Source organism: Apium graveolens, chromosome 6, assembly GCF_009905375.1.
Source record: "Apium graveolens cultivar Ventura chromosome 6, ASM990537v1, whole genome shotgun sequence".
Classification (NCBI taxonomy): Eukaryota; Viridiplantae; Streptophyta; class Magnoliopsida; order Apiales; family Apiaceae; genus Apium; species Apium graveolens.
The window spans coordinates 251,440,654-251,512,742 of NC_133652.1; the positions used below are offsets into that span (position 1 = coordinate 251,440,654).

Here is a 72,089-nt window from a genome sequence, read left to right on the forward strand (position 1 = left end):
TTGGACAGTCCATTCCCAAGCCAAAAGTAGAATGGACTTTTGAAGACATGGAAGAAATCCGCAAGGATAAGAGAGCCATGAACATTTTGTTTAATGGCTTAGATCAAGATATGTTTGACAATGTCATCAATAGCCAAACTGCAAAGGAAGTTTGGGATACTGTACAAATCATCTGTGAAGGTACTGAGCAGGTCAGAGAGAACAAGATGCAGCTTCTTATTCAACAGTATGAATATTTTCACTTTGAAGAAGGTGAATCATTAAATGATACCTTCAACAGGTTTCAGAAACTGTTGAATGGATTGAAGCTGTATGGTAGAGTGTACCAAGTCAAGGATTCCAACTTAAAATTTCTTAGGTCTCTGCCAAAGGAATGGAAGCCCATGACTGTCTCTTTGAGAAATTCTCAAGATTATAAGAACTTCACACTTGAAAGATTATATGGAATTCTGAAGACTTATGAACTTGAAATGGAGCAGGATGAGCTGTTGGAAAAGGGAAAGAGAAAAGGAGGAACAATTGCTCTTGTAGCTGACAGTGAGAAGATGGAAGCCAGGAATGAGGAGAAGACAATGCCAAGTCTCAAAATTGGCACAAGCAAATCAGAATCAAGCAAGGGTAAAGAGCAAGTTGCTGAGGATGAAGACAATTCCAGTCAGGATGAATCTGATGATATTGAAGAACATTTGGCCTTTCTGTCCAGGAGGTTTGCAAAAATGAAGTTCAGGAAAAACACAAAGTTCACTAAGCCAAACAAAAATATGGTGGACAAATCAAAGTTCAAATGTTACAACTGTGGCATTAGTGGACACTTTGCAAGTGAGTGTAGGAAGCCAAATTCTGAGAAAAAGAAATTTGAGCAAGTTGATTACAAAAAGAAGTATTTTGATTTGCTCAAACAAAAGGAAAGAGCTTTTCTCACTCAAGATGATTGGGCAGCAGATGGGGTAAATGAAGATGATGATGTGGAATATGTCAACCTAGCCCTGATGGCTAATTCTGATTAAAATGAAACTAGTTCATCAAGCAACCAGGTAATTACTACTGATCTCTCTCAGCTTTCTAAACATGAATGCAATGAAGCCATAAATGATTTGACCAATGAATTATATCATTTGCGTGTTTCCCTTAAATCACTAGCAAAAGAAAACACTAGGATCAAGGAGAATAATATGTTTTTAAGTGATAGGAATGCTGTGTTAGAGGATTAGGTAATTGAGCTTGAAAAGATAAAACTTAAATGCTTGACTGTTGAGAGTGAACTAGCAGAAGCTGTTAAGAAAGTAGAAATTCTTTCTACACAGTTAGAAAGTGAGCAAGAGGTAATCAAGGCCTGGAAAACATCTAGGGATGTTAGTGTTCAGATTGCAAAGGTTCAGGGAATTGAATCATTCTATGAGGATGCCTGGAAGAAAAACAAAAAGGAGTTAGAATTAATTGATGGATTGTCAACGGATGTGGAATCAACGGATGATGAAAGTTATCCGTTGAAGGAAGAAAAGGAGCATCCGTTGAAGGCTCATCAATTAAAACAGGCAAGTTCTCTTAAAAATAAAATTCTCAATAAAAAGAATGATTCAACTCTCAAGAACTTTGTCAAAGAAGGAGCTAGCACATCCAGAGATGTCAGTAAGGTGAATAAAGAACACATGACTTTAGATCAGCTAAAAGGTAGGCTTAAGTTGGTTGAGGATAAGAAGGAAACTAAAAGAAAATCTAAAAGAAATGGGAAGGTAGGGATTAATAAACATAACAATTACACACCTGATAGGTATGCTCCTAGAAAAAGCTGTGTGCATTGTAAAAGTGTTAATCGCCTATCTGATAATTGCAAATCTGTTAAAAATGCTCCCATGCCTTCAAATCCCTCCATGCCTAACATGTCTATGTCACCTCTGCATGCTATGCCTGTTATGTCTCACCAGAATCCCCATACACATTTTGCAAACATGCCACATATTAACAATCCTTATTTTACTGCATTTAGTATGCCTCAAATGCCATACAATATGCCTATGTGGAATAACATGTTTACACAACCTATGCCTTATCAAATTCAATCAAATGTGTTAAATGATTCTGTGACTAACCCTACACTTCAACCAACCACATCTGAGACCAAGGTTGACCCAAAGTTACCCAAGTCAAAAGATGCTGGAGGAATGAAGTCTAGGAAAAAGACTAACAAGGCTGGACCCAAGGAAACTTGGGTACCAAAATCAACTTGATTGATTTTGTTATGTGCAGGGACAAAGAAGGAATCTATGGTACTTGGACAGTGGTTGTTCAAGACACATGACAGGAAATTTCACCCTGCTCACAGAGTTTAAGGAGAGAGCTGGCCCTAGCATAACCTTTGGAGATGACAGCAAAGGATTCACTATGGGATATGGCTTGATTTCAAAAGAAAATGTCATCATTGATGAAGTTGCATTGGTTGATGGTCTCAAACACAATTTATTGAGCATCAGTCAACTATGTGACAGAGGGAATACTGTTTCCTTCAATTCTGAAGCCTGTATTGTCACAAGTAAAAAGGACAATAAAGTGGTTCTAACTGGAGTTAGAAAAGGGAATGTGTACTTAGCTGATTTCAACTCTACAGATACAGAATCCATTACCTGTCTTCTCAGCAAAGCAAGTCCAGTTGAAAGTTGGCTATGACACAAGAAGCTGCCGCATTTGAATTTCAAGACAATGAATGATCTAGTCAAAAATGACTTAGTTAGAGGAATGCCTCTAGTGGAATTCACAAGGGATGGACTGTGTGATGCTTGTCAGAAAGGAAAGCAAAAGAAAGTATCATTCAGTAAGAAGCTTGAATCTGCAATTGATGAACCACTACAACTTCTACACATGGATCTTTTTGGACCAGTCAATGTATTGTCAATTTTAAGGAAAAGATATTGCCTAGTGATTGTAGATGATTTCTCAAAGTTTTCATGGGTTTATTTTCTTGGATCAAAGGATGAAGCTAGTGAAATCATCATCAATCATATCAAGCAAGTCAACAATCATCCTGATTTCAAAGTAAGGAATATTAGGAGTGACAATGGAACTGAGTTCAAGAATTCAACCATGAAGTTGTTCTGTGAAGAAAGTGGGATCATGCATGAGTTCTCAGCTCCAAGAACTCCACAACAAAATGGTGTGGTGGAAAGGAAGAACAGATCACTAATTGAAGCTGCAAGGACAATGCTTGAAGAGTCAAAACTCCCAACTTATTTTTGGGCTGAGGCTGTTAACTGTGCATGTTACACTCAGAATATTTCTCTAATCAATCAGGCAAAATGCATGACTCCCTATCAATTATTCAAGAGAAGAAAACCAACTTTAAACTTTCTACATGTCTTTGGTTGCAAATGCTACATCTTAAGGAATCAATCTGATCACAAAGGGAAGTTTGATGCAAAGGCTGATGAAGGAATATTTGTTGGTTATTCTGCTGGAAAATCATATAGGGTCTACAATCTAAGAACCAACATTGTCATGGAATTTGTACATGTTGTGTTTGATGATAAAAAGATTGATGGACTAACAGATGAGGGACATCATGAAGGACTCATATTTGACAATATTGAGATATATTGTGATGATAGTGAAGATGAGAATGATGAAGAAGGCATCTCAAGAAGAATTCAGAATCTGCCTTTGGATAATGCACAGAATGCTGCATCCGTTGAAAGTCATAATTCAGCTTCCGTTGAAAGAAGCAATGCAGCATCCGTTGAAAGACAAAGTGCATCATCCGTTGAAGTTCATAATGAAGCATCCGTTGATCACAGTCTGTCAACGGATAATCAATTCACTTCATCAGTTGATAGAGCTCCCAATTCCTTTCAAAGGATCAGCAACTCAGGGGGAGTTTCAATAAATCAACATTCTATCTCACATCATGACAATACTGAGGCAACCTCATCTAGGGCTAATCTACCACCTCAAAGGAAATGGACCAAGAATCACCCTTTTGAACTGATCATTGGTGATGCTACATCAAAAGTAGAAACTAGAAGGGCTACTCAAGATGAATGTCTGTATAGTAGCTTTCTATCACAGGAGGAACCTAAGCGAGTGGAAGAAGCTCTATTGGATCCAGATTGGATTTTAGCAATGCAAGAGGAGCTAAACCAATTTGAGAGGAACAAAGTATGGAAGCTGGTACCCAAGCCAAAGAACAAGAGTTCTATTGACACAAAATGGGTATTCAGAAACAAGATGGATGAAAATGGCATTGTCATAAGGAATAAAGCCAGATTGGTTGCTAAAGGCTATTCTCAACAAGAGGGAATAGATTTTGATGAAACATTTGCTCCAGTTGCCAGACTTAAAGCCATCAGAATCTTTCTAGCCTATGCAGCTAATGCCAATTTCAAAGTCTATCAAATGGATGTCAAGAGTGCATTTCTAAATGGGGAATTGGAGGAAGAAGTTTATGTAAGCCAACCTCCAGGTTTTGAAGATCCAAATTTTCCAGACTATGTGTATTATCTGTTGAAAGCACTCTATGGACTAAAGCAAGCACCTAGAGCCTGGTATGAGACTTTGTCAAAGTTCCTTCTAGATAATCACTTCACAAGAGGTACTGTTGACAAAACTCTCTTCTTTAGAAATGTTAATGGCTCTAAGATACTTGTACAAATTTATGTAGATGATATTATATTTGGATCTACAGATGATAAGCTTTGTAAAAAGTTTGCTAAATTAATGCAAAGTAAATATGAAATGAGCATGATGGGAGAGCTAACTTACTTTCTTGGTTTATAAGTTAAACAAGTTAGTGGTGGAATTTTCATTAGTCAAACTAAATATATTTATGATCTTTTAAAGAAGTTTGACTTAATGGATTGTTCACCTGCAAAAACTCCCATGGCCACTGCCACTAAGCTTGAATTAAACAAGGCTGAAAAGTCTGTGGATATTACAAGTTATAGAGGCATGGTTGGCTCACTTTTATATTTAACTGCTAGTAGACCTGATATAATGTTTTCTACATGTCTCTGTGCTAGATTTCAAGCTGACCCTAAAGAATCTCACTTAGTGGCTATTAAAAGAATTTATCTAATTGGCTACTCAGATGCAGATTATGCAGGTTGCAAAATAGACAGGAAAAGTACAAAAGGCACCTGTCAATTTCTAGGGAACAAGCTTGTATCATGGTTCAGCAAGAAGCAGAATTCTGTTTCTACATCAACAGCTGAAGCTGAGTACATTGCTGCTGGTAGTTGCTGTGCACAGATACTATGGATGAGGAATCAACTATTTGACTATGGTCTGATTGTTGACAAAATTCCAATATTTTGTGACAACACAAGTGCCATTGCCATTACTGAAAATCCAGTGCAGCACTCAAGAACCAAGCACATTGATATCAAGTACCACTTCATTAGGGAACATGTGATGAAAGGTACAGTCGAACTTCATTTTGTTCCAAGTGAAAAGCAGATTGCAGACATATTTACCAAGCCACTTGATGAATCAATATTCACAAGATTAGTAAGTGAGTTAGGTATGCTTAATTATTCATAATCTATGTCATCTATATAATCTGTCTTGAAGCCTGAAATGAATTTGCTGCAAGAACAAAGCTGGCTTTAATTAAGACTTATCCTATCAACGGATATTCTCTATCCGTTGAAAGCCAAAATTGTTCTATCAACGGATGTTCATTATCCGTTGAAAGACAAATACATTTCTGGTAATTTTATCCTTCAACGGATAAAATGGTGTTGTTCATCAACGGATAACTATTTCCCTTATCCGTTGAAGTGTCACGTCAGTTACTATAAGTGAGTCACAGCCGTTGATTCTTTTACTCAACCGTTGATACAGATATACAGTGTTGTATGTATTTGTATTTAAGGTAGTTTTCAGAATTTCTACAATTTTATTTATTCTTGAACGGCTGTAACTTACTTAAAAGTATCATTTAATCATTTTATTTACGTTTTAATTCAAGAAAGTATAAAAGCCCAATTGAACTCTTATTCTCACTTTACGCTTTCTTGCAATTCTTATTCTCTTTCTCTCTAAATTCTCAAGTTTTTCTCTGCAACCTCTACTCACAACAATGGCACCAGTAGTCAAAATTATGTCTCAAACAGGATTTGTTTATGAAAAGAATAATTTCATAGCCTTGGTTGAAAAGAATGAAGCCCATTCTGATTATCACAAGATGATGGACTTCATCAAGAACTGCAAACTAAGCTATGCAATGCTGGAAGCCCCAACCATCTACTGTGAGGTGATTGAGGAGATTTGGACAACTGCAGAGTTCAACTTCACAGATATGACTATTGCCTTCTCTCTCAAAGGTAAGGACTATTGCATTAATTGTGATGATATACAATCTTGCTTTAAGTTGCCTGAGAATAATGTCATGACACCACACACTGATAAAGATGTCTCTGCTATGCTAGATTCCATAGGCTATGCTTTTGATTCTGCTAGTTTAGGTAGTATTAGAAGGAAAGGCCTTAGGAAAGAATGGAGTTTTCTTGGAGATGCCTTTATTAAGGTTTTCTCTAGGAAGATTAACAATTTTGATGCTATCACTTCATCTCTTGTTAATATGCTCTATATGCTAGTTTCTGATAGGTACTTTAATTTTAGCAACTGTGTTATGCTAGAATTAGGTTCCAGATTAGGTAACAAAGCTAATAGACCACATAACATCTACTATGCTAGATTCTTTATGTTATTGGCTAACCATGTTGCTGAAGGTTTGGTTATATCTAATGAGAATAATAAACTCAAATGCTGGGCACAAGAGAAAAGGGTCCTTGCAGACCTTTTGAGAATGAACCTCAACAGCCAGGTGCCATTGGTATACTTGCCAATCATGAATGCACCACAGGTAAGTGAGGTAAATACTTCTATAACTCCTACTATTTCCAACCCCAATGTTTTTTTGCCTTCTAGTGTGGCTATGGAACCTGTGTCTTTGTCCAAACAGGCTCCTACCAAAGCCACCAAATCTAAAGTTTCCAAAGTCAAGTCAAAGAAACCTACCTCTGTTGTTTCTCAAAAGACAACAGTTGTAACAACTACCATAAACCCTGAAGGGAGTGAACAGGGTGTGAGTGATAAGGGGAGGGGTGAACATCAAAAATCCCCCCAGGATAAGGTGGGAGAGGTGAGTGGTACCCAAACCAGCCAAGCCACAGTCTCTCAAAAGACTGTGGTGGTTCAAAAGGAGTCCAACACATCCCTAGTTGCATCCTCCCAAAAGGTTGTAACTATTGAAAATAGTCCCCAACCAGGGATACAGAACAAAAGAGGGAGGGACACTGAAGCCACACATTCACCATTTAAAGCCTTTTCAAGGAAGAAGAAGGCCAAAACCCTAGTTTCCACACAAGGGACACACACAACACAGATACATCCACCTGTATCTGTGCCTTCTCAAATTCAGCTTGATGTGATTCCAGCAAATGTGGAATCACAACCCCATTCTCTTAATATAGAAACACACCATTCATCAAACTCTCCAACACCCTCTCTGGATGTGGATATGATATTCACATCAATTTCTGATTCTCCCTCATTAAAACTCAGGGAGGACCCCCACTCAAAACCTGGTGATCATCATCTTTTAGATGATTTGTTGGATCATCAGCCAATTATTTCAGATGTAGTTGCAGAATCTGTGTCACCACACTTAAAATCAATCCACACAGATTCAACAATTATGTCACTTTCTATATCTACATCTTTTCCTTCTTGAACGGATATCTCTCATCCGTTGACAAGTGGTTGTTCTTCAACGGATAAGCTTAACAGCAGTTATCCGTTGATGCCATCAGTTTCCACTTCAACGGATATTCCCTATCCGTTGATGGTCTCTACACACTTAACAGAAACAATTCCAACTGTAGAGGACATGGCAACTGTACAATCACTTTTAGGTTTGAGGGAAGGGAGTGATCTTTTGAGTGAGAGGCTGGGTTGCTCCCAGGCAAAAGGAGAGGTTGAGAGTCACCATATGCATGCTATTTCTTCCAGCATGGCAAAAGTGAGTGAGAGGAGTGCCACCTTAGAAGGTGAGGGTGAGGGTGTGAGGGTGTGTGTGAGCCAGGGGGAGCCCCTGATGCAAGAACAGAGAGAAATTGAAAGAAAGGCAGGTACAGAAGCTATAAGGGTGGATCCAGCCATTGCTAGTGAGTTAATGAAAGTGGATGATGCAGAAAAGGAAAGATAATTTCAGCAACATTACAAAGCTGTCATTGATAACATTTCCTTGGATGCTGACACTTTTACTCACCCTGTTCCAGCCTATCAATTATTGGCTGCACAGGGCAATATGGAGGCAGAACAGACACTACACATTGTAAACACTTCAGAATCTCTTCTCAGAGACAAAGCTGCTGTCAACAGGCTGCCTTCTCAAGCTGGTGAGCCATCTGAAGAATTTGGAGTAAATTCTAATGATGATGACTCTAATTCTTTAAATGAGAGCATGAACTTAGGGGGAGTAGCAGGCCCAAGTTCTGTTCCTGATCTTCCTGAATGGGCATGGGCAAAACCATCAACACCAGGAGAGTTTGGTGTCACTTTGGTCAGACAAGTCATGACAATTCAGAAGGCCCTTCAGGAGACTCAAGATGCTGGTACCAAGGCAATTCTTCAAGCTCATCTGGAATCTCTGCATCTCTTGCAGTTGCAGCATTACCAGCAAAATCTAAGTGTGGATGAGCTCAAGCAGGACATTGCTGATCTGAAATCCTACAATGCTGAGAAATTGGATTCAGTTATACCCTATGGTACTATGCAAGATTTATTGGGGAGACTGAAGAAAGCATCTGATGCTGACAAGAGGCTGGCCAGATTGGAAGATAGGGTTCAAATCATTGAAGACTCTATGGTCACCATTCTTCAGAATCAACAAACTCAAACAAATCTACTCATGCAGCTGGCAAAAGCACGAGGCTTGACCCCTACCCTTGATGATAACAAAAAGGGGGAGAATAAAGGGGAAGGGGAAGGAGAGCCATCTACAACAGTTCAGATTTCTCAAGTGCTAGTTCCTGTCATCACAACTTCTCCAACTATTCAAGTCAAAGGAAAGCTAGATGGAATTGATCTAATCCAGATAGCAGCAGCTGAATTGCAAGTTAAAGAGCAAAGGAAGAAGATTGATGAAAAGATGCAACTAATATTTGGTTCTACAACTTCTCAATCACAATCTGTGAAGCATAGCACAAAAGTGGAATCAATTATTATGGAACTCAAGCCAGTAGGGAGGCATAAGGATGGAGAAACTTCTTCCAAATATCTGCAACCTATGGTTCTCAAGCCCAACAACAGATCCAATAAGGACTCTACAAAGAATCCTCTAAAAGAGGTGGATTTTCCTCTTCCAAAAGCTGACGAGGACAAGCTTTTAGGTAGAAGTATTGCATATCTCAAAGAGACCATGGATGAGGCTGTAAGGAGAAACATGGCTATTATCTTCAGAGAGGGAAAGAGCATATGTGTGATGCAAGGACATCCCAAATTCTCAATAGCCAAAAGGGAAGAAACCAAAAGGTTGAAGGAAGAAGCCAAACAGCTAAAGGCTGACAAAAGAGCACAAGCAAAGCTTGAAGAACAGCTAAAGTCAAGTCAGGCTGAAGAACAGAAAGAAATTGAAGACAAAGGTGAAGATGAAGCTATGGGGGACATGGTTGGTACTGAAATGGAGGAAAGAAGTAAGGAAGAATGGCAGAAAGGGAAAAGAAAGAAGGTCAATGCAAAGAGAAAGAAGGTAGATAAGACTGAAGAAACCCAATCAATATCCAAACCACTACCCTCTATTCCTGGACCCATTGTACCTGACCCCTTCATGAACATTCATGGTGAAACAATCATTCCCAAGGAGGAACCAATTGATTGGGACACCATCAAATTGCCCACCTTCCTAACCTCTTCTCCACCATCAAAGAAGCAGAAAAGAAGAATCAAATCAACACCTTCTAAAGCCTCAATCAAATTCACACAGAAGCCTAAGCCTAAACCTCAAACCTCTAAAGATGATTATGTTCACATCTGTGACATAAAAGAATTTTCAGACATTGAACTCTATCTGGATGAGCTGGAGGATGTAAGGGGAATAGCTGCCTACAGACAGCTACCAGAAAGACTAGTGTTCAAATACAAAGGAGCTGGGGAAAGAACATGGCCTCTTCACAGAATTCTGAATGAAGACTACTCTACCTTGATTAGAGTCTACTCAGCCATACAAAGGGATTCTGGCTTTACCAGGACTGCCAAGACTGAGATTCTCAATAAGATTGCCAACATAAGGAAAACTTGGAGGGAGCCCAATGCTTTGCCTAGAACTTTACTCATTCAAGAAAGAGGAATTACAATTCACAAATCACCTCATTGGTTGATGGAGTTCAGAGACAACAAAGGAGTCAGAAGATTTTTCAGAATTGAAGATCAGCTAAAGATTGCCAGTAATGAAACTCTCAAGGATATGCAATCTAAGTTAGATATCAATGAAGAAGATGAAGCTGAATTCTACAGACAACTTCAACTTCAAATAGAGGAGAATGACAGGAGGCTAGGAAAGAAAACCAGGGATCAAAGGAAAAGAAAGTAATTTGCTCAGGCTAAAGGAGCACCCTTGAAAACAATGTAATTCTTCAATTCCATCTCAGCACATACATTTTTGTAGCACTTTTGAATTTCTGCTTTATTACAGTTTATAAATTTGTTAAGTGTTTTGTTATCATCAAGCTAAACCCAAATTTATGCCTACAGTTCTAGTAGACATAAATAGGGGGAGATTGTTAGGAATATGTGTATTAGTTTGATGATAAGTTAAGCAAAACACTTAAGTAGAAATCTAGTGTTTGTAGCCTCAACGGATAAGACCATCTTGGCTATCCGTTGAAGGAGTAGTTGTACTTAGCAATAGGTTTAGTATTGTAGCATATTTCACTCTCTGATTTCAAGCTGTAATTCTTAGATGTTGCTAGGAAATAATCAGTCATGTTGACTACTAATGGATGTACAAATAGGAGGGCTAATTGTAAATATTTCATGCCTTGTAATTTTGTATAAGTGAAGAAGTGTCAACGGATATTGAAGACCTTCAACGGATAAGAAACAAAGCTTCAACGGATGTCTCTAATGCTTCAATGGATAATATCCATCAACGGATAAGTGCTTCAACGGATAAAGACTTCAACTGATAATGCATCAACGGATAAAGCTTCAACGGATAAAGCCTCAATGGATAAGGCATCAACGGATGAAAGCTTCAACGGATGCTTAGTTCATTAACAGTTGATAGTGACAATTCACAAGTTGACAGAGGCACATGGGTTGACAGAGACATACTGGAATGTGGAAGCCTCTAGGAGAAATCAAGAAAATGCAGCATTTCCATTCTGATGCAAACAAGGAAGTAATCAAAGATTTACAGATTATCCTAGATTGCATTGGATATAGAAATGAAGAAGAAACATGTGAAGAATCTTTTTAATTGTATTTTACAGTTTGTCTTCACTTGTAAACTTGGTGATATATAAACCAAGTAGCAGCTAGTAATTAGACATGAATTTTCCTGAGCTGTTTAGAAATATCAAAAGAGAAAATCATCTAGTTTGTAGTAGGAAGCAGCTGTGATTTAATTCTTTGAATCACAGATTTTCTGAAATAACACATCTCTGGTGGAACAACAAATCCACCATAAAAGTTTTTAAGTTCTTTGTGTTCATTACATTTGTGTTTGAATATATATTTGTCTGCATCAGCTTCAAGCAATTCACACACATTTGATCACTCAAACACTTAGTCTTAGAAACTGCTCAAAACTTGAAAAAGTTTTGAGATTTACATTCAACCCCCCTTCTGTAAATCTCATTGTTAGTCCACTGGGAATAACAATTTAGGTAGACAACAGTTGTCAATTATATCATATATAATTCTTGGATAATTTGGTGAACAACAATTGATCTTATCTATCTAATAGATTTTTAACCAATCAACCACCGGTATCCTTAAAATATGATTATTTAGGTAGACAACAGTTGTCAATTATATCATATATAATTCTTGGATAATTTGGTGAACAACAATTGATCTTATCTATCTAATAGATTTTTAACCAAACTCTATGCTTCTAAGTTCATAATAGTTGAATATAACCGTTTATATTCACCTTATTATGATGACTCAGTTAAGTTAGACCCAATGATACAACGTCCGAATATAACCGTTTATATTCGTCGCATTTCACCATGATAGATAGGAGTCCCCTGCCACTGACAGCCCTTCCCCTTATCGATCTAGGATTTAATGAGTGTTCATTCATTGGAAAGCATCTGATTAAAACTTAATATTTTTACTTATGGATTTTTTAATTTAGAACGATCATGATCCATCATAAAGAGATTCCCAATTTTTCCTTGAATAAAATACTTCAAATCAATACTCGTCAATGGTTTGATTTCCAGGTAGTGGAGGAGCCACATCGGTCTCGCTTAAAACTGACAGCCTTATAAGTTCTATGAACCCGTTGTTGACAAAATCGCCCCATGTCAGAAATAAAGAAAATTCGTATTTTATTCCGTGTTTCATAAACACGAGAATCTCATGATCGTTTGTTAATTTTAAATCTTGAGTCGTTACAGATTTTATCTTGTTTAAAGGCATGGCATGGGTGATGTATCTAATACATACATGCATCATTAATCTAATTAAAAGCATGCATTTTCTACTCTACACATACTATTTATACATCATATGAAAAGTGCGTAAAGTAAATGTGCAATAGTTATGGCTCAATCCTATGTGATCTTTTCAGGCTAATGAAAAGATCAAGGTCAGTCTATGGTGTAAAAATAACTATTACATATGTCTTCTCTATTGCTTCCATTATCTCCTTGGCCTCCATAGTATGCCTCCTTTTTCCCTTGTCCTTCTTGGATGTTAAATTAAGAATTATACTAATGAACTTACAAAAGAACTCGAGTTACATTCGAGATAAAACAACTACAAATAGAAAACGACATGCAAGTCGTATTTATTACAAACCAAAAGAATAAACCATTACAACTAAGGTCTTAAGGCCATAACTATGCACCATGCTCAAGTAACCATTAAAGAACATGATAGATCATATAAAGATGACATACTATTTATCACTTATCATGATCCAATCAAGAATAATAAATAAGTAAAGCATATGTCATAAGCACAAATTAAAAATGAAACCCTAAGCACGCGGATCGACCATATCAAGTATCAGAATACTAGCAAAACATGTATCAGAATACTATTCCAGAAGCATGTATTAGTATACACACGATCCATATCCCAGTTACCAAAAACATGTATCAGTATACATATTTTAAGAGATCGCATACATATGAGTTATGGCAGATCTTAAACATACTAGTATCATCATATAGATCATTAACAGATTCATCATATCATTCATATAACATAACTGTTATCATGGCAGACTCATATAACATAACTGTTATCATGGCAGACTCATCACACATGCATACTTGTAAAAATACAGTAAACACGTAACCAAATCAGCCCCTTATACACATAGCTTTGATGCCATTGTTGGGTTCCAAAGGCATAAAACGCAGCGGATAAACGTAAATAAAACAAATATTTCGAAACCCAAAAACAGGATCCATGTATAATTATGGGCAGATTATGGAGATAACGAATCATACCTTTCAAGAGCTTAACTTTCACGAACTCAATGGAGATCCTAGCTATCACGCTTTGTGTCTACCTCTCGGAAAAACACCTCTATGGTATCCACACGAGCACCTTCAAGAACGTCTCACGAACTTGACTACCGAATGGATGTAATAGCCTCCTTCTTGACGATCTGAATTGCATCTGCCTCTCTTTGCTGCTAGGGTTTTCTCAAAAACGTACAAGCCTCTTTAACCTATCATTATGTATTTATAATGGCTGATTAAAAAGGCCCATAACAGCAAAGCCCAACCCTAGTAGGTATTGGATTAAATAATAAAAACGAATTTCTATTATTTAATTAATAACTAAGTCATACTTAATTATTATGGGCAAAAACATTCCTTTTAATTCGAATTTATATTATCTCAATTAAGTCTTACTTAATTATAATAAAATTCAAATAATCATCAATTAATTTAAATCCATAATTTAAATTAACTATTCCATTAAGTGCTCTATTTGTGCGACCCTATAGGCTATTATTTAATTGGCAATAATTTTATTCTCTAATAAAATTATAAACAATGAGCGGTATCTAGTAATACATCATTGTTACCCAATTAAACAATAATTAAATCGTGATTAGATAAAACCTTTCGTGATTAATGTTTTTCGTGTAATATAATCCCTTTAACCATACATATTATAGATTAAACTCGAGGCATGTATTTAGTCATCCTCTTCGACATTTAATCCGGGTTTACTTGATCCATGAGTAGATTATCAAGACAAATCATTATTTGAGCATGGCCATGCTTTTATAATCTCACTCAATCAAGAGGCCAATAATATCTCTCCTAATTATAGGAGGGTTAAATCCTTTATCTATCATTCATATTTCTCATACGACTCATGATATACCCGATGTCCACTTTTATCATCACCCGATCAAAAGTAACTTTTAATGTAGTCAAAGTATATTAATCCTCATATAGAAATATAATGATTTCAAGTCAAAGGATCGTTACACCATTATCACTGTGAGTCTTTCTTATGACTTTATTAAATATGAAAAATCTTACTGTGGGTCTGTCCAGTACCATGTACTCTCACATATACCTATGTATTGACTTTAGTATCCCCATACTTATAACCAATGAGATGTGGTTATCTTGTCAAACAACATACTAGTCTATCTATGTATTATTATTGTCCTATATAATAATACTCGAGTAGGGACCTTTAAGAATATGATATATTATATAATCTCAAGTTCAAGTCATGTACTTAAACTATACAATTTGTATCATGATTCTAAGGATATTTATTATGCTAATAAAATATCGCAGTAATTAAGGTCATAATAAATACATTTATTGAATGATCAACTGACATAAAGATTTAAAAGAATAATGTATTGCCTCTAGGGCACCTACACTAACACATACTAACGGGGAGTTAAGGCCTGGTTAGAAAGACCAAAAAGTGGTGTCAGAGCTATGTTATAACGGTCCATAAAAATCTCACGTGGGCTCCATAATAGACCTAGGCAGAGGCAGATGAGTTACCGAGTACGGGCTCAAGGAAAAAATAGTTGGGTCTTCTAGTATAGGCCTAAGGGGATCAGATAGCCGGATGGACTTCTAGTATGGGTCAAGAGGGAGCCAGATCACACAATCAAGAGGCAGATCCAACAGGTGTCAAGTCCGATGTGTGGAGGGGGGTATTGTTGGAAGTCGTCCGACATCTTTTGTGGCAGGGGCAGTTTGGTAGAATATAAGCAGCCAATTAACTCAATTAGTATGAGGCCTTTTGGGATGTGCCCAAAAGCAAATCCGCAGGGCTCGATCCAAAGCGAACAATATCATACTAATGTGGAGTTAGTCATGCTCAATAAGCCCAACAAGCGTTATCGGAGTTTCGGGTTGTAACGGTCTAGAACAATCTCAGTTAGGCTTCCAGAATGGACCTAGGAGGAGGCAGATGAACTACCCATTATAGGCTCAAGGAAAAGGAAGATGGGTCTTCCAATATGGGTTAGGGGGAGTCAGAAAGCTAGAAGAATTCTGGTATGGGTACAGGGGGAGCAGATCACACAATTAGGTGGTAGATTTGGCAGGTGTTATGACGGCCTCAACCCCGAGGTCAGGAGTTGACGTCATCATCAACAACAACCAACATAATATAATCCACATTAATGATAAAACATAAACACGATCCCTCTTACTAAGACCTTTTCCAGGTTTAAGTTTGAATTAGGTTACAACTATTATAAAACCAGCTTATTACAACAATCCTGACAATATTATCTTAATACAGCAACTCAACAGACCATCTTTGGTCTGACACAACTATCTCAGAGGAGCCTGGAACGGAAGGAACTGGAACCCTGTCCTGACTACAACAGAAGAGTCTCCTAGGCATCCGCAACACATATATACAAAACATTCTACAAGGGTGAGCAATCAGTTGCTCAGCAGTACCACTATATGAATAGTAACTAAAACGATTTACAATAAAACAGTTATAGGAACAGAATTCATGACTTGATAGAAAACAAGTAAATCATGTATAAACTGGATATCAACAACTAGCATACTCTGTAAAAAAATATCATCAGTCGTGTGCTGTGTATAAATACCAGAGTCCAATTTTAGCATGCTATTTTCATTTCCAAAACCATTGTTCCATTACAGGAACCATAAAACCGTCTGTCCCGTTATGGGGACCCCAAAGCCATTTGTTCCGTTACCGGAACCACAAACAGTAATCAGATATGTACTGGGGACGGCTGATCAGGCCTCCACACAAGTTATCTAGGATAGTTGGTCGGGCTATCACATAAATTGTCTACGAAAGCTGATCGGGCTTTCACACAAATTAATCGGATCCGTAGAGACTAGCTAGGTCTCTGATTAACTATGTTGGACTAATCGGTGAAGATAGGGTGCGCAACTGAATTAGCCACTTACGCAACATTATCCAATATCTGATTTGTTTTATCCAGTTTTCAAAATCACATTTTACCAATCTCTCGTTAAAACCATTCTGTCACAGCACACTATTCAAAACCTCTTTTCATTTTTTTAATCACATTTTAGAGATAGGTACTTTCAGAAGTTACTTCTCCCCGAAACATATGTTAAACAACATTTTCAAATACAGGGATATGTAACTTAAAATGTTTATATTCCTGTACGAGAATAAAACAACAGTCTATTCATATACACCGAACTATAAAAGAATGGTCAGGGATACTTGTCTTGCAGAGCTTTACAACTATCTCTGATTGACCTCGAACCGATTTGGATGCTCGGTTTTATCACCTTACTATTAGACTATCCTGGATCTGACCTCGACACTCAAGCCCTTCGATTAGAACCTTGCGGAGCTTGTTGAGTGATAAATAAGTTATCTTTAGTCCAACGCCAATTCTAGGGCTTTCCGACTAGAACCTACAGAGTCGAAATACCCTAATTTAGACATTCGATTATGCTTGACATATCCTCGCTAACAAATCTACCCATTTGATATCAAATCCCGACTCGTAATTATACATATTATAATAACACATGCAACAATTAGGGTTCACGTATTCAAGACTCGATTCTATACTCATTTTTGGGAAATATATATACCCGACACTTCGAGAAAACAGGGTTGTCAGTTATATTACAAAACATTTGTCACGACACGTAAGTAGGTTCCGCAAAGTACTTATTTATAATTATACAAGTATATACGTTCGACTGGTATCTCCGACAATTACAAGATACGTTCCCGTATTTTTGAATTAATTTTCCGAAAATCAGGAAGCATTTCCTCTATTTGTCGTACTACTCGTCGAAACATAATTGACGTCATCAACCAATCAATCACAACCAAACCAATTTCATAGCCCAACCGCCAAAACGATTCCTAAAATAATTTACTCTTTTTCATTTTGAATAATAATATACGAACTAAATTATTTATTTTAAAATATTAGGACTCAGAATAATCATCACAGTCCACCATCCGCACATTGATATTCATCGCTGACGGTGGTAAAACCCGGAGGTACCCTACTCGGGTTTCCAATCACGGCTCTACCGATTAAATTTTTAATAATTAGAATTCATGATTCGAGAAATCACAGAAATTCATTCGAGTATTATAATTAATTAATAACTCGAAATATGCAAACATCATTTCGAATTTTCATAAATTCTCAAAGAATCAACTCACAAAACACATAACAACAATGCAACTGGAACACGCGCACGTGCATCACACGCACGCCGGTCACCACGCCGGAAAAGAACACGGCGGCGGTCGGAAAGGAAAATAACAGGTAACACAAACAGTAACAACGCACATACACATATATACGCACGTATATATATATACATATATATATATATGTATCAAACGAACAAGATTAGAAATGAAACAAGCAGTCGGAACCAACCGGAATAAAACGACGACGGCGGTGATACCACAGGGGAGAGAATTGAGGGAAACAGGGGGAATCGCCGGAAATTTGAGGGGAAGACAGGGGAAAATTTAGAGATGATCAAAAGGGGAGAAATCGAATGAAAGGGGATAGGGCTGAGGGAGTTGTGTGCGTGTGTCTGTGTTCTTTTATTATTATTTTTTTCAACACAGTAACAATTGAACCAATCAACACATGCCACTTGTCTGTTTATCTCACCAGCACTTGTCACGTGTTCATTCATAAGTCGGGAAGCTTAATTTGAATCACTTTTAACCTTTTTAGCGGTACAACTTGCGAATGAATATGAATCGAAATGATCCCAAAATAGTCTTAAAATTTTCTAAATATCTCAAAACTAATAAAATAAAATTTTCATGTTTTTTAAACTATTTTTGAAACGCGCAACATACCCGCATTTAACGTTTTAACGAATAAATGTGAGGGTGAAATTAATCCCTCAAATTTTCAAAATAATTTTAAAATTCTCAAAATATTCCCAGCTTAATAAAATATGAGTTTCATAATTTTTGAAACTTTTCTGGATTTAATATCGAATTTAACAATAAATATACCATATAAATCACACAGGAATAATAAATTAAAAAAATAAATTTTCATAATTTCTAGAAATCTCTAAAAATACATATTGAAATTGTAAAATACTCAAAATAATTTTTGAAATAATTTCTAATTTTATAAAAATAAATCTGCAACTAAATCACTAATAATTATTTAATTTAATCCACAAAATACAATATTGATAAATAAAATCACTTGTTATGGAATAATAAAACACATACAATCTATAACGACTGCAACACATTGCTGACAACAGTAACACATTTTTATTTACTCAATTATTCAATAACTACACATTTAAATAATGTGAAAAATATACAAGTTGTTATAGGTGTCGAGCCTGATGTGTGAAAGGGGAAATTGTTAGGAGTTATCCCACATTGTCCGTGAGATGAACAATTTGCTAGTATATAAGCAGTCAGTTAACTCCACTAGTTTAAGGCATTTTGAGAATGACCAAAAAACAAGCTTATACGGGCTCAGCCCAAAACGAACAATATCATACTAATCTGAATACTAATATGGAGTTAAGGTCTGCTTAACAAGTCCAACGCCTACGCTCCCTCTGTGCCACCATATCATAATTAAATTGTCAATTTTAGATAGGCGCCCACAAATACATGCAAGGTTCATGGTTATATTTTGAAAATAAGAATTAATGGTTTAAGTTAGAAATTTGTTTACAGATAATTTTTAAGAAATTATATAATTTATCAGTGATTTATTGTATTTGTCAATATTTTGACCAAACTCTTTGACGATTTTTAAAAAATCTACATGTCTTCTACGACAAAGACAGGCGGACGCGGTAAATTACTACTCCATAGGTCCCTCCCAATTATTATCGTTTCTGGGAGAGTATTTAATATGCATTTTAGATGAAGAAAAAGTATAGTTTTTTAACTTTTTTTAAAAAAATTTATTTTTATGAATAAAAGTTCAAATATTCTATTTTTATTCAGAAAAATAAAATTTTAATAAAAGTTATGGAACTATACTTAGTATTTATCTTAAAATGTGTATCGGATACTCTTTCATAAATAAGAACAAGAACAATTGGGAGAGACGGGAGAAGCAATTTAGAGTACGGCAAGAATTTGCCGAATTTGATGGAGAGGTACATGTACCTAAATGTTCAAGTGAATGTCAGTTGGAATATAAATTAAAAAAAAACATTGATAATTGACCGACAGATCTTTATTAGATCCATGAAGATTTTGTGCAGGTGGGACGCGTAATACATAAATAATAGAAAGCCAGATAATCTCAGTGAAGGGGTATAATTATGGAGTTAAGAATAATTAACACGCTAATCACAATTATTTAGATTGTTGCTGTATGAACAGGTACGAAACCTTCCGTATTACTTAAACAAGACAAATGTACGATGATTATTTCCATGATTTTTAATCCGAAAAATATGAGCAAAAATGTGAGACAAAACAACAGTTGCGACTCGTAATCGCAAGTATTATAAATGATATTATAAATTAAAAAAGATGAATGTCAACTCTACGCAAAAGTAGAATAAGTTCATGAGAAACCAACAAACTGTACATAATCTTTCAACCATGTTCTTGTGAAATGATATTGAGCTTGTCTGGGGCCTCTGGGCCAAGTTTGTTGGTCTAGTATGACTTGTGTATGATGTTGTTACCAATACCGTACGATTCGCAAAAATAAATAAAAAGAATTAGGCTACATCCCAAGCGAAATGAGTGTGTTCTTTGATGCCAGGTTTGTTTAGGGATACATTTCGGAAATAATAAATTTTATTATTATTAGTATCATGATACATGAATAATTGCTTAATTTTAAAGTACTTTTTGAAACCCTGATTTAATATTCAAAGATTTTAGAATGCTTTTTGAAATTTAAATTAGTTACATTCGATCATCTAAAATCCAATTTCAATATCGTTGAATTTTCAAAATCCAAAAAAAATCTTTAAAATCACAAATTAATACTCCCTTAAAATTTGGCATTAATTGCTAGACGTATGGTTCCAACTTCCAGCTCACTTAAACAAAAACGGCAGAAATTGGACGAGACATAGTCGATTGAAACAATTAAAAAAAAGTTTTTGGTCAAAGTTAAAAATATTTAAAAATGAAATTTTAAAAAAAAATAATACATGCCTAACTTATTTGTAGGTACTCTCTTAACTTTGGAAAAAAATTAAGTACTATGATGCAAAGGTGATCCATTTCACTTGGTTGTTTAATCAACCTAGCTGTGACCCAATGATCAGATCAGTGACTGTTTAATCATATGATTTACGAAAGAATAAAATGGTTCAATATAATTTTGAAAACGACGCAGACAGGATGTCAATAGTTAGAGGAGCCTAGTGGTTTTTTTTTGAGTCAGCTGAGTACTCGAGTTCGACAATATTAAGTGGTCACATGCGTTGTAGCTGAAATGATAATACTTAAAAAGATACTATTTTTTTTATATATTATAACCCAACATAAATATAAATACTGACACATTTTTCTTCAAATGTATTAAAAAGATTAACTTTTTCATATTTTTAATATTTATATAAAAAATGTTGATAATGAAAATGAAATTCAGTCTTCCAAGTCACCTACACATGCCCATACCATTACACCCTTGTGACACACATAAATAATGAACATTTTATTTTGTTCACTTAATTTTAAAAAATTGAACTTAAGATATAAGAGTAAGTATAGTGCATAAATGCATTATTAATTTATTAATTATTCATTTTTTGTGTACAAATATGTATCAAATTTTTTTAATATAAAAAGAAATTAAAATGTACATATATAATTTTTAAAAAAAATATTAAAAATGGAATTATTTATATATAAATAATCTATATGTGTACTGCATATTTATATAGATTCGAATTATAAAGAGTCAGTGGGTTATAGTTTATTTCGAATATGAAATCAGAACTTCATTAAATTACGAGCTCAGCGAGAATAACTTACCAATAAGGGACAATGTTTTAAAAATCTTATATTAATAAATATTAATATTTTTGAGGTCCTTATGGGATCAAATCGTCAATTGATTATATGTATCAAAAGTACTACCTTGATTTGTATGTCAATAAACAAGCTCTGATACCAATTGTTAGTCCCATCGAAAAGGGGGGTTGAATACGATACCTACAATCTTTTTCGATTCGTTTACAAGTTCTTCGTAATAAGAGCGGAATCAAAATAGACACAAAACAATTCGAGGAATATATTGTTTTATTAATATAATCCTTGAGGTTGCTACAATCTAATCAATGAATTGATTAGTTACAATAAATTCAACAACATAACACTATGTTTACAAGTTTAATAAATGAGGTGCTTTAATGGAGCTCCCATAAACACTCTGTTGAAAGCTGAAGAAGATAACTAAAATGAATTGTATTTATTTTGCTGCATTTGTAGACTTTCAATACTTTGCACAGGTGGCACATCTATGTCCACAAATATTCTTGAATTGTTGCTGTATAATTCACTGGAAAAATACCCAACGGTTCTATGACGACTGGAGAATGTTCCCTTGACTTATTCTCTATGACGACCACTATATTCCCCTTGTACAAGAGCTCTATGGCGACCACTGTAATCTCCCTGTGCAAGGGCTCTATGGCGACTATAGAGTTCTCCCTGTACAAGGGCTCTATGGCGACTATAGAGTTCTCTGTACAAAGGCTCTATGGCGACTAGAGTTCCCTTGACACTCTGTTCTGTGGCGACCACAGTGTTTCCCTGGTATGGGAAGCTCTATGGCGACCACAGAGTTGCCTTAGTGGGAAGCTCTATGACGACCATGGATGTTGTTTCTTCTAACTCTCCTGTGGCGACCACAGGGGCTTCCTTGTAGCCTTGGCAACTTCTATGGCGACTAGGGAAGAGTTTTCTTCCTTAGAATTTTTTGCTTCTGTTTTGCCATTCTTCACTGTATCAACATTTTCTTCTATAACTGAATTAAAATCCCTTCTTGAATACTGATACTTGGTGCACTGGTTTGGTTCACAAACAACTAGTATTGAGTGAACCTAATTCAATTTGTCTTATGTTTCTGAGCTGATACAGATTGGTGAATATCCATTACTTCTTTCACTGAACCCTTGATCTGTAACACTTGAAGTCAATTCATGTAACTAATGCCTAAAGTCCTTTGATGTCTTATTCTTTATGGCTACTTGAACATGTCAATGAACTTCTTCCCATGATCTGTTTGAGGACTTAAAGAGTCAATTACATCTTTTGGTTCTTTGTGTTTATCCTGTCTTCATTTGTAGGGTTCCTGTGTTGCATAATTTAATATATGTTTATCTGTTGTGTTACAAGTTGAGTTATAATTCCTCGATTACAAATTACGGTACATTATACTTTTACAGAGTACCAACCAAAATCAGCAGAAAATTTGTATGAGAGGTCCAATCAAAACCATCGAAAAAGTTGTACGAGAGGCCCAATCAAAACTAGCAGAATTTTTTTATAACCAAAATCAATTTTGTTTACCCTATAGAAATCCAAATAATTCGAAGAAAAAAAACAGTAATGATGATTAAAACTCAAAATCATCAAAAGAAGCGATTTTGAGAAGAAGACGAGAAAAAATAAGAATCGAAACACATATTTTAAAACCAACATGTGCTAGCCACAACGATCGACTCTCCATCAATCTACCTGGATCGAACCATAACTATTAATATTATAATAAAGTATAGAGGGAAGCAATAAAAAGTGGGGTTTTATTATAATATGAACTTGTACTTTATTATATTATAGCAGAAAAGAGGTCTATATAGCCACCCATCAAATAATAATAAAAAAATATCCTAAAACAATAATGACCGGTTGCAGGAAGTACGTGTTCCTCTAGATAAATTAGAGAGTATCAAACATGACTAATATTTTTTCTAAAATTTTGTTTCGAAAATAAATTGTAAACAACCCAAAAAGATCAAGAAGTTTATATAATATGTGACCAACTTAATTTTGAATTATTAACGTACCTAATAAACATAATAATATTCACCATACAATCCAAAATTATTATTACTCCCTCCGTCCCTTCAAATGTTTACATTTGGGTTGAACACGGAGTTTAAAAAAAATGATAAAGAAAAGTTTAAAAAATGAATAAAGTAGTGAGACTGATTAATATTATATGTATAAAGTGGGTATAGTGGAGAAAAATATTGAATATAATTGTTTTAAAAATTATAAAAATTTTACTATTTTTTAAAAATTTTGAAATGTAAATAAATGAGAGAGACAGTGGGAGTATCTTTTACTACCATAGTTTATTTTTCACCACAAGCGAGAATTATAAATTTTTCTCAAAAGACTCTCATCTTTATAGTCGAAGACAAAAAATATATACGCAATTATGGTTAAGCATATTTTGATCTTATTACCTCCGAGATTCTTTTTGTGATGCATACTTCTCACCATCTCAAATTCTTACCTCATAAGTTGACTCCAAACCTAATGTAATGACATTTCAGCCCCTGGCCTGCCTAGTTTATTTTATTTTTTTGGCCTGATTATTTAATTTTACAAAACATATTCAACTTTTTTAGGGCAAGTAGACTTCTTTCTTTGGCTTTAATTGTCAGAAACGTTTATTCTTTTGCTGATTATAGGATTCTCCTTCACATATTGACAATTCATTCAATTATATTTTGTGAATGCCTTGTAATATTTAATTTAATATTTTGTAACATTGTATGATATCATAAGAGTTTGAGTGGGAGTTGGGACTTCAAATTAACCTTCTGCACATAATTAAATGCTCAAACATATTTGTTAAAGAGTATAAAATTGTGTTCGAGATTTTTTCCGACACCTTTAAATTATATTGCGATTAATTACTTAACATAATGGTATCTGGTATTAACTCATTCGAAACTTGAATACCTTTTCCCGTAAGTCTCATTCGAAAGTAAGGGGTTGCGTACATAAACGCAGTTGCACTTGCAGACGTGTAGCATTTTATAAGATACAGAGCCTGGACATTGGAAAGAACTACCCATAGAATACTTCAAAATGATATTCTTTACCACATAAGAAATACATATAAATGATAAATATTAAAATGGTGGCCTGGCCACAAAATGTTGTAAAAAACAATAAACAAGAAGAGAATCATGGCTTCTTGAGTCTCTCCCAACAGAAACAAATGAAAGATCTGCAACTACTACTTGGACTTGGACAAATGCACAATATGTCACTGCACTAGCTCATGTAACAACTAAACATGTAAACGACTTCTGACCTCCATTGCTGATTTGCTCATATTCCATCTTCAAATATTTTTTAATTCCATCAGGCCTACTTCGATTGACAGTCACACCTTAACAAAAATACGAACCTTTGATTGATAGTCTAATGTTTTGTCATTGAAGTCTTTTTGTTAGAAAAATAATATAGGATCCAAGGAAGGGCCTTTCTCTAACACCGTGATGTTTCAGAGTGACGGGTTCCTTAACATGATATCAGAGCTCAGTCTAGCGGGAGGATGCAGGTTCTCACTCGGCCTAGCCTGCTGAACTGATCACTCGGGGGAGGTACACTAGAGGCCGAGAAACTATCAGGCCAACGATTATGTTCTTGATCCTTAAAGAAAACATCGGGATTTCAACCATTTTCATGTTAAGCGAGTGCAAGAGTTCAGTTCAGAGTCTTGCTCTAAAGAACTACCTGCCCTCCAGAGCATGTCAGCGCCCTGGGCAAGATACTATGTTCCAATCCCTCAGTCTCTGACTTAATGAAACAATAACTTAATATGCCATATGACAAACATGAAATTTTATCATTATAATTTCTGGAGTTTCTTATCCAAACCAAGTTACATGCCTAGATGCATGTGCATCACAGCTAGTTCCTATATATTAGTCGCATTAAAAACAGGATCTTAGACAGACAAAATCCCATGTAATAATTTAATGCATGATTTACAGAATTGGAATCACCTCGGGATGTTAGCATTATTTAAGATTATAAAGTCATTAATAATCTTTACCAAAATTTTTTTATAAGTGTAATTGAAGGAACATCCAGATGATACCTTACACCCACAACTTCTTGTTGGAATCTTCAATTTTTCTATTCTGTTCTTGCTTCATATGTTATGTCAAGGCATTGACTCCTCATTTTAATACCAATCTAAGTTTCTAGAAACACATATAAATAAATCTTAGGACAGTTTACATCTCCTTTGGCCGTCTTATTATGACAGATAGCAATTAGACACTTGACGATCACGGAAACACAATATATATATATATGATTAATGCAATAATACTATATTGGTTTTAGGGTTAAGTATATAAAACAGTCTAGAATATTTAAAAACAGTAGATTTTTGTAGTAGTGGTGGTGATGATTGTAATAAATAAATATGTGTTTAGTAATCTAATAAGTTGGCATTTTGAGTACTCATTCACTCACTTATTTTGTTATCAAAGTCATACTTTATGTTTGTGCACTATTAATAATATAACATCAACCACCACCAATAGTGTTTTGAAGTTGACCCTTTACATTTCATATGCTACTTATACTTCTAGTTTCCCCCCCTGTTAGAGTTGCTTAAGAAATCAGAGTAGCTCCATTTTTTTGTAATGCATTGAGGTGAATAGATAGGTTCTTTACCATTTTTCATGTTACATTGCATGAAACATCAAGAGATATTTGTTTGATAAAATGGAGGGAAGTGACATATTTAGAGTCAGTAGTGCAAGAATAAGCAGTTCTAACATATGGAGAAGTAGTGGCAGAGACATATTTTCTCGAACTTCTGTTGAACAAGACGATGAAGAAGCATTGACGTGGGCTGCCATTGAGAAACTACCAACTTATCTTCGGATAAGGAGAGGTCTATTGACTGACAAAGAGGGTGAAGCAAGAGAAATTGATATAAAAAACTTAGGAGTAGCTGAAAAAAGAAGCCTCTTGGAGAGGCTGGTTAAAGTTGCAGAAGAAGATAACGAAAGATTCTTGTTAAAACTCAAGGAACGAATTGATAGGTAAACATGTACTTCTAAACATTATGATTCCTAATTTATTCGATATTTTTGGCCACATGACTCATATCTCAGTGTCGATTTCCTAAATTTAACTATGAATTGTGATAGAGTTGGACTCGAGATTCCTGCTATTGAAGTCAGGTTTGATCATCTGAATGTTGATGCAAAAGCGTATGTCGGAGGAAGAGCACTGCCTACCATATTCAACTTCTCTGCTAATATTCTCGAGGTAAGTGATCCTTCTGTACAGAAATTTGTTAAAAATCCCTTGAAGTTGTGGAGTCTTGTTGGATAGCTGTGGTAAATTTTTGTTCAATACGCATCTTTCAAATGGGAGGTTTAACTGTGTGCATGTTGTATAAACAGGGTACGCTAAACTATCTCCATCTTCTTCCCAGCAGAAAGAAACCACTACCAATACTTCATGATGTTAGCGGTATTATCAAGCCTGGAAGGTCAGAAAACTAAACTTACACCGCATATGCATTTTAATAATCAGATTTCTTATCCAATTGATCCGGTTTCTTGCAGAATGGTATTGCTTTTAGGGCCACCAAGCTCCGGAAAAACAACACTCCTCTTGGCTTTGGCCGGAAAACTTGGATCAGATCTTCAAGTAAGTAAAACGTTTATTCAACCAATTTTATATGCTTTGGTTGGGAGCAACCACAAACCAAGTAATAAAATAACAAGCGCACAAAATTTATGTGGTTAATTTTATAGAGTGTCTACCAACTAAATAAACACTTCCTTAATGACAGGTATCTGGGAGAGTGACATACAATGGTGCTGGTATGGATGAATTTGTCCCGCAAAGAACATCAGCTTATATAAGTCAACATGATCTTCACATAGGAGAAATGACAGTCAGAGAAACACTTGCTTTTTCAGCAAGATGTCAAGGGGTTGGAGCTCGTTACGGTTAGTCAAAAAGTGCTATGAACTGGACATACAAATCATGGTTTCCACAAATATTAATACTTATTCTATAATTTGGCAGAAACGTTATTAGAACTGTCTAGGAGAGAAAAGGAAGCAAACATCAAGCCAGATCCTGATATTGATATATACATGAAGGTAAGAAAATAACTCAACTTGAGACAGCTTCTCGAAGTTCTTTCTTTAGAAAAAAACGGAAAAAAAAAAAGTTTAGTTTATTTTGTTCTCTAGAGCTAAAATGAACACGGGAACTTGTTATTTGACTGATACAGGCAACATCACTGGAAGGGCAGGAGACTAGTGTTGTTACTGACTATACTCTAAAGGTACCTACTTAATAAATATCAGTTGTAGCAACACACATGTTTCTTTATTACTAACATCTCCTTTTCCAGATTTTGGGACTTGAAGCCTGTGCTGATACCATTGTAGGGGATGAAATGTTCAGAGGTATTTCTGGAGGACAAAAGAAGAGACTAACAACAGGTAAAGGGCAAATTTTCATTTGGCTTAATTCTATATTGATTCTGGGACTTGAAATCTGTCTTTCGAATATTAAACAGCTGTAAATCATCTCTCAATCCTCATTGTAAATAGAACAATTCTCCACATTCACAATTATAAAGTAAGTAAGCTATCAACTATCACAGTATACTAGCTGAACAGATACACGGTAAAAGAGGAAAATATTCATGCAATATGTTACTCATGAGTCACTTGTATAATTTTTTTGTTCTCATTTTTGAAATCCCCTGTGAATAATAAAACAGGAGAGATGATGGTTGGACCGGCAAAAGCACTTTTCATGGATGAGATATCAACTGGTTTGGATAGTTCGACAACGTTTCAGATTGTGAATTCAATCAGGCAATCCATACATATCCTTCAGGGGACTGCTGTCATCTCACTTCTTCAGCCTGCACCAGAAACTTATGACCTATTTGACGACATTATCTTACTATCAGATGGGCATATTGTTTATCAAGGTCCATGTGAAAATGTGCAAGAATTCTTCGAGCTCATGGGCTTTATATGTCCGGAGAGGAAAGGAGTTGCTGACTATTTACAAGAAGTAAACATTCTAAATTCCTAGAGTTCTAAGTTTATATACTCTCTGGTTTTTAAGTTCATGAATATTTAATCAAAATTTTCTTTTCTTGAAGGTGACATCAAGAAAAGATCAAGAGCAGTATTGGTCTAATAGAGACCAGCCATATCAATTTATTAGTGCTAGAGAATTCGCAGAAGCATTTCAGTCGTTTCATGTCGGTGTGAAACTAGGTGATGAACTTGCTATTCCATTTGACAAAGACAAAGGCCACCCTGCTGCCTTAACCACTAACAAGTATGGTGTTAGCAAGAAAGAACTACTAAAAGCTTGCATAGCTAGAGAATTTTTGCTGATGCGGAGGAACTCATTTGTCTACACATTTAAGATGACACAAGTGAGCACTATGTCACACTATTGAATTTCTGTAATCATTCTTAGTGGCACATTTTGTTTAAAAGACAGTAGTGTCAGAATCTTCTACAACCCTATATATATACTTCCTTATATGTGCTCTTTAACACACACACCCACGCTCATGAGTGGCACACACAAGGACACAAAATAGTGTGGATTTCGATTCAACATGCACCGAATACTAAATTTTTGTTTCAATTTTCCGGTTCTCTGCAGATGATATTTGTTGGAACTGTAGCAATGACCGTTTTTCTACGAACAGAAATGCCTAAACGTACATTGGAAGACGGGCAGATTTACCTAGGTGCTCTCTTTTTTGGAATCCTAACACTTATGTTTAATGGATTCTCCGAACTTGTCTTGAGCATTATTAAACTTCCGGTCTTTTATAAGCAAAGGGACCTTCTTTTCTTCCCTGCTTGGGCATATTCTTTACCCACTTGGATCCTTAAAATCCCGATCACTCTCGTAGAAGCTTTAGTCTGGGTGTGCATGACTTACTATGTCATGGGGTTTGAGTCAGATGCTGAAAGGTATTACATTTCCATAGACTGTTGCGTGATCTTTCTACAAGCGTGGCTCCTAGTTTACTAATGTTTTCATGTATATAAAACAGGTTTTTCAAACAGTACCTCTTGCTAGTAGTGATTAACCAAACAGCGTCTGCATTATTTCGATCCATAGGCGCTCTGGGAAGGAGCATCATCGTTGCAAACACATTTGGTTCATGTGCTTTACTTACAGTACTTGTGTTGGGTGGATTCGTCATGTCAAGAAGTAAACACTGTTAAACATATAGACCTTGGATATGTGTTTGTTATTATTCTTGAAGTCTCCACTAATATAAAAATCTCATCTCTTTAATTTGCACAGATGATATCAAGGCATGGTGGATCTGGGGCTATTGGTTTTCGCCTCTCATGTATGCACAGAATGCTATAGCTGTGAATGAATTCCTAGGAAAGAGTTGGAGTCATGTAGGTACCCTACAATTTTTTGCTATAATGAGAAGAAAATAGAGGATTTTTATGACTAACAATCGTGACATTATAAAAATGCAGGTTCTTCCTAATTCAACAGAACCTTTAGGAGTATCCGTGATGAAGGCTCGTGGTCTCTTTCCACAAGCATACTGGTATTGGATTGGAGTTGGAGCTTTGGTTGCCTATGTTTTCCTCTTCAATACTATCTTCACGTTAGCTCTAACTTACCTTAACCGTAAGCACTCAACTCACTGTACTTCCTTGTCTATGTTGAATATTAAACTAAAGTGAATGAATCTATATAGTGAATATTAAATGGTCAATTTGTGCAGCATTTGGGAAGTCTCAGGCAGTTTTAACAGAAGAAACCTTGGCTGAGAGAAATGGACAATTTATTGAATTGTCCTCAAAGGGTAAGAGCTCTTATGGTGACATCTCATCCTTGATTTTCCTCGATGACAAATTTATGTGCCTCGGAAATAACATTTATGGTCGCAAGATAATGCAGAAAAAGGGAACCAAGATCGAAGAAATGTATCTTCCAGGTCAATGTCAGCAAGAGTGGGTATTATTAGTGAAGATAACCAGAAGAAACATGGAATGGTTCTTCCTTTTCAACCTCTGTCCATCACATTTGACGATATAAGCTACAGGGTTGATATGCCTCAGGTATACTCAGCTTTTCTTAAGATACACAGAATATGAATTTACTTGTTTAGTTTGCATTTAGTTGGCTAGAATGTAATGACATTTATGCATACTCTCTGTTCCATCACATCTGATTTACACAAATCTTCTTCACTCTCATCTATAATTATGTCCTCTGTCCTCTTCCACGTATAACTTTCTTTTAACTTTTTATTCAATATACCTTAGTTACTTTCTAACAGAACTGATGCAACAGATAAGGCTTTAAGATATTTAGATAGAAAGACTTTATGCTTCGATATTCTGCCTGGTCCTTAAAAAATTATTTGCAGGAAATGAAAGCTCAAGGTGTTCCTGAAGAGCGGCTAGAACTTTTAAAAGGTGTCAGTGGTGCATTTAGGCCTGGAGTTCTTACGGCTCTAATGGGTATTAGTGGAGCTGGGAAGACTACTCTGATGGATGTCTTGGCTGGTAGAAAAACAGGTGGCTATGTTGAGGGAACAATCACAATATCTGGATATCCGAAGAACCAAGAAACTTTTGCTCGTATCGCAGGCTACTGTGAACAAACTGATATTCACTCTCCTCATGTTACAGTTTATGAGTCCTTGCAATATTCAGCATGGCTTCGATTGCCTCCTGACGTTGACGCTACAACAAAACAGGTTATCTTTTCCTTTAAAAAACTAGTCTCATTTTATTTGAAACGCTCATGCCTTGCATCTATTTTGGAGATTAAGCATTGTGTGAATGTTATGAGTTTCCAGGTTTTTTATCATAAAAATTAAATCCCAATTAAATCCAAATATATGTCGGTCGGACAAAGATAACTTTCCTTCACACAGTAGTGCTACAATTTGACGAAATTACAACCATAAATTCTGAACTTTTTCTGTCAAAACTTGACCATTCTGGTCAGTTTCCATTTTAATTTAACCAACACCCCCAGGGGACACTTTATCTAATCATCATACTTTGTGGTTCAATATAATTCCCATAAATTTTTGTAATTGTTGTTCCACATTGACAAACTTCAAGGTTAGAATCAGATTCGAGCAAATAACTATTTACGTACTTTAGGCATATAAATTGAGTGACTGAAATTAATTTATTGGACAACAGATGTTCGTTGAGGAGGTTATGGAGCTTGTAGAGCTGAGTCCTTTGAGGGAAGCTCTAGTAGGATTACCTGGTATAGATGGTCTTTCAACTGAGCAGCGCAAGAGGCTGACGATTGCAGTTGAGTTGGTAGCCAATCCATCTATAATTTTTATGGATGAGCCCACTTCAGGACTTGATGCCAGGGCAGCAGCAATAGTGATGAGGACAGTGAGAAACACAGTGGATACAGGAAGAACTGTGGTGTGCACCATACACCAGCCGAGCATTGACATATTTGATGCTTTCGATGAGGTGAAATTTAATAATGCACTAGCATAATTAATGTTTTGTTCTATAAGCTAATCTAGAATCTTACTGAATAAATTCTTAAATGCAGCTGCTCCTATTGAAACGTGGAGGTGAAGAAATATATGTTGGTCCATTAGGCCGTCTTTCTTGCCATCTAATTGAGTACTTTGAGGTAAGCCTGCTAAATCAGTCCAAGAAAACTCAAATCATTTACATGCAATTTATAGTGCATGACTATTTTTGATATTTTTTTTTTGTTATCAACTCCCGTAAAACCTTAAGGTGTGGATACAAGGGTTTATATATATTGGAATTGAAGACTGAATCAACCTTATTGTCCAATTTTATTTTATTTTTGAGAATATTTGGGCACCGCAGTTCGAACTTAAAACCACATATATTAGTTGAACTCCATTACCTTTTCAAGTTACTAACTCTGCCAACATCAGAGGAACACTAGATTTAGAAAACGTGTGTGCAACCAATTTGGCTTACTAGCTCATTACTCATCCTTGCTCTCGGATCGGCTCTCAAGCTTACTGTTTGCTTTAAACCTTTATTAGACAATAATGCCTTTCACTATAAACAAATTTGATTATGTGTGATCTATGCACTCAAAGATTTTGCATTAGAATTTGCTTTAGTCCCTAACATATTTTTGATACTGTTTATACTTAAAATGAATAAATTAGGGTATCGGAGGAGTTACCAGAATAAAAGATGGCCAGAATCCAGCAACTTGGATGTTGGATATAACTTCTGAAGCACGTGAAGCAACAAAAGGAATTAACTTCGCAGAGGTGTATAAAAACTCGGAACTATACAGGTAGAGAAATCAATCTCAAGATTCGAAAATATTATGCTCAAGCTTATATAAATTGACGAGATGATTAGTTAATATTTTTGGGATGAATAATTCAGGAGAAACAAAGAAGTAATAAAGGAAGCAAGCACACCTGCACCAGGTTCCAAGGATTTGTACTTTCCAACTCAATACTCTCAGTCCTTTTTCACCCAATGTATGGCTTGCCTCTGGAAACAGAATTGGTCATATTGGCGCAATCCTCCGTACAATGCTGTGAGATTCCTGTTCACAGTGTTCATAGCATTATTGTTTGGGACAATATTCTGGGATGTTGGTTCTCAAAGGTGGGTTAACGCAGTTTGTGTACGTGTGTGAGTGCGAAGATCCACAAGTAGCACATGAAAATGCAATGCTTAAATAAATTTGTTCTATCGAACAGTTCTGATTATATATGCTTATATCTAGCAATAACTATAAAACCACTCCCTAAATATCCAGAAATGTAAATGAGTTCCCAGCTGCAGGATCAGTGGATTACTTAACTAAAACAAAATATTTTTAAATTTATTTGAATCTCAGGAGAAAAAAACAAGACCTTTTCAATTCGATGGGTTCTATGTATGCCGCTGTTTTATTCCTTGGAGTACAAAATGCCACATCAGTGCAGCCGGTTGTCGCTATTGAAAGAACTGTCTTTTACAGGGAAAGAGCCGCGGGGATGTATTCAGCTCTTCCATATGCTGTTGGGCAGGTAAATAACATTTTCTTCTTGAGAGGGGGGGGGGGGGGGGAGGGGTTATTAATAAAATCTGACAAGTGTAGACAAGTCTGAATTTGAAGAAGAAAGTTTAGTTATATGATATTACTGAGAATTTATAAAGTCTTACTGTATGTGCAGGTGTTGATTGAGCTTCCCTACAGTTTCATCCAAACCATCCTTTACGGAGTCATAGTATATGCCATGCTTGGATTCGAGTGGACTTTTGTCAAATTCTTTTGGTATCTTTTCTTCATCTACTTCACGTTACTCTACTTCACCTTCTACGGGATGATGACAGTGGCAGTTACTCCAAACCAAAACATTGCTGCCATAGTTTCATCTGCATTTTATGCATTGTGGAACCTTTTCTCCGGTTTCATTGTTCCAAAAACAGTAAGTCATCAAATTTTGCAATATTGCTCCGAACTTACTGCCTTGCTGGTGTTAGCTGAAAAAGTTCTAAAAACTACAAACACAAGTATAACATCACTATAAAATTACATCATTTTTCCATGAGCAACATAAAACATTATCAGCATCAGAGGATGTATGCATAATGTAGTCTCCTTCTGTACACTCAGTTCATTTTCTCGCATACACTAAAATAGCTAAACATTTAAACTTGTTATCTGATTACAGAGAATACCAATATGGTGGAGATGGTACTACTATATTTGCCCGATTTCTTGGACCATATACGGATTAATCGCTTCACAGTTCGGAGACTTACAAGACAGGCTAGATACAGGCGAAACGGTGCAACATTTTATAGAAAGCTATTTTGGGTTTGATTATGATTTTGTGGGATATGTTGCAATAATCACATCTGGATTTGCTGCACTATTTGGCTTCATTTTTGCCTATTCAATCAGGACTTTCAACTTCCAGAACAGATGATTATACCAAGGGGGGTTTATGCTAAATGTATTATATTGGAAATGAAGGTTACAAAACAAATAAGTGAAAAGGGGTTTTGCTATTGTATTACATATGTGTATATTTTTGTACCTTCTCAGTTTTGTAACTTGTAATGATCCTAATGTTATTCACATGGTATATACTGTATTTTGTATTTGCACTGTGTTGTAGTGTGACACTTGGAGCAACACGCAAGCAACCCAGAAACTCATCATCTGCAAGTTCAATCATCAGTCAGTTTATCTCTTGAAATATTCAGCCGCATATCAATTTAATCCTATAATTCATCTGCTATTGTGAGACCAACATTCAGCATTCTAATAGCTTTAGCATGGTTCTTGCACTAGATGTAGTACATATAATTTAAAAAATTTAGCTGTCGATAAGTTGCCATCAGGATTCTGAAAATGATTGCAATGACGTCTTAAGCTAAAACACAGGAAAGAGCTAATGCCGCATATGTTACAGTTTGACAATACTCTTTAAACTCTAAAAAAGTACCAGCTACAATAATTGAAACTAGAAAGGACAAAATTGAAGAAACATATTCGTCACCATCTCAGTTTTCCAAGCTATCTAAGAAGCTCTGTAGTTCCTTCAAGCCCTCCGCAGATATACTTCTCTGCACTCTTCCTCGGGGGGCAATCAGATTTGGGGGTGGCTGTGGTTGGAAGCACACCACGACAGCAGCTAGATTGTCCCCACTTTTTCGTTTGAGAGCCTCATCAACCAGATCCTTGCTGCACATAACTGGGTCATTGTGCTCCTGAAGCTTTCTGCGTGCAAAATCAACAGCATTCTGGCTCATAAACACATCCCAGATTCCATCACAGCCTATAATTAAGAATTCATCTTCTTTAGTTAGCTTTGTGCTCATTACTTCAGGCTCTGAACTTAGGGGTCCACCATTGCTACACTTTAGACCATCCATGTGCCAGTCCCCCAAAGCACGGGCAACATTAATTTGTCCGTTAAGGTATCCATCATAGACATATCCCCCGGAAGCTTCAATACGCCTTCTTTCATTTGAGCAAATTGGCTTATGATCCCTTGACATCTCAATAGCTTTACCTCTTCTACATAGTACAGCTCTACAGTCACCGGCATTTGCCACCACCAGTGAGCTGCCATCATAAGCAAATAAACAAATATTAACAAAAAAAAATGCTTAATGAACAAATATTTAGTTAGAAAATTATTTGATACCAAGTAACTCAACAAACACCAGATGGTAATGAAGAAACCAAGGGATTGGAGTCTCAGTCTCTCACAGATCAAAACACAAATTACATTTATCTCACACGTGCCAACAGTAATTGCTAAAGAATTATAGCATTGGTATTGAACCTGCCAAGACTCATGCCATCATATAAAAGAGTAAAACAGAAAGATGTCAAGAACCGTCACAGAAAAACTAAATAAGACCAACACGATAAAAAGGCCATGAAAAATAACGATTTTCACAGGGCAAGAGTTTGTTGTTTTATCAAATTAGTAGATCAGATCACATGAGTCAAAACTAAACCATTATCAACTAATACAATGTTATTTATGGGATATTCAATTGTCTAGCTCCTGAACTATTAATGTGGTTAACCTTAGGTCCATAAAATTTAGAATAACACTTAATTTGTGTTTTTAACTAATAATGTTGCAAGTGTTGTACCCTTCTGAAAGAATAGATTTTTTCACATCAGGAACTTGATGACCAGTAGTGATTTGACTTATCTAATGAGACGTCTCTTGTCTTGGCCAAGTAATTAATGACATGTAAAATACAGGTGGAAATCCTATTGTAAATCAAATCAGTTGCTTTAACCTTTAACCAATAACCAAAGGTAGAAGCTCTTCTAGAGACAATCCTTTCTTTGATTTACCTTGAAATTCTTTACTTCCTTTCGATACCAAAGACATTAGTTACAGTATTATTAACAAAAACGGGAGTGCTTTAGACTTTTTCTTTCACGGCCACAACTCAAAGATTAATAATCAGGTATTTTAAAGGACTAATAATCCAAAACCAAAAGTCTAGAACTATAATCCTTGAACCACATCTCATCAAACAAAAATAACTCATCTGATTTTTTTCCACATTTTGACATGTCAACATAATCGTAGCTAACATTTGTTTTTAAGGGAAGAATTCAACACCCACCAGAAACTTCATTTAAGGAAAAAGAAACAAGGTTGTTATAGTCCATGTACCTAATGCTAGCCAGTAACCACCACATTAGTTGAAGGGCTTGGGAAATTTATCTATCCTTGAAAGATAAGATATTCTTTGAAATAAACTAGATCTACCAATGAAATACAGCCTTCAGCTTGGGAGTATAAGGTGTTTGGATACTAAAAACAAGTAGACTTTTTTTAAGGAAAATTCTACTTGGACAAAATTGCAGAAATATTAGAAGCTCTAACCTCCCGAGGACAAGGGCTGCCAATGCAGTTGTCCCAGATTCAAGGGCAGCATCGAGGGAGCAAGCTTTTGCAAAAGCATTGTCAGTTTGCAGAAAGGCTGAAGCCAAGACCCTCTCGACCTCTTCAGGGAAACCATCATCCTCAGCGATGAACCTTGGCAAATGTTGACATGCAAAGTCAGCTGCATGCTTTCCTCCATGACCATCAAATACCTGTCTCAGTAGATACGTCATAACTGGTGAGCAACTCATTCACTTGACAGATAGTATTTAAAATTTATAAAACAAAAACACAAAAATCTTATAGTTTGTTAAAGAAAGTAGTTTTATGACAATAGAGTAAAGAACTAGAATTTGAAACAAGCACTGAGAAAAGCAGGCATCTGATCAATCATAGTTTCATTTATTTTCACTGCAATAAAATTAAGTAGTTAAAAGTGATTACAGTTTCATTATGTATAGCCCTAGGAAGCTAATTGCAATTCTGGACACCTAACCATGTAAATTTCAGATTTTACTTGTACGAAAGAGACAACTAAAATTTGAGAATATCAATATTCTGTCCCAATAAGAAACATTGAACATGGCAGTGAAAAATAATTCGTGATTTCAGGAACAAAGCCTTATACAATGAACATCCAAAAAGACACACCAGAAACAAATTCTCATCCATGCACAGCCAAACGTAGAGCCCAAAAATTATTATAACTAAATTTTGAGAGAGAGAGAGAGAGAGAGAGAGAGAATACCCCATAGAAGGCACTTGGCCCACTGTCACAGTTTTTTATCCCATAGTCGTGCATTATATTGTCAGCACAAACATATACATCCTCCATGCTTGAACGAAACCCAATGTCAGCCCACGCTCCCGAACGAAGAATAGGTACAAACTCAATATCGAGATCTTCTCCACAAGCTTTCAGTTCCACAGAAATGTCAGATGTATTTGTCTTCACCTGCGAACAGCCACTTGAAACCTTATGATAGTGGTAGTGAAAGAAAAGAAATTTAAAGTAACAAAGGCTCAGCAGTCAAGCAAATATAAAAACTCAGAAAAAACGATATTAATTAATATAACACATTGCAGGAGTCATTTAATTTGTGGAAATATTAAAATATGAACAATGAAGTTGGAAGTTGGAAGTAGTAGACTGTAACTTAATAATTCTTTTACTTCTGTGCACAGTCGAGTTGGTAGCTACGTTGGAGCCTATGAGATATGTGCCTTAATTGTGAAGATGTTATAGTACAAATTAGAATTTCTCTCACAGTCCAAGTCATAATAATGTGATGTTAATTTCTCTCCCTAAATTGTTGGTCCCAGTCTTATTCTCTGTTAAGCGGCAGACACCGGAAATTCAAAGCCCGGCCAACATATGGTAATAAATACACAAATATTTTAACTTTATTGGTGCACAAAGAATCAAGAAGCACAAGTCTTAAACATCACGTCATTTCAGAAAATAGTAATGGTTTAATTAATTTTGTGAACACTGAAATTATAGACTGTTATGCACAAACTTGAGAACAACAGATCCAAACTAATTAAATTGAAATTGACACTTTAGCACAGTCCAAAAATTAGGTACTATCATAAATGCAGTAAAAATTTAAAAATGACTGTATATACCCCCACCAAAAAGAAATTTAGGCAACCCGAAACAAAGGTTCAAAGTTTTTGAGATTGCCGTTACTTGTAAATTGGAAAAAAATTTAATAAAAGCAAATTAAACAAACAAAATAAGATTACCGGCGATGGCTGTCGAACAAAAGACTTCTTAGAAGAGGCTTTCAAACAATTGCGAGCAAATGGGTTGGGAGGCCTACCATCAATGGCAGTAGTAGAGCTCCCATTAGATTCTTTTACATCAATTTTACTTCCTTCCATTGACACACTCGGCGATTACTTACTACCTTTTTAAACTCTGAAAAACAGAGATTTAGAGATGCAATTATGAAATAATAGATTATGCGTTTGAGGGGTTTGGATCTTGTTTTCAAGAATGTAGAGTTCAAAGAGGTCGGCTAGCTTTACAAAAGCCACACACTTTTTGCCGTTGTTATCTATTATTAATGTTTATTCACATATACCATGTGCGAACAATGTCGTTTTGCGTTAAAGAACTCTCATGTCTCATGTTTCCCTTGTTTGGTTCCCAAACTTTATCCCATTTTCCAAACCAAAGCCTTTTCTTCTCTATTTTCCGAATACAAAAATTTGCTTTATAATTTACTACCTGAAAACCTGTGCGACGCACAGGCTTATTTTGATATTTATAATTTTATTTATATATTAGGAACTTGTATTTTAAATATATTTATAGAAAGCTATTCCACTAGAAATATTCTTATAATGAAAATTAGAAATTAAAATAAAAAAAATTCTAAATCATGTCAAAATATAGCACATATGGTATGCAAATCGATCGCTGGGAGATGGAAAAAAATACAATGAAGTCGGATTTTAAAAAAAACTTACCATTTGACGGGAAAAATCAAATTAAGAACAGAGGGAAAAAGCTGAGATTCTGTGTGGGAGGGTGTAGTTTAATTGTGTGTACTCCATGTAGGGGGGTCATTAGATTAGATTGATCTAATGGTGCAGATTAGTTTCTAGTTTTCATTTTAAGCTTTATTTCTATTTGAACAAATGCCTATATTTATATTATTTGAAATATGATATTGATAATATTATGATTCCAATATAATTTGATTGTGAATAATAATATTCTTTTAATTGGATATTAATAAATCAAAATTGGAATTAGATAGTTATATTTATTATTTTAAAGGACTAACGAATTATTACGAATTCAGATTTTAAATTTATGCTATCACTTTGCATCAGGTTTTAATAAGCATGTTAATATTAGATATTAATAAGCCGTATTTAATAAGTTCTTTGATACCAAGTTTGTATTGGGTCTTAATAAGTACGTTTGTATTAAACTTTAATAAGCCCATTGTATTAGATTTTAATAAGCCCGATTTTATAAGTTCGTTGATACCAAGTTTGTATCGGGTTTTAATAAGTATGTTTGTATTAGATTTTAATAAACCCGTTTCAATATGTTCGTTAATAGGTTTTGATCATGTCTTAGGGATGTTGTTTATATCACCAATTTGGTAAAATTGTTAAGAGAACATATTTGTACATAAATTTATAAATTTTCTTTTTCGGGTGCATAGAAGACACCATATATATGAAGGTATGCTCCTCTAATATCATGATTGATATTTCTATAAAGTTACAAACATAAGACAACCGAGTGAAATATCAATATAGAGTTCCCTGTTCATTAAAATTCTTCAAAACTAGCTCTCGGGATATGTTCACACGGTGTTTGTACCAGACGAACCACTCAACAACCTTCTTGTCTCGAGCCACCATCGCAAACTTTTATGGTCGTGGAATGATAACAATTGTACTAAAAATTCCATTTATGATTTTTGTGTTGCCCTCTTAGACGTGAATCCACAATTGAGTATGATTTCAAGAAATTTTATATTTTGTTCATTTAGTAAATGCTCTTACCATCATACACTATATTTAATTATTAAATTGTATTTGATTATTTCAGAAACAACAAAATAATTATTAATACTAGACTAATATTATGTACGATAAATTTTATATCAATTTAATTAACTCTAATACATTAATAAGCACATCATAATGATTACTATTGTAATAAAAATTTCAAAATTGAACTTCATTGAATTTTAACACTCTCTGTATTAGTATATATTTATATACCAATTAAAAGAAATGCCTATATTAACAAATGTTCTACCAAATTTAATTTGCCGAGGTTTTACTAGTGTTATCAAAACCTAACTAGCTATATTTCTAATCTTTGCGCAAGAGCATCAACTTTTATTCTCAAACTGAACTCTATAGGGTACCAAGTTAAAATAGCCAATATAAACATATATATGTTCCAAGTCCAAAATGTTATATTTGGATAAGTTTACCTTTGCATCCTCTTTTAGCGGATGGGGACGTGACGCTAAATGTCGGCCTGTCCATTTAAATCTATGGTTGCGTATCTGGATATCATGATGGCTATTGTAGTAATCTATTTACACATGCTTTCTTAAATATATTGCTCTGCTTCCGGCTAAGATTTCAATTGGGTATTCCTTAAATAGAAAAATTGATGACAACGAACTATGCCCCTTCTAGCAATCGATCCTAAAAAGTCACCAACAACTGTTCTGGTTATTAGAGAGGTAATTTTTGCGACATCAAATACGCTAATTTAGGCTAACTTTAGTAAATCTTAAGACCAATTCCCAGGGATGACAAGGTACTAGGCTACTAGCTAAACCTGGCTAGCTACAGATGTTTTTTACTCTCTCAGTTTTTCATGTCTCCTTTTATTTTTATTTATGTTGAATAATATCATATTTTTCATGTCTCCTTTTATTTTTATTTATGTTGAATAATATCATAATCAGATTGAGAGTAATGAAGCTATAATGATTAGAGCAAAACACAAATCTGTCTAGCCACACTTTCACAATCCAATATTTTACAATAATTTAGAGGTGTAATTAGCTAGTCTACCATGGAGCATCTCAAGGCTACTAGCCGTTACACTAGCTAAACAGGTATAAGATGTTGAGTATTTAAAATTTGGCTAGCCAAATTTATATTTTTCCTGCAACCATGCTAGTCAAAATGGCTAGCTATTTCATTTTTTAAGAATAAAATAAATCAAGAAGAAAATGTAAAAAAAGAAACAAGCCCCAATAGGTTTGGGAGAGGATAAAGTTACAAAATATTGTACAATATTGAGATACTAGAAATTCCTAGCTGAATTTGGCAAGGAAATTGGTGCTAGCTAAAGATGTGCGGAGCCATGTTTGCACGTTGGAGCCTATTCTCGCTAGCCAGCTGGCCAATTTATTAGAGATGTTTGATGAGCAGCCTTGGAGTTTTCTAAGGGATTAAATCCACGTGTCAATGTAATACAATAATTTTAGGAATCGAAGTACAAAGTCATAAATAAAATACGAAAAAGTACAATGTAATACAATAATTGTAGGAATCGTAGTACAAGGCCATAAAAGGAATACTAACAAGTATAAGTACTCTTTCAAATCATGGATTTAAAGCGTTAGAATCCATATGGGAACAAACGAGAACTGATCATTCCAAAATGTAAACATTATCACTTACAGGAAATTGATGTCCAAAGCAAGTAAAACTAGTAATAATCTAGCCAGGAATAACAATTCAAGCCTATTTTGTTTAGTAATTTTATTGTAGGTCTACTTATTTAGGCTATTGATACAAGGGTCCACTCACAGTCACCAAGTTACTTCCAATACACTAATTCGCACATTGGGTTTTCAGGCTTAGGAACCCCCACCATTTCTTTTGTGCATGCATGCCACTGTCAAGCGGAAATCATTCAATAATATCAATGGCTGGGTAGGCTACAGTCTTGATGGTATGACTACTTTTACAAACAGTCAACCTCTAAGAACAAACTGCATAAAAAAAAATCTAAATGTCTAAATTGAATATACATTGAAAACTGACACTTCGGCACATCCCAAAGTTAAAAAAAAAATGGAATACCTAATAGAAGAAAATACCAACGAGAATCCTAAAGGCAATCATTATTCTATAATAAAAAAGTCTAAATTTTGATCATTAAATGAAGGAACTTATTTGGTTTGGTCTATCAATCCGAGCGGGATACACCGGGTATGTTTGGTTTATCAATCCAGGAGAGTCGGTCCGCTTCCAAATGGACCGCTTCCAAATTTAAATTAGATCCCAAATGCAAGTCTATTTCTAAACTGTAACTGCTATATGTACAGGATTCCCCTTTCGAGGAAAGGGTAATCAATAATCTAAATGCAATACTGGTTCCACCCAGCCAAGCTCCTCTATCAGCTCCTTTTTGCGGGCACGTGAATGGCCATATAATAACCAGCAATTATCAATGATATACAACGCTGAACACTAAGGAAACAAATGTTCGACTTTGATCAATATGAAGAAGCCTAATCAACTTGTAATACAATAAAAATTTCACCCAATAAGTACTTACTATGCCTATACCTAATTTTGCACAAATGGTCAAACTACAAACTCACGAGCAAAGATTAAATAACAACAGATCTATACCTATCCATAATTTTTTTAAAAATATATTCCAAAAACAGGAACAACTACTGATAATTAAACTTGAACAAAAACAATATAATCAATAACCAACAATCAAAATGCAACCTTTTCCGGACTACACTAACATACAAGTCAAAAAACCAACAATTGACACCAATATTACACAAGATCATTGCAAACAAAGATAAACTACTCACAAATAAAAAACACAAAACAGAAAAATAAGCAATACTCACAAATCAAAATGCAATCTTTTTGACATTAAAGCAATAAAAAAGACAAAAAATAAAAATAAATGTACATAAGATAAACACCATTACCAGTGAAGGGTGTCGAACCAGGGACTTCTTGTAAGAAGCACTGAAGCAATTTCTTGAAGCAGGAGCAAATGGGTTGGGGGGCCTACCATCAGTAGTGGAATTCTCATGGTTAATTTCTTCTTTAACAACGATTTTACTTCCTTCCATTGTTAATATCAACCATTACTTACAAAAAACAGAGATTTGAGCTTTGATTTGTAAAATTAGAAAGATGGGGTTTGTGAGAAAATCGGGGAAAATATTAGAAGGGGGTTTAATGGGGGTTGAGATTAGAATGGGGTTTAATGGGGGTTGAGATTAGAATGGGGTTTTGGGTTGGATCTTGTTTTTGGAGTGTTGAGTTTTTATTGGTCGCCTGGCTTTTTGCCGTTGAGAGCTAGTACTATTACATTCATTACACGTTTTTCGATCCCTTACGACGTCGTTTATAAAACATGACTCAAATACTAACTTTTTCATATTTTTTTGCGATTTTACTATTTTCTAAAAATATTTACAAAAAATGCGGTGTAATTAAAATCAACCGGATATACAATTAAGTACATCCAGTTTTTTTGGTTGAAATTTATGTTGCATTGAATGGCAGAAACTCGTCGAGATTGCATACCCCTCGGGGAAGGGGCCCTCGACCCGCAACAGATAAGTTTGCAAAAATTCTTAATGTTGGTGATATTGCAAAACTGTATGAACAGTAGACGTGATAACTCAGCACTAGAACATGACATCTAAGTACTATAACGTCTATACAAGAAATTAGAAATAAATGAAGACAAAACAAATACAAAGAATCAAAACATGAAAAGAAGTTTTGAAGTCTGTTTAGAGGTCCTGAAAAAAGTTCATTAATATTCATGCCTCAATGTATTGACATTGATTGAAGATAGATAGTGTTCGAAGTATAGGAATATGAAGAATTGAAGATATGGTATAGACAAAGGTTAAAGAAAAAAACTGCAGTCTTGAAGTTATACTCATTTAAATGAGTTCATTTTATATGTTCAAGTGCCAATGACGAATAAAGAAAGAAGTATTCAAGATTGTGGTAACAATAAAGACGTTGTCCAAGTACCAGGAAAAATTTCAGTGAAAGTACATTATTTATTAACAATCAATGTATGAAGCAATACATTTGATGCAGATTTAACAATGAAAGCAAGGTTATAATACGAGGACCTGAGAGCGGAACTAGTCGCCTGTGAAACACTCATTGCACTAGGCGTCAATGATCTATGAAAGAAAACCAAGTATTATCTCTAGGAAGATTGTTAAGTAAGGATTCGTATTGAAGCATAAAGTCATATGAATTGTACGAAGACTTGGAGAGAAGACGCGAAGATTGACTCCAGTGGCTCTTAAGACTCCAGTGGCTCTAGTAAGGGCTCCAGTGGCTCCAAGAGAAAGAAGTATTGAATGCAGTGGATCCAAGGCTTGGAAACTCAAGTAAATGATTAAAACAAATGATTTATATCATGGTCTCTTTGAAGAATTCAAGGAAAATAAGAATTTTTAAGTCAAAATGCCCTGTCACCATGACTCTTAGTTCTTGGCTCCACATATGGCTCCGGTCACTTATATACTCGTACTTGTTGGCTCCAAGACCTCAAATGTCAATCAAACTCCAGTACATAGATTTTTGTACCCCGGTCGCCATGAAGAACTCAAGGAATGATAACCAAAGTACCCTGTAGCCATGGTTCTGGCTCCCTGTCGCCTCCCGGCTCTACAAGAGGTACTCTAGGCACCACCAAGCCATTCAAGGCCATAGTAGGCACCATCACCACCTCCTAGAAAGCTGTAAAAACTAGTGCCATAGATTCACTACATAAAGGATGCGCCACTTACTCAAATGGCTCTCAGAAACTAAGGCAAAGGCACTCCTTTGTGCACTCTAGGCGCCACCACTTGTATTTGCTCCCTAGGAGGCGCCACCATCTTGTATTTACTGAAAATTCTAAGGCATAAATCCCCCTAGACGCCACTACTACTTTCTGCACCATAGGGGCACCACTTGCATGAGGATTTAAGAAAACCAAATGGTAGAACCACTCTAGACGCCACTTACTTCCACTTCTCAAGCATGCATCAAGTTCATTAGTTAAAATCAATGTATACTTGGTTTAAATGAAGCCACGTATTAAAGTTGGTTTTTCAAGACTATACAAAAGGAGCAGAACGATTGAATTGGTTTTGTTCTTCATCTTCTCCAACGGAGTTGAAGAAAAATATAGAGAGAGACGGAAAAGAAGATATACACATATATCCGTTAAACTTCTCACCGGAGAAGAGTTATAATGCCCGGTTTAAATCTTGTATATTTATAAGGGGTATTATAATTGTTATCCGGTAATTAAGTCTTTGGACAAAGAATTGTAGATTTTGCATAAAATTTAATTTGTTAATTTTTCAAGAAGCTAAAACATTTTTGTTCTTGTACTGTAGCCGGTTAATTTATTTATCGGAGTGTAACAACCCCTCGAGAATTTATATATGACTATATATTTCCCCGAATATCTTGTATTTTTCATTTTAATGTCCTAAACACTATCCACCTCAAGAACACGGAACCACTAACCGACCACTAAATTACCTATCCGTAAAATATTCGAAAGAATTTTTTAATTTAGTGAGTATCTTATTCAACCCCCCTTCTACGATACTTCCGGACCTAACACTTATATTTGCAAAAAAATTAAAAAATAGTATTTTTGGAAATAAAAATAATTTTTTGTAATTGTTTTTAAAAATGACAGTGTATTTGCAAATATCTTTTTGAACTTGGGTAAGTTTCAAAAAATCCCTATAATAAAAGGAAATTTGTGTTATATGCCCCAAATTAACAGGCCACCTTATAAATATATCCAATTTTAATCATAAATTAATAATCTGTCCTATAGTTAAGTTTAAATTTTGACTTATGTCTAGTCATTATATACATATATTTAAGTTATAAAAACAATATACATTTATTAAGGATTACTATAATACCATCACACAGAAAAATGTGTTCCGAACAAAGTGTTGGTGCAGTAGTTGAACTCGTGTTAGGTTCCAAAATATCGTAGAAGGGGGGTTTAATACGAAACCTACAAATTATTTTGATTCTTCACAAGCTCTTTGTTTAAAATGCAGAATCAAAATAAGCATGAACAAGTTCGAAGAATATATTATTTTATCAATATAAACCTTGAGTTTGCTACACTCTAATCAATTACGATTAGCTACCACAAATTTGACTATATAACGATACAAATACAAGTTCAATTTGTCTTCAATGGAGCTTAAACTATCTGTAGTTGGTTGCTGGAGAAGATGAATGAGTGAAATGAATGCTTTCACTCATTCACACAATATTGTAGTTGAATTACCAAGTCCCACATGTCGATGTTAGTCGAATGTCGACATGCACCAAGTTCCCGAGTTTCAGAGGTCGACATATACATTAGGCTTGAGACTTCAAATGTCGACATGAACTCGCTCTTGATTCTCAAATATCTACCCAAACCAAAACATACTGATTTGGATTTCGACTAGAACCAAGGTCTTGGTCAGATGTCGACATGAGCCAAGGACTTTGGCCAGATGTAGACTTAGACCAAAACCTTTGGCCAAGGGCTTTGGTCAGATGAGGACATGAGCTATAATGACTCGTATATTTGTAATTATTAAGTGTAAATATTAAATAAATAAAATATGTTATGCTCCTGTCAGCTGGATGTTGTATTGGATATTGGTTGTAGGTGTTCTGTGGTATTCGAAATATTATTGTATGATTAAGTGTTGAGACGTAATGTTTTGTTTTACTTTTAAAAATGGTATATTAAAGATTTATTATTATTTCCTAACAATCTAACAAAGAATTACAGAAGGGGGGTTGAATGTAATTTTGGCTACTTTTTAAATTTTAAGAACAATTCTACTATGAATATATAACTGTGTTTGATTTGGCTATGGTGCTGAATGAAAGTATTGATGAAATCAAAACACAAAGTAATCAAATACAAGTATTTAAGAACTTTCTGGTGGATTGAAGTTTTCCATCATAGATAATATATATATATATTAATAAGAGAACTCTGTGTTACAATGTTATACACAGCTGCTTACAAGTTGAACTCACAAGAACATAGAACTAACTTGGATAAAATTCTACTTGCTACACTTGGTTTATATATTTCACCAAGTTACATGATAAAAAGACAAACAAATAAGACAAAATGTTTCTAGTCTAATCTCATGCTTCTTCGGTTCTTAATCCAGCATCTTTTAATATCTTCAATTTTGCATGGAAATGGAAATGCTTCTTTGTTCTCTAAACCCTGTCATTAGGCTGCCACATTCCATTTGCATACAATCAACGCATGTGACTGTCAAGTCACTATCAACTACTCTTTTGAATTTGTTCATCCGCTGAAACTCAGATTGATCATCCGTTGAAACTCTGTGGGATCATCCGTAGAGACTTTGTTGAATCATCCGTTGAGAGTCTGGTTGATCATCCATTGAGACTTTAGTTGATCATCCGTTGAGGCCTTGTGGAACATCTGTTGAGACTATCTTCATAGCAGTTAAATCTACTTCATTTATACAAGATTACAAGGCATCTAATATTTACACTTAGCCAACCTATCTTGCATATCAATCTAGCAGTCAACATGACTTAAAACATTCTACAACATTTAGTTCTCTAAGACATTACAATATGCAGAAATGTGCTACTAATCTCATTATAACATAAACTAGTCTTTCAACGGATGTTGAAGTAATCATCCACTGAAAGCTACAAATTCACTAAATGATATCTACTAAGTGTTTTGTTTAACTTATCATCAAGTTCACAACATATTCTTAACAATCTCCCCAAATTTATGTCTACTGGAATTATAGCCATAAATTAAGAGAAACTTGATGATAACAAAACACCCTATAAGTACAGACTGAAATATAGTAGATAAAATTGACAAGTGCTGCAATTTATTTGAAAACATACAGAGGAAGGTTTATAGAGAATCTCATAGGTCATTTTCAAGGTGCTCCTCTAGACTGAGCAGATTTAGCTTATTTCCTTGACTGTCTGAACTTCTTTCCGAACTTCACATTGTTTTCTTCAATTTAGAATTGGAGTTGCCTGTAGAACTCAGATTTATCTCCATTTGTCTGATCCAGCTTTTCTTGCATCTCCATGAGAGTTTCATTGCATGCCATCTTTAGCTGATCTTCCAATCTGAAGAATCTTCTGATGCATTTTTCATCTTTTAACTCCATTATCCAGTATGGCCTCAAATGCACCCTATCTCCAGTAAAAGGAATTGTTAATATTTTTAGAAGTGCATTTGGTCCTCTCCAGCTATTCCTTATCTCCTCAATCTTGTTTAGTACCATTTTCTTGGCAACTATGTTGAATCCAAAGTTCTTTTTGACTGAGGAGAAAATAGTCACCAAAGTAGAATAACCTTCATTTAGAATTCTGTGAAGGGGCCAAGTCATCTCTCTTCCACCCTTGTACCTGAAGACTAATCTTTCTGGAAGATGTTTGTAAGCATCAATGGCTCTAACTTCATCTATCTTTTCCAGATAAAGATTTATGTCTGGGAATTGTTTAATGTCACAAATGAAGAGTTGATCCCCCTTGTTGACAGTTGGTTTGGGTGTGGTCAGTGATTTGGATTGAAGTTTGACAGGCTTGACCTTCTTGATTATTCTTTTCTTTTTCCTTCTTAGCTTGGTTTAAATTGGAATGAATAGATCAGGAAGTGGTAGGCTTTCCCAATCTATAGGTTCATCTTTGGGAATAATGGTTTCACCATGGAAATTCTTGTCAGGATAAACCTTGAATTTAGCTTGTTCCACTATGGGCATGGCTGTTTGACTTGAAGTAGTAGATTGGGTTGGCATATATTCTTCCTTATCTTCATCAAAATCCAACATCCTCTTGGGTTTGAGTTTATATCTAAATTTCCTAGTCTTCTTTGGTTTTTCTTGCTTTTCTTCAATCAGATTCTCAGTTGCACAGTAGGCAAAGCAACTTCTGTGGTTGCGGGCTTCTTAGCTAGGTTCTTGGCATCTAAAGCAGCTTGCTTTTGTTATTGTTTGAGTCTCACCTTTTCTTCTTTCTTAGAATCTGCAAACTGTGGATGTCCAACCACCATATAGATCATTTTCCCATTTCTGTAGATTTTGGCTATTCTCTTCTTTGAGACTGAGTCTCTAGGGTCTTTGAAGAAAGCTATTGTAACACCCCCAGATCCGGGGTCGGGGATCCGAGTTGTCACGATCTTTCTTTCCACAATATCACTTCACTTAATTAATAATAAATAACCTCATACTGTGACCCCACACTAACACACACCACAACCCGTTATAGTCTCAGAGATGAAATTGAAATAAGTACAAGTCTTTGAATCCACAATTTAAAATTATTACAACCCAAAATGATTACTTGATAAATTTACAGTTAATTGCCATTATCTGCCACAAGTTATAATTATACATAATTTGATTCTCAAAAGTAGATGGTCTGAACTACAATGGATCTACCTCTGCAGCTATAGCAGCTACAACATCAGCGGGAAGACGCGGGACGCTTCCCACGCGCTTGCGCTGGGTCTGCTGGAGTCTGGCCATCTCTCCTAACTGTTGTTGTGTGATGAAGAAATAAAGCAAGAGTGAGCCTTACAGCTCGCAAGATAATATGTATAATGATAACAATAATATAAGTATCTAAATGGATACTTGATAGCATCTCTATCATACGTAAGATAATTACTTACTAGATATAAGTAAAAACAAGGAATGAAGTTACCAATACTTCACCACACTTATATCTTATATAAAGCTACTTGAACTGCCACCGTTCAAAGTATTATAGGTTTTAAGAAAACATCCCATAGATGAGACCACAAGTTAAGACTTGAATAGATTCAATCTTTGAAAGATTATTGAATGAAAAAGTTATGAGATACTTTATTTAGTCCCGGTATATATATATCCACATATATATACCCCTTTAAACATTTCCTGAAACCTCTGTTATGTAAAGTATGAACAGAGTTTGAAACATCCAATAAATTTTGGAAAGGAAAAGAATTTTGGCATAAACCCGATATCTCGCTGATCAGGCAAAGATACCAATAAGTAACCTTTTCTACTGTAGATGGATGAATTCCTCACCGGTCATCACCCTGGCCGCATTAGGACCTTGCGCTCGACCGTACCCCGGTCCCTCACGCGTTGATGGACTGCCACCCAGCCACTTACACAATAATAGACCGTACCCCGGCCTGTCGCTTATGCCGACTCAATGAGATGGGCTTACTTCCCGAACGTTAGGCAAGTAATCAATTCATTTACCAAATCTGCAACCTCGTTGCGAATATAAAATACACCACAGAGCCGGATTCCCCAGGTTTTGAGCGAGTATTTAAATCCCCTTTAAAAGGAAGATCTTAAATATAAAAATGAGTTTTGGGATCCGCTCTGACTTTTAAAAATCATTTTGAAGACTCGAAAACACTTTAAAGAGTGTTTGGAGTAAGGCTGATTTAATGAAGTAAATCAGTCCCCAGAATATTAGAAAATATCTGAATATTATTAATTAAATAATATTCCCATAAAGAATAATCTTTATAAAAATAATTGAAGTAGAAGTATTAAAATTTATACTTGAAACGAGTATTAAATAACCAAAGATATACTTATATGAAAGTATTATCTTTATTTGAATAATCGAAAATAAGTTTGATTATTGACATCTTATTCTTTAATAAAATAAAGAATATATCTCAGCAAATAATCGGAGTCATAGATCCTCAAATGAATATTCAAATAATATTCAATAAATAAAATAAGCTGAGTCATAATACCTCGAATGAATATTATAAATAATATTCATTAAATAAAATAAAGGAGTCATACATCCTCAAATGAATATTCAAATAATATTCAATAAATAATATAAAAGGAGTCATAAGTCCTCGAATAATATTCGAAATAATATTCAATAATAAAATAAAGTTTAAAATTATCGAATAAACCTTATTCGATTAATAGTTTGGAAAACTATAACCATATATATATATATATATATATATCCATATCCTTATATACAAGATTACTCGGGATCCTCGACTCCCGGTTTTAGAAAATATTTTCACCTTTGGGTCCCTATACTAAGGGTATATGCAAGATACCGCTATCCTCTAGCATAGGTATTATCAACTGAACCAACAGATATATATTTCAAGAATATGAAACAGGCATGCATATATACCATATCACATGCTACAATATATCGCAAGAATTTGCTAAATAACCAACATGCATCTATCGCAAGATAATGCATATACAAGTGTATACATCACAACAACAGTATAACGGATATAATACTTGCCTGAGCGACTTGGGGGTGAGAAAGGCTCGGGACGAGTCTGATAACCTATAAACAACAAGTAAGTTGGAATTAAACCAAAATCACTTGTAAATCTATGATTTAACTAACTTAGACTCTAATGCTAGTTTTGCGCTCACCGATTCGCTTAAGTCACTCGGGTACCCTCGGCTCCACCATTTTTAATAATTTAACCTTTACGAGTTTTAAAGCGATTCCTTCGCGAATAACTTACCACTACCTAACACACTTACCATAAATGTTTCATACATTAATTCACCCTTTTTGGTCTTTAACCTACATTCCAAAGTAAGGCGAGGGAAAAAGTTTCGTCCGCGAAACGCCGTTACTTGAAACGGTCGTTTCTCCTAAACCGTAAATCGGAATCGGACAAACTACATATCAAAACGAAGCTCGTAACATGAGCTATCTAAACATGGCAGTGGTCACAATCTAGCAGGGGGTTCTCGGGTCCTAATGCTATGCACAAAAACAGTCCAAAGAAAATCGGCCGTTACGACGGCTATGTTTACGTGATTTCCAAATTTTAACCCATTCACAAACAACCCAAATCAACCTCAAATCCAACATACAACCATCCTCCATCCTTATCACATCATAACAACCCCAACCAATTCAATTTAACCATTCATACTTATGCTTAAACTTTACTTTAATCATTCTTAAGTTCTTTTAAATCAAAACCACAATAATTACCATTCCATTCACTACCATACCAAATCTCAAACTCTAAATCATAACAACAAGTTACAATATCAACCCACTACTCAAAATCACCTTATAATATATATGAACCTAGGGTTTGGAAATGGTATACCTTCCTTGAAGTGGTGGGTGGAGCTAGGAAGCCTTAAGAAGCTTTGAGAAGCCTTAGGAAAGCTTGGATCTTCAAGAAAACAAGAAAAAAGTTCAAGTTAAAAACTTGAAAACACTATTCATTGTCTTCTTCCTTGATTAAATGAAGAAGTTAGAGAAAGAATTAATGGCTTAAACTCATGATATAGCCATAACTAAGCATAAAGATGATTAGGGAATTTTCTTACCAATTTAGGATGCTTGGATCTTGATTTTGAAAATTCTATGCCTTGAAAATGTGTAAAAGCCGAGAGCAAAGTGAAGAACAAATGCCTTGGTTGTTTTTGATTTTTTGATGAAATGATTTTACTAGCTTGGTTGGCTTGGTTTTTGTTTTTGATTTAGCAAATTACTACCTTGCCCTTGAATTTGTGTGGTTCTTATTCAACCACACCTCCTTCCTTCCCATGTCATGCTTACCTCATCCTCATGATGTCATCCTTCCTTCCTTGTCTTCTTTCTATTGGTTGGATGACATCATTCCCATTAATCCCTTTGATTAACTTCCTAATCGTTTGCCTAATGACCGCTGATCTGTTATACGGTTCGCTTAACTTTCGTTCTCGTTTATCGTTTGAAGGATCATACCCGGGATCTTATTACTTAGGTTCCCTTAACCTTTCTCAATACATTATATTCCTTTTTATGATCCTCTATCATAATCCTTTAATTTAAATCCTTTTTATCCTGTTACCTTATACTCAATTCTCTCCGTATCTTGTGGATTTCCGGGAAAAACCAAAGTGTTCGGAATTGGATTCTGACGATATTTACATACACTTATATACTTCATAGAGTACTAATAATATCCCAGAATATCCATAACAGAACCCCTACATAGTGTGGCGTGAAAAGTTTTCTCATTCAGCTAAAACACTATTCACAAGGGTTACAAAAAGTTGAAAAATTTTGGGGTTATTACAGTCTCCCCTCCTTAAAAGGATTCCGTCCCGGAATCAAACAGAAAACAAATGGGGGTACTTTTCTAGCATTGTGCTCTCTAGTTCCCAAGTTGATTCTTCCACATTATGATTCTGCCATAGTACTCTGACTAGCTTGATCACTTTGTTCCGTAGCACCTGCTCCTTCTTATCCATAATCCTTACTGGCTTCTCCACGTAAGTTAGATCTGGCTGCATATCCACCTGCTCGTACTCCACTATGTGCCTGGCATCCCGATGATACCTCCTTAGCATTGACACATGGAACACATTATGAACCTGTTGCAAATTAGGGGGTAGGGCTAGCTCGTAAGCTAACTTTCCAATCCGTCTTAATATCTCGAAAGGTCCAATGTATCTTGGGCTTAGTTTTCCCTTCTTTCCGAACCTCATTAATCCCTTCCAAGGGGATACTTTCAACAGTACTAAGTCCCCTACTTCATATTCCTTGTCCTTTCGGGCTAGGTCTGCATATTTCTTCTGTCTGTCTTGGGCTGCTACAAGTCGCCCTCTGATAAGATCCACTATATCTTTGGTCCTTTGGACCACTTCGGGTCCGAGCATCTTCCGCTCTCCTACTTCATCCCAGTATAAGGGAGATCGACACCTTCTTCCGTACAAGGCCTCATAAGGCGGCATTCCGATGCTAGCATGAAAGCTATTGTTATAAGAAAACTCGATCAACGGCAGGTGATCATCCCAACTTCCTTTAAGGTCTATTGCACAGACTCTCAACATATCCTCTAGTGTCTGGATGGTCCTTTCACTCTGTCCATCCGTTTGGGGATGGTACGCGGTACTCATATTTAACTTGGTCCCCGCACATTCCTGAAAGCTCCTCCAAAATCTGGAGTTGAACCTTGGGTCTCGGTCTGAGACAATGGACGCTGGGACTCCATGTCGCGTTACTATTTCCTTAAGGTAAATGTCCACCAGTCTATCGACTGTGTATCTCTCATTGATAGGAATGAAATGAGCTGACTTTGTCAGTCGGTCTATAATTACCCAAATGGCGTCGTGATTGGCTTTCGTCCTTGGCAAGCCTACAACAAAATCCATCGCTATTTGTTCCCATTTCCATTCGGGAATCTCCAGGGGTCGCAAAAGTCCACTGGGTCTCTGGTGCTCTGCCTTTACTCTTTGGCAAGTCAAACACTTGTTTACCCATTCTGCTACGTCCCTCTTCATGTTGGGCCACCAGTAATATTCCTTCAAATCCCTATACATCTTGGTACTTCCCGGGTGAATGGAATACCTTGAACTATGGCTTTCATCCAAAATCTCATCTTTAAGTTCTTGAACATTCGGAACCCAAATTCGGTAGGAATACCTCATTATCCCTTTATCATCTTTCTCAGTATGGATCTCCTCTCCAGTCATTGACTTTCTGTCTTCATTCATTATTTTCTCTTGGCACAATCTGATCTTTTCCAATAATTCTGGCTGCATTGAGATCTCAAAAAGCTTTTCAGTTCCGGTTCCGGTTACCTTTACCTCTATTTCCATTTTCTCAAAATCCCTTATCAACTCTTCCGAAGTCGTTATCATTCTGAGTCTTTCCTTTCTACTAAGGGCATCAGCCACCACATTGGCTTTCCCTGGATGATAGAGAATCTCACAATCATAGTCCTTGATTAGTTCTAACCATCTCCTCTGGCGCATGTTGAGCTCTTTCTGCGTAAATATGTACTTGAGGCTCTTATGGTCTGTGAAAATCTCGCACTTCTCTCCATACAAGTAGTGCCTCCAAATTTTTAAAGCAAATACTATTGCTGCGAGCTCAAGGTCATGAGTAGGATATCTAACCTCGTATTCCTTCAATTGTCTCGACGCATACGCAATAACTTTACCGTGCTGCATAAGCACACACCCTAATCCTTTGTGTGACGCGTCACTATATATCACAAAATCTCCTTTTCCATCCGGCAATGCCAATACCGGAGCCGTTATCAACCTTTTCTTTAATTCCTGAAAACTGTTCTCGCATTTCTCCGTCCATTCAAACTTCTCTGTCTTACGAGTAAGTCGTGTCAAAGGGGCTGCGATCTTCGCAAAGTCCTGTACAAATCTACGATAGTAGCCGGCCAATCCTATGAAACTCCTTACCTCTGTGGGTGTGGTTGGCCTTTCCCAATTTGAGACCGCCTCTATCTTGGAGGGGTCGACCAATACTCCTTCTTTATTGATCACATGTCCTAAAAACTGTACTTCATTCCGCCAGAATTCACACTTCGAGAATTTGGCATATAACTGCTCCTCTCTGAGTATTCCTAGAGCTATCCTCAGATGCTCTGCATGTTCTGCCTCAGTCCTTGAGTAGATCAAAATATCATCGATAAAAACTATCACACACTTGTCCAAGTACTTCTTAAATACTCTATTCATTAAATCCATGAAAGCCGCTGGGGCGTTGGTTAATCCAAAGGACATTACCAAGAACTCATAATGCCCATACCTGGTACGGAACGCTGTCTTGGAAATATCTTCAGGTTTAATCTTTAGTTGGTGATATCCAGTTCTCAGGTCGATCTTGGAAAAATAAACAGCATCCTTTAGCTGGTCGAACAGATCGTCTATTCTAGGTAATGGGTACCTGTTCTTTATGGTTAGCTTGTTCAACTCTCGATAGTCTATGCACAACCTCATGCTCCCATCTTTCTTTTTAACAAATAAAACTGGTGCTCCCCACGGAGACACACTGGGTCTTATCATACCCTTATCCAAGAGTTCCTGCAATTGGATAGCTAATTCCTTCATTTCTAACGGGGCTAACCGGTAAGGTGCTTTTGAAACTGGCGCCGTCCCTGGGGCCAACTCAATAGCAAATTCAATCACTCTATCGGGTGGTAATCCCGGAAGGTCTTGGGGGAATACATCTTCAAATTCGTTGACTACTGGAATATCTTGTAAGTTGGGCACCTCCTTCTGTGTGTCCACCACATAGGCTAGGTAGGCCTCACTTCCTTTTCGTAGCATCCTTTTGGCCTGAGCCATGGTCAAAAATTTCTGCGTCTGCCTCTTTCCTCTAAATATAACTTCTTTCTTCCCGGGGATATTTAACTTAACTTTCTTCCCTTTACAGTCTATCTGAGCATCGTTGCTAGATAGCCAGTCCATTCCCAAAATTACATCAAACTCCCCTAATTTAAAAGGAATCAGATCCACACTGAAAGATTGCTCCCCTATGCCTATCTCACAGGCGGGGTGAATCTGGTTAACAGGAATAATTTCATGATTGGCTATTTCTACTTGTAAGGGTTCTATCAAGGGTTTAGCCTTAAGTCTTAACTTACGCGCAAAGTCCTTTGATATAAAAGATTTAGTTGCTCCCGAATCAAATAAAACATTTGCACTGACTGAATTTAGAGAAAGGGTACCTGCTATCACATCTGAATCTTTCATAGCATCCTGGACTGTCATGTTGAAAGTCCTCGCAGTAGGTGGCTTATTAGAAGCAGCCCTGCTTGCTCCCGAAGCTGCTGGTTTGTTCATTGGGCATTCCTTCTTCCAATGACCCGAGCGTCCACACTGATGACAATTGGTGGTTGGAACGACGGCAGGGGTTAATGATGGGCACTTATTTGAATAGTGGCCCTCCCGACCGCACTTAAAACAGGTTACTGGCCTTCCTTTACACTCCCCAGTGTGATTCCTTCCACATATGTTACAGGCTGGCAATGGGGGTCGAGATTGGTTGGAATAGGACGTTCTTGACTTCTGACCGCCCTGGCTCACACTCACACTCATTGGTCGCTTAAACCCAGTGTTCCTTCCTGGTAGGGACACTGCTCCTCGATTAAATCTAGTTGGGAAGCTCCTTCCTGCGGAACCTCCACCCATGCTCATACTTTTCCTCTTTATTCCTTTCTCCTCTCTTTCCTTCTGCATCTGTTCACTTCCAACTTCTACAATCGTTGCCTTTTGCACCAGAGTGGCATAGTCCGTAAGCTCAAGGATTGCCACCCTATTCTGAATCCATGGTTTCAGTCCCTGCTGAAACCTCCTAGCTTTCTTTTCCTCAGTGCTTACAAACTCCGGCACAAACCTTGATAACTCAGTAAATTTCGCTTCGTACTCTGCTACAGACAAGTTATTCTGCTTTAGCTCCAAGAACTTGAGCTCCATCTGGTTTTCCATAAACCTCGGGAAATACTTTCCCAGAAACAACTGACTAAATCTCTCCCAGGTTATTATAGCATCTGTCTCCATGTTTTTCTTGGCCTCCCACCAGTAGTTAGCTTCTCCTTTCAGAAGGTAGGTAGCAAATACAGTTTTCTGTGCCTCATCGATACTCAAAATCTCAAAAGATTTCTCCATTTCCTTTAACCATGCCCTTGCCTCAACTGGGTCGGCTGATCCATGGAACTCAGGGGGCTTAAGGGACTTAAAAGCCCTGAAAGAGTTTGCCACTGCATTGTTACTTCCTTGAGGGGGTGGGTTGGGTTGACGCTCCAAATTCTGTCTTAGGAGTTGCATGAACTGGCTCATGGGATCCATGCCTGGGTTTGGTACTGGTTGCTCAACCTCGGTTTCTCCTTCTTCAGCCTCTATCTCAAATCCCTCAACATCATATGTTTCCTCTTCTTCTTCATACAGGGAGTCATCCTGTTCCACATAATCCTCATCTTCCTCTTCACTGTGTTCTTGGTTTCTATTGTCCTGATTATGGCTTCCCTGGTCCTCAGACCCAGGGTTCGCCCTAGTTCCAATCTTTCTTGGCGGCATGATTCTGATAATAATAAAAACAATTATTGGGAAAAATTCAACGTTAGGTCACAATCATATACAACATTGTGCCTTGCACAGCTCTTATAATGGGGAGAACGTATATCGCAATTCTATTATTTTAAGAAAGTTCTAATACGAAGTGCAGTAATAATAATAATAAAACAGTGATCCCGTCACTATGGAACTGAACCGAAAGGAAACAAATATATACATAATGCGAGAATACATAGTTTGATCTGGTCAAAAGTACAACAATGCTACAGTCATCTGTCCCAAAAGTGATACACAAGAGTCTATCTGTCTAGTCAGAAAAAGGGATGCTATATACAAGTCAACTATCCCGGAAAATTGGCTCTTACTAAGGCCTCGGCTAACTAGACAACTAGACTATTCCATCATCAATCCTGAATCACACACCGGAACGGGTCAGCTCCCAAACCCTTTCCATCGCACGACGGAAGATATAGTCGGCCTGCCGCCTGGAGATCCTACCATGCCTGTCCCCCTGGAGAGATCTGAGTCTCGCTCGGGACGTGAGCTCTATCCCCGTAAGCTCCCTCCTCAAGGATCGGGGTATAGAAGCCCTGGTCTCATAAGCTCGGGTACGCCTACCCGCCCTCTCTGCATCCAACTCCCTCCTGGCCTCATCCAGTCGGGCCTCGGCAACAGCCACTCGGGTCCTCAAAACATCCTGAACATATCCATGAGCTAACGAAGACTGTCTCTGGGCAGGGTCAAGAGGTGGTGAATCCGGAGCCGCTGAGGGTGCCTCCTCGGTCTGCCTAGGCTCGGAAGTATGGGTCTCTGAGCTGTCATCATCAGGAATCCAAGATAGTGGTGGAGGGGTAGGGGCTCTGACCACCGGAAGTGTGGGTAAAGGGATACCAGCATACACTACCATAGATCCAACACGCTCCTCAGCTATTGGGACCTCATCCGGGTCCTCCTCATCTGGAATAGCAATGACCTCTGTCTCCGACTCCTCTGAGGGGTCCTCCTCATCTGAAACAGCAATGACCTCCGTCTCAGGCTCCTCTGGGGGGTCCTCCTCATCCTCCTCCATCTCAGGCTCCTCCTGATCTTCAACATCTAGCAGTGCCTCATCATGCTCACGCTCGAACATCTCGGGGTCCTCCATCTCAGGCGCCTACACATTAAACGAGCTAAGTTACTATCATGATACTTATAAGGGTTCCCGTAAGGGTTTTAACTGTCAGCACTACTTTAAGTAGTCCGACCATGAACTTGGCAAGAGTTCTTATTATCTTTGTGAATTTATTATTATATCGTCGCATCATCTCTGAGGTTTATAACGCTTAGCTCTGATACCATTTCTGTAACACCCCCAGATCCGGGGTCGGGGATCCGAGTTGTCACGGTCTTTCTTTCCACAATATCACTTCACTTAATTAATAATAAATAACCTCATACTGTGACCCCACACTAACACACACCACAACCCGTTATAGTCTCAGAGATGAAATTGAAATAAGTACAAGTCTTTGAATCCACAATTTAAAATTATTACAACCCAAAATGATTACTTGATAAATTTACAGTTAATTGCCATTATCTGCCACAAGTTATAATTATACATAATTTGATTCTCAAAAGTAGATGGTCTGAACTACAATGGATCTACCTCTGCAGCTATAGCAGCTACAACATCAGCGGGAAGACGCGGGACGCTTCCCACGCGCTTGCGCTGGGTCTGCTGGAGTCTGGCCATCTCTCCTAACTGTTGTTGTGTGATGAAGAAATAAAGCAAGAGTGAGCCTTACAGCTCGCAAGATAATATGTATAATGATAACAATAATATAAGTATCTAAATGGATACTTGATAGCATCTCTATCATACGTAAGATAATTACTTACTAGATATAAGTAAAAACAAGGAATGAAGTTACCAATACTTCACCACACTTATATCTTATATAAAGCTACTTGAACTGCCACCGTTCAAAGTATTATAGGTTTTAAGAAAACATCCCATAGATGAGACCACAAGTTAAGACTTGAATAGATTCAATCTTTGAAAGATTATTGAATGAAAAAGTTATGAGATACTTTATTTAGTCCCGGTAAAGATACCAATAAGTAACCTTTTCTACTGTAGATGGATGAATTCCTCACCGGTCATCACCCTGGCCGCATTAGGACCTTGCGCTCGACCGTACCCCGGTCCCTCACGCGTTGATGGACTGCCACCCAGCCACTTACACAATAATAGACCGTACCCCGGCCTGTCGCTTATGCCGACTCAATGAGATGGGCTTACTTCCCGAACGTTGGGCAAGTAATCAATTCATTTACCAAATCTGCAACCTCGTTGGGAATATAAAATACACCACAGAGCCGGATTCCCCAGGTTTTGAGCGAGTATTTAAATCCCCTTTAAAAGGAAGATCTTAAATATAAAAATGAGTTTTGGGATCCGCTCTGACTTTTAAAAATCATTTTGAAGACTCGAAAACACTTTAAAGAGTGTTTGGAGTAAGGCTGATTTAATAAAGTAAATCAGTCCCCAGAATATTAGAAAATATCTGAATATTATTAATTAAATAATATTCCCATAAAGAATAATCTTTATAAAAATAATTGAAGTAGAAGTATTAAAATTTATACTTGAAACGAGTATTAAATAACCAAAGATATACTTATATGAAAGTATTATCTTTATTTGAATAATCGAAAATAAGTTTGATTATTGACATCTTATTCTTTAATAAAATAAAGAATATATCTCAGCAAATAATCGGAGTCATAGATCCTCAAATGAATATTCAAATAATATTCAATAAATAAAATAAGCTGAGTCATAATACCTTGAATGAATATTATAAATAATATTCATTAAATAAAATAAAGGAGTCATACATCCTCAAATGAATATTCAAATAATATTCAATAAATAATATAAAAGGAGTCATAAGTCCTCGAATAATATTCGAAATAATATTCAATAATAAAATAAAGTTTAAAATTATCGAATAAACCTTATTCGATTAATAGTTTGGAAAACTATAACCATATATATATATATATATCCATATCCTTATATACAAGATTACTCGGGATCCTCGACTCCCGGTTTTAGAAAATATTTTCACCTTTGGGTCCCTATACTAAGGGTATATGCAAGATACCGCTATCCTCTAGCATAGGTATTATCAACTGAACCAACAGATATATATTTCAAGAATATGAAACAGGCATGCATATATACCATATCACATGCTACAATATATCGCAAGAATTTGCTAAATAACCAACATGCATCTATCACAAGATAATGCATATACAAGTGTATACATCACAACAACAGTATAACGGATAGAATACTTGCCTGAGCGACTTGGGGGTGAGAAAGGCTCGGGACGAGTCTGATAACCTATAAACAACAAGTAAGTTGGAATTAAACCAAAATCACTTGTAAATCTATGATTTAACTAACTTAGACTCTAATGCTAGTTTTGCGCTCACCGATTCGCTTAAGTCACTCGGGTACCCTCGGCTCCACCATTTTTAATAATTTAACCTTTACGAGTTTTAAAGCGATTCCTTCGCGAATGACTTACCAACTGCCTAACACACTTACCATAAATGTTTCATACATTAATTCACCCTTTTTGGTCTTTAACCTACATTCCAAAGTAAGGCGAGGGAAAAAGTTTCGTCCGCGAAACGCCGTTACTTGAAACGGTCGTTTCTCCTAAACCGTAAATCGGAATCGGACGAACTACATATCAAAACGAAGCTCGTAACATGAGCTATCTAAACATGGCAGTGGTCACAATCTATCAGGGGGTTCTCGGGTCCTAATGCTATGCACAAAAACAGTCCAAAGAAAATCGGCCGTTACGACGGCTATGTTTACGTGATTTCCAAATTTTAACCCATTCACAAACAACCCAAATCAACCTCAAATCCAACATACAACCATCCTCCATCCTTATCACATCATAACAACCCCAACCAATTCAATTTAACCATTCATACTTATGCTTAAACTTTACTTTAATCATTCTTAAGTTCTTTTAAATCAAAACCACAATAATTACCATTCCATTCACTACCATACCAAATCTCAAACTCTAAATCATAACAACAAGTTACAATATCAACCCACTACTCAAAATCACCTTATAATATATATGAACCTAGGGTTTGGAAATGGTATACCTTCCTTGAAGTGGTGGGTGGAGCTAGGAAGCCTTAAGAAGCTTTGAGAAGCCTTAGGAAAGCTTGGATCTTCAAGAAAACAAGAAAAAAGTTCAAGTTAAAAACTTGAAAACACTATTCATTGTCTTCTTCCTTGATTAAATGAAGAAGTTAGAGAAAGAATTAATGGCTTAAACTCATGATATAGCCATAACTAAGCATAAAGATGATTAGGGAATTTTCTTACCAATTTAGGATGCTTGGATCTTGATTTTGAAAATTCTATGCCTTGAAAATGTGTAAAAGCCGAGAGCAAAGTGAAGAACAAATGCCTTGGTTGTTTTTGATTTTTTGATGAAATGATTTTGCTAGCTTGGTTGGCTTGGTTTTTGTTTTTGATTTAGCAAATTACTACCTTGCCCTTGAATTTGTGTGGTTCTTATTCAACCACACCTCCTTCCTTCCCATGTCATGCTTACCTCATCCTCATGATGTCATCCTTCCTTCCTTGTCTTCTTTCTATTGGTTGGATGACATCATTCCCATTAATCCCTTTGATTAACTTCCTAATCGTTTGCCTAATGACCGCTGATCTGTTATACGGTTCGCTTAACTTTCGTTCTCGTTTATCGTTTGAAGGATCATACCCGGGATCTTATTACTTAGGTTCCCTTAACCTTTCTCAATACATTATATTCCTTTTTATGATCCTCTATCATAATCCTTTAATTTAAATCCTTTTTATCCTGTTACCTTATACTCAATTCTCTCCGTATCTTGTGGATTTCCGGGAAAAACCAAAGTGTTCGGAATTGGATTCTGACGATATTTACATACACTTATATACTTCATAGAGTACTAATAATATCCCAGAATATCCATAACAGAACCCCTACATAGTGTGGCGTGAAAAGTTTTCTCATTCAGCTAAAACACTATTCACAAGGGTTACAAAAAGTTGAAAAATTTTGGGGTTATTACAGCTATAGACCTTCCAAACAGATTCTTCTCATCTGGATTAGGGGTTTCATACATTAGGTCCAATGGATTTTTGTCTGAATTCTTTGGATAATTTCTCTTGGGTTTAAAAATCACAGTGGCCTTTTGGAAATTTAATAGATGAGGATTGACCTCTTTTTATTTTCCCTAAGCTCATGTCATTTGATGAAATTGGTCTTAATTGAGAGAAATGAGAGAAGACTTTGTCTTGCTTCTCAATGGGACCAAACTTCTTCTTGATATTTTCATCAAACTTCTTCCATTTTTCATTCAGCTCCAATTCAGCTGCTGCTATATTGATTAAATTAATGCTATCAAGAGCTGTTGGCTTAGAGAGAGTAATTACTGGAACAATCACCTTGTCGACTTGTATGTTGAGCACTTTCTCCCCCTCACTAATTGACTCTTCCTAACTAACCAGATTGATAAAATCTTTCTCCCCCTTTTTGTTAACATCAAGTTGAGCAGGGGTAGAGGTTTGTGCAGCCACCAACTTTTGAAGAAGCAGTGTTTGTTGAGCTTGATGGAGTTGTATTTGAGTGATTGAGGTTTCCAAGCTCTTGATCCTGGTGTCCAAAGAGTCCTCTTCTGACTAGAATAGAGTTTTTCCTAAGCTTTCTGTTGATATCTAACATTGTTGTGTTAGGAAATGTAGCCTCCAATCTTGCAGTGATGTCCTTTTTGACTTGACCAATTTTTGTCTTGAGTTCAGTTACATCTTGAGTTTGCTTTAGAGATTGGATTTGGTACAGTTAAAGAGACTCAAGGTGTGCTTGAAGAAGTCTCTTGGTATTAGCATTTGTAGTAGCTTGAAGAGCTGCCTGAGTCTGTTGAATTATGTGAAAGAGAGTTGATTTGAAATGGTGTACATCATATTCTTTGCTAAACATCCAAGATGGAGTGTTTGTACTTGAGCTAGGGCCTGTTTCTCCCCCTATGTGCATGAAATCTCCTTCATCATCATCTTCATCCCCAAACATATCCCCAGAACCACCAGTTGGATAATCAAAATCTTCACCAGCTGTGGAGGGCATGGCAGTGATTGCATCCCTGGCCTTTGCATAGAAGCAATTGTGTGCACCGAGTTTAGAATTCTCTCAGCAGCCCCATTGTCTAGTTCAACCAAGACTTGATAAGCTGGAACAGGGTGAGTAAATTCCCCAACTTCATAAGAAACAGAATCTAAGACAGTTTGATAATCTTGTTGAAATGGTTGTGTCTTTTCAGCCTCATTGACATCCCTTAACTCACTAAAAATGGGCTCTTTCCATTCTTCAATACCTGCTTTTCTCTCATTTTCTCTATTTTCTTGCATCAAGGGCTCTCCTTGGCTTCCCACCCTCATACATTCACCTTCACCATCTAAGGTGGAACTCCACTCACTCACTTTTGCCAAGCTGGAAAAATAGGTTGCAGATTTTCACTCTTTTCCTCTCCTTTTTCCTGAGAGCAACTCAGCCTCTCACTCTGTTCACTCCCTTCCCTCAATCCTAGAAGTGATTGTACAACTACTAAATCATCTGCACTTGTGACAATAGTTGAGATTTCAAGTTGTGCAGTGATAGTCAACGGACGAGAAACATCAGTCGAAGCAGTAGTTGAAAGTGTCAGCGGATGATTGCTGTTAAGCACATCCGTCGAGATACAATCACTAGTCAACGGATGAACAATATCCGTCGAGATAGTAGAAATGACAGAGTTTGGAGTAGAAACTACTGTAGAATATGTGGTGACTGATTTGTCATATTTCTCAGTAGAATCAGAAAGAAATGGCAAGTGAGCCAACAAATCATCTAAAAGATGATGCTCACTTGCTTGAGACTTTTGCTCCTCCATGAGAGTTAAAGATGGAGAATCAGGAATTAATGTGTTTATAATGTCCACATCCAATGAGTTTGTGGGAGAATTATGTGTGTGAGGTGTTTCAATTATTAGAGATTTTGGCCGTGACTCCACTTTTGTTGGAGCCACATCAATCTGAATTTGTGATGGTGCATTAACTGAGTCTTTGACTGCAGTTGGCACTATGTGTGCACCCTGTGACTCCCCCATATGTTTAGACTTTTTCTTTCTAATGTAAGTTTGAGGTTGGTCTGTGTCCCTTCCCCTTTTGGCCTGCTCTTAGCTGAGAGCTTGTTTCAATAGTAACATCCTTTTGGGAGGATGAAACTAGTAATGAGCTTGAGTCCTTATTAAGCACTACAATTTGTTGGGAAACTGTAGTGTGGCTAGGTTGGGTTATACACACTTGTCTCTCCTTATTCTTAGGGCTTCTTTTATGTTCACCCTGTCCCTCACCAGACTTACTTCCCTTCAAACTCCCCTCTTGGTTTTTAGTGGATGTTACAACTAGCTTCTTTTGGGAGAAACTAGAGGGGGCTTTCTTTGATTTTGATTTTGAAATTCTTGGTTTTGTAGCTTGGGTAGGCACCTGTTTGGTCACTATCACAGGTGCCATAGCCATAGTTGATTGCAAAGAAATAGGTATTTGGGAAGTAGTAGGGACAAAAATATTTACCCTACTTACCTGAGACTGTTCTATAATTGGCATGTAAACAAGGGAAACATCCTTATGGTGATTTTCCCTGTTCAGGTCAGCAATAATTCTTCTCTATTGGACCCAACAATCTAACTTGTTTATTGGGTTCTCAATTGAGAGATCCTCAGAAACAAAATTATCTAACATCATAAAGAATCTAGCATAATATATGTTTTTGGACCTCTTCTTAATATCTCCTAGTTTACTCCCTAATTCATACATAACTAATATGCTCAAATTTAAATACTTATCACTAAGAAGCATATAAAGCATGTTAACAAGTGAATAAGTAACAACATCAAAATTACAGACTTTTCCAGAAAACACATTGATAAAATAATCACACAAAAAGCTCCATTCTTTTTTAATACCCATTCTCCTAACATCACCTAACTTATTGGCATTAAGAGCATAACCCATAGAAATTAGCATGTTACTCACATCAGTGTTTGTGTGTGGAGCAAGTGTGTTATTCTCGGGCAGTTTAAAGCACTTTTTAATTGTATCATAGTAAATACAGTGTTCATTACCTTTGAGAGTGAAGGTAATGGTTTTGTCCTTTGAGTTGAACACTGCTGTAGTCCAAATTTCCTCGACAACTTCACAGTAAATGGTTGGAGACTCAAGCATGGCATAACTCAGTTTGCAGTTCAGAATGAAGTCCATCATTTTGTGATAGTCTTCAGATGCCGGAATTTTCTTGTTCACCAAAGCCACGAAGTTGTTCTTTTTATAAACATACCTAGTTGAGGACATGATTTTGACTACTGGTGCCATATCTGTGATTGAAATTAGTTGCAAAAAAGGAGTTTTTGCTTTTGGAGAAGAAGATAGTTAGAGAAGTTGCTTGAGTAGGATTAAAGTAAAAGTAGAAATGAAATTAGCTTTTATACTTTCTCAGAAATAAACTGTCAAAAATTAAAAAGAAAAATAAAGTAACCAATCAAATTAGTCCAAAATAGTTATTTAAAAATAAGGAAAACTGTCAAAATTTTAAAATTATCCGTTGAAATATACATACAGACAGTGTTATAGATTTCGAAAATCGGAACTATTCGTTTGAGGTACCGATTTACGATTTATCGGACGATTTTTAAAAAATCGGATGATTTATCGGCGATTTATCGGAAATCGGTCAAATCGGATCAAAATTTTTGACCGATTTTTGAGCGATTTATCGGTATTTTTGAAAAATCGGCCGATTTCTATAACAGAGCATACAGACAGTAAATAAATTCGATGGATAATGCTTATAATTAACGGCTAATATTGAGAGCAATTCGACGGATAAGGATAAAAGTACCCAGAGTAATGTTTGATACCCCAACAGATAATGAGACTCAATGGATGTTCATTTTCAACGGATAATGAACATCCGTCGAGATGTAAATTTTGACTTAGCCAAAATTTCATCTTTAATCATAAGCATCAAATTTTACTCTGGCTGCATTTCAATTTGCTTAGACATCAAAATAAATTAAGAGTAGTTGAACATACCTAACTCACTTACCAACCTAGTAAATGTGATTCATCAAGTGGCTTGGTAAAGATGTCTGCAAGTTGCTTCTCACTTGGAACAAAATAAAGTTCCACAGTACCATTCATGACATGTTTTCTAATGAAGTGATACTTGATGTCAATGTGCTTGGTCCTTGAATGCTGTACTGGATTTTCAGTAATTGCAATGGCACTTGTGTTGTCACAGAAAATAGGAATCTTATTCACCTGTAGACCATAGTCCAACAGTTGATTTTTCATCCATAAAATCTGTGCACAATAACTACCAGCATCAATATATTCAACATCAGCTGTAGAAGTAGATACTGAATTTTTCTTTTTACTGAACCAGGATACTAGCTTATTTCCTAGAAATTGACAGGTTCCTGTTCTACTTTTTCTATCAATTTCACAACCTGCATCTAAATAACCAGTTAGATTAAAACCAGAATCTCTAGGATACCAAATGCCAAGTTTTGGAGTTCCTTTGAGATATTTGAAAATTCTCTTAATAGCTACTAAATGAGATTCTCTAGGATCAACTTGAAATCTAGCACAAATATAATTAGCAAACATTATATCTGGCCTACTGGCTGTTAAATATGAAAGTGAGCCAACCATGCCTCTATAACTTGAAATATCCATACACTTTTCAGTAGTTCTAATTCAAGTTTAGTTGTAGTGGCCATGGGATTTTTTTGCAAATGTGCAATCCATTAAGTCAAACTTCTTCAAAAGATCATAAATATATTTGATTTGACTAATGAATATTCCATCTTTAACTTGCTTAAGTAAGTTAGTTCTTCCATCATGCTCATTTCAGATTTACTTTGTATCAATTTGGCAAACTTTTTACAAAGTTTTTCATCTGTAGAACCAAATATAATATCATCTACATGAATTTGAACAAGTATACTAGAGCCATTAACATTCTATAGAATAAAGTTTTATCAACAGTACATCTTGTGAAATGATTTTCTATGTGGAACTTTGACAAAGTGTCATAGCAAGCTCTAGGTGCTTGCTTCAGTCCATAAAGTGCCTTCAAAAGATAGTAGACATATTCAAAAAATTTGGGTCTTCAAAACCAGGAGGCTGACTAATATAGACTTCCTCATCCAAATCTCCATTCAGAAAGGCACTCTTAACATTCATTTGATAGACCTTGAAATTGGCATGGGCTGCATAGGCTGAAAAAATTATGATGGCTTCAAGTCTTGTAATAGGAGCAAAAGTTTCATCAAAATCTATTCCTTCTTGTTGACAATAGCCCTTAGCAACCAATCTAGCTTTGTTCCTGACGACTATGCCATTTTTATCCATCTTATTTCTGAATACCCACTTGGTGTCAATAGGATTCTTTCCTTTAGGCTTGGGTACCAGCTTCCAAACTTTATTCCTTTCAAATTGGTTTAACTCCTCCTGCATAGCTAAAACCCAATCAGGATCCAATAGAGCTTCTTCTACCTTTTTAGGTTCTTCTTGTGATAGAAAGCTGTTGTACAGACATTCTTCTTGAGTTGCTTTCCTTGTTTGCTCTCTTGAAGATGCATCACCAATAATTAGTTCAAAAGGGTGACCTCTAGTCCATTTTCTCTGTTGTGGTAGATTAGCTCTAGATGAAGAGGCCTCATAGTTATCTTGATGTGTGACTGAGTTTTGATTAGAAGAAACTCCCCCTGAGTTTAAGGATCTTTGTCTTGAAGTTGGGGTTATTTCTGCTTGTGATCTGTATTGGCTTTCGACTCCTATAAATGGATCTACGGATGTTGATCTCTGCCTTTCGACGGATGATGCAGATTTTCTTTCGATAGATGATGTACTTGGTCTTTTGACGAATGTTGAGTTATGTGCTTCATTAGTTGTAGATTTTTATGCATTATCTTTAGATATGATTTCTTGATCACTTTCATCATCACTATCATCACAAATTATCTCAATATTATCCAATTTGAGGCTTTCATGGAAATCTCCATCTTCAGTCCTTCAATGTTTTTATCATCAAACACAACATGTACAGATTCCATAGCAATGTTGGTTATGAGATTATAGACTTTGTATGTTTTTCCAACTACATATCCAACAAAAATTCCCTCATCATCTTTGGCATCAAACTTTCCATGTTGATCAGTTTGATTCCTTAAGATATAACATTTACAGCCAAAAATATGAAGAAAATTTAATGTGGGATTCCTGTTCTTGAACAATTGGTAGGGTGTTATGTATTTTGCTTGATTAACCAAAGAAATATTTTGAGTGTAGCATACAGTATTTACAGCTTCTGTCCAAAAATATGTTGGTAACTTTGATTCTTCTAACGTTGTTCTTGTAGCTTCAATAAGAGATCTATTCTTCCTTTCCACCACTCCATTTTGTTGTGGAGTTCTTGCTGCTGAAAACTCATGCATGATCCCATTCTCTTCACAAAATAATCTCATCACAGAATTCTTGAACTCGGTTCCATTGTCACTCCTGATTCTTCTTACTTTGAAACCAGGATGATTGTTGACCTGCCTTATGTGATTGATGATGATTTCACTATATTCATCTTTGGATTTGAGAAAAATATGTCCAAAAGAACTTTGAGAAATCATCCACAATCACTAGGCAATATCTTTTTCTTGAGATGAACAATATATTGACCGTTCCAAATAAATCCATGTGCAGTAGTTATAAAGGTTCTTCAATTGTTGAATCAAGCTTCTTTCTGAATGATGCCTTAATCTATTTTCCCTTTTGACAGGCATCACACAATCTATCCTTTGAGAATTTCACTTGTGGAATGCCTCTTATCAAATATTTCCTGACTAGCTCATTCATAGTCTTGAAGTTAAGGTGGGACAACTTCTTGTGCCACAACCAACTTTCATCTTGACTTGCCTTGCTAAATAGACAAGTAACAGATTCTGCATTTGATGAGTTGAAGTCACCTAGATACACATTTCCTGTTCTCACTCCAGTGAGAACCACTTTGTTGTTTTTCTTGCTGGTCACAACACAGGCTTTATAATTGAATGTTACTTGTTAGGTCACACAACACTATAGAAGGGGGTTGAATATAGTGTTTATACAATCAAATCGATTTAGAACACAAGTATGTAACAATAATCAAGTTTATTCAATATAATAAGCTCTGTTACAAAGTAGGTTAAACTACTCTCTCAGTGATGAACAATATCACTAGGAGCAGCTAGGTTACAATGAATAATGTTTTCGTGAATGATAACACTTATAGTGTAAACCCTAAGCTGTGTTTATATAGTATACAGTTACAAGATATCTTCTAATTGATATGGAATATAATTCTGTCTCCTAAAATATATTAGTCAGATATTATCTTCTACAAGTCTTCTAACTGTCCAACTCTTCATGCAAATCCAGATCCTCTCCTGTAAATCAGCCGCATTCCTTATCTGAAGTACCCACACTTAAGTTCTGTTATAAATCCTGACGGCCTTAATTTCTGATATAAGTTCTGACTTCAGTAAGTCCTGATATTAAGTTCTGAAATTAAACATAAATCAGATTAGACATGACATCTCAAATATATCTAACAATCTCCCCCAACTTGTAAATTATAAAAAATATACAAGTTAATAGATTTGATGATGTCAAAAACATTTAAGTACAAATGCAATGAGAGTTTATTTAGACAACTAACTATAACTTACAGTCCTTGCATCTTTTACCAATTTTACTGAGTCAATCTGAATCCAAAGTGATTTTTGACAAAGTTTGATATCAGCTTCTCTTCTGCATTTCTCAGGACTTGAGCTAATGTAGTCTTGACTTGCTTCATTTCTTCATCTTGACTTCCAATCTGGTAGATTGCAGTCCTAAGTGCTGAGATGTGATTTCTTTCTAATCCAACACCAAGTCTGATTACCCTTGGGTGAGATGAGTCTTCATTATAGCACAAATATTTCTCTTTCAGAATAACTTCTAGCTTAGCAAAATTTTTCTTTATTGGAATTTCACTTCCATCATCTTCAACTATATTTGGAATAAATTCTGCAACCCTTGATCCAGAGATTCTGGATTTATCCCTTATGGTCTTCATTATGAAATTTGACCATCTTTTGGTAATCTCAGACTTTATCTCCAAAAGATAATGAAAGAATTGAAATTCTTTCAGAGATTTGTTCAGCACATCTGATTCTGACATTCTGTATGTTCTTCCATCTTCAAGAAATAGAATCAACTTTTCTTTGACATTACTCTTATCATGAGCATCCAGTACCACTTGAACAGATATAACCTTGTCAAGGTGTTTTTGTGTAACTTCCTCAAGAGGTTTGTCAGTTAATAAGAATGGATCTTTGGTAATTACTTCAACTTCTGTTTTGATCTTGGCTTCTTCAGAACCTAATCCAGCTCTGTCTCTTGCTTCTCTGGCTTTCAATCCAACAGTCATGAAATCAGATAGCAG

General features: G+C 36.1%; 2 protein-coding genes across 3 annotated transcripts; one reads left to right on the plus strand and one right to left on the minus strand.

Moving 5' to 3' along the window:
• Window positions 1-26,266: 26,266 nt before the first annotated feature.
• LOC141667091 (pleiotropic drug resistance protein 1-like) lies at window positions 26,267-34,905 on the plus strand. The gene is made up of 24 exons (XM_074473444.1): window positions 26,267-26,726; window positions 26,835-26,955; window positions 27,093-27,181; window positions 27,258-27,342; window positions 27,488-27,647; window positions 27,727-27,803; window positions 27,938-27,991; window positions 28,061-28,151; window positions 28,436-28,737; window positions 28,829-29,110; window positions 29,347-29,663; window positions 29,747-29,907; window positions 30,004-30,107; window positions 30,192-30,348; window positions 30,446-30,526; window positions 30,613-30,782; window positions 31,094-31,426; window positions 31,884-32,174; window positions 32,260-32,343; window positions 32,864-32,997; window positions 33,093-33,320; window positions 33,556-33,727; window positions 33,875-34,129; window positions 34,376-34,905. Exons 1-24 carry the CDS (start codon window positions 26,404-26,406, stop codon window positions 34,631-34,633), a joined length of 4,329 nt encoding a protein of 1,442 aa, XP_074329545.1. The 5' UTR covers window positions 26,267-26,403; the 3' UTR covers window positions 34,634-34,905.
• Window positions 34,906-35,007: 102 nt separating this feature from the next.
• LOC141667092 (putative protein phosphatase 2C 22) lies at window positions 35,008-43,902 on the minus strand. 2 transcript variants are annotated; one of them, XM_074473445.1, is made up of 4 exons: window positions 43,537-43,902; window positions 37,821-38,027; window positions 37,073-37,284; window positions 35,008-35,778 (listed from the first exon to the last, which is right to left on the minus strand). In XM_074473445.1, exons 1-4 carry the CDS (start codon window positions 43,681-43,683, stop codon window positions 35,214-35,216), a joined length of 1,131 nt encoding a protein of 376 aa, XP_074329546.1. In that variant the 5' UTR covers window positions 43,684-43,902; the 3' UTR covers window positions 35,008-35,213. The 2 variants fall into 2 exon arrangements, with proteins under 2 accessions (XP_074329546.1, XP_074329547.1); XM_074473446.1 differs by lacking the exon at window positions 43,537-43,902 and adding an exon at window positions 38,822-39,313.
• Window positions 43,903-72,089: the final 28,187 nt, after the last annotated feature.

Bases quoted from the DNA above. Each gene is read 5' to 3' on its own strand.
- LOC141667091 (XM_074473444.1), top strand. From the start codon at position 26,404: ATGGAGGGAAGTGACATATTTAGAGTCAGTAGTGCAAGAATAAGCAGT. The intron at 27,648-27,726 runs GTTAGTCAAAAA...ATAATTTGGCAG, and splicing joins AGGGGTTGGAGCTCGTTACG to AAACGTTATTAGAACTGTCT. The intron at 34,130-34,375 runs GTAAGTCATCAA...ATCTGATTACAG, and splicing joins GTTTCATTGTTCCAAAAACA to AGAATACCAATATGGTGGAG.
- LOC141667092 (XM_074473445.1), bottom strand. From the start codon at position 43,683: ATGGAAGGAAGTAAAATCGTTGTTAAAGAAGAAATTAACCATGAGAAT. The intron at 38,028-43,536 runs GTAATGGTGTTT...GGCTGTTCGCAG, and splicing joins TGGTTCGACACCCTTCACTG to GTGAAGACAAATACATCTGA. The intron at 37,285-37,820 runs GTATTCTCTCTC...CTACTGAGACAG, and splicing joins GGCCAAGTGCCTTCTATGGG to GTATTTGATGGTCATGGAGG.